The 72,089-nt window shown below is 43.9% G+C and overlaps 1 long non-coding RNA gene across 1 annotated transcript; it reads right to left on the bottom strand.

Moving 5' to 3' along the window:
* Nucleotides 1-27,153: 27,153 nt before the first annotated feature.
* Nucleotides 27,154-46,750, bottom strand: LOC125930075 (uncharacterized). The gene is made up of 4 exons (XR_007460062.1): nt 46,183-46,750; nt 45,692-45,806; nt 29,909-30,042; nt 27,154-28,961 (listed from the first exon to the last, which is right to left on the bottom strand). It is a non-coding gene; the product is annotated as an uncharacterized LOC125930075 (long non-coding RNA).
* Nucleotides 46,751-72,089: the final 25,339 nt, after the last annotated feature.

The raw sequence follows: 72,089 nt of genomic DNA, 5'->3' as shown, positions 1-72,089 counted from the left end.
AAGAAAGGGTGCTGGATTTTGTCAAAGGCCTTTTCTGCATCGATTGACAGGATCATATGGTTCTTCTCTTTTTTTTTGTTAATGTGATGTATCACGTTGATCGATTTGCGAATGTTGAACCAGCCCTGCATCCCAGGAATGAATCCCACTTGATCATGGTGAATAATTCTTTTTATATGCTGTTGAATTCGATTTGCTAGTATCTTATTAAGAATTTTTGCATCCATATTCATCAGGGATATTGGCCTGTAGTTCTCTTTTTTTACTGGGTCTCTGTCTGGTTTAGGAATCAAAGTAATACTGGCTTCATAGAATGAGTCTGGAAGTTTTCCTTCCCTTTCTATTTCTTGGAATAGCTTGAGAAGGATAGGTATTATCTCTGCTTTAAATGTCTGGTAGAACTCCCCTGGGAAGCCATCTGGTCCTGGACTCTTATTTGTTGGGAGATTTTTGATAACCGATTCAATTTCTTCGCTGGTTATGGGTCTGTTCAAGCTTTCTATTTCCTCCTGATGGAGTTTTGGAAGAGTGTGGGTGTTTAGAAATTTGTCCATTTCTTCCAGGTTGTCCAATTTGCTGGCATATAATTTTTCATAGTATTCCCTGATAATTGTTTGTATCTCTGAGGGATTGGTTGTAATCATTCCATTTTCATTCATGATTTTATCTATTTGGGTCATCTCCCTTTTCTTTTTGAGAAGCCTGGCTAGAGGTTTGTCAATTTTGTTTATTTTTTCAAAAAACCAACTCTTGGTTTCGTTGATCTGCTCTACAGTTTTTTTTAGATTCTATATTGTTTATTTCTGCTCTGATCTTTATTATTTCTCTTCTTCTGCTGGGTTTAGGCTGCCTTTGCTGTTCTGCTTCTATTTCCTTTAGGTGTGCTGTTAGGTTTTGTATTTGGGATTTTTCTTGTTTCTTGAGATAGGCCTGGATTGCAATGTATTTTCCTCTCAGGACTGCCTTCGCTGCATCCCAAAGCGTTTGGATTGTTGTATTTTCATTTTCGTTTGTTTCCATATATATTTTAATTTCTTCTCTAATTGCCTGGTTGACCCACTCATTCGTTAGTAGGGTGTTCTTTAACCTCCATGCTTTTGGAGGTTTTCCAGACTTTTTCCTGTGGTTGATTTCAAGCTTCATAGCATTGTGGTCTGAAAGTATGCATGGTATAATTTCAATTCTTGTAAACTTATGAAGGGCTGTTTTGTGACCCAGTATATGATCTATCTTGGAGAATGTTCCATGTGCACTCGAGAAGAAAGTATATTCTGTTGCTTTGGGATGCAGAGTTCTAAATATATCTGTCAAGTCCATCTGATCCAATGTATCATTCAGGGCCCTTGTTTCTTTATTGACTGTGTGTCTAGATGATCTATCCATTTCTGTAAGTGGGGTGTTAAAGTCCCCTGCAATGACCACATTCTTATCAATAAGGTTGCTTATGTTTATGAGTAATTGTTTTATATATCTGGGGGCTCGGGTATTTGGCGCATAGACATTTATAATAGTTAGCTCTTCCTGGTGGATAGACCCTGTGATTATTATATAATGCCCTTCTTCATCTCTTGTTACAGCCTTTAATTTAAAGTCTAGTTTGTCTGATATAAGTATGGCTACTCCAGCTTTCTTTTGGCTTCCAGTAGCATGATAAATAGTTCTCCATCCCCTCACTCTCAATCTAAAGGTGTCCTCAGATCTAAAATGAGTCTCTTGTAGACAGCAAATAGATGGGTCTTGTTTTTTTATCCATTCTGATACCCTATGTCTTTTAGTTGGCGCATTTAATCCATTTACATTCAGTGTTATTATAGAAAGATATGGGTTTAGAGTCATTGTGATGTCTGTATGTTTTATGCTTGTAGTGATGTCTCTGGTACTTTGTCTCACAGGATCCCCCTTAGGATCTCTTGTAGGGCTGGTTTCGTGGTGACAAATTCCTTCAGTTTTTGTTTGTTTGGGAAGACCTTTATCTCTCCTTCTATTCTAAATGACAGACTTGCTGGATAAAGGATTCTCGGCTGCATATTTTTTCTGTTTAGCACACTGTAGATATCGTGCCAAGCCTTTCTGGCCTGCCAAGTTTCAAAGGAGAGATCAGTCACGAGTCTTATAAGTCTCCCTTTATATGTGAGGGCACGTTTATCCCTTGCTGCTTTCAGAATTTTCTCTTTATCCTTGTATTTTGCCAGTTTCACTATGATATGTCGTGCAGAAGATCGATTCAAGTTACGTCTGAAGGGAGTTCTCTGTGCCTCTTGGATTTCAATGCCTTTTTCCTTCCCCAGTTCAGGGAAGTTCTCAGCTATAATTTGTTCAAGTACCCCTTCAGCACCTTTCCCTCTCTCTTCCTCCTCTGGGATACCAATTATGCGTATATTATTTTTTTTTTAGTGTATCACTTAGTTCTCTAATTTTCCCCTCATACTCCTGGATTTTTTTATCTCTCTTTCTTTCAGCTTCCTCTTTCTCCATAACTTTATCTTCTAGTTCACCTATTCTCTCCTCTGCCTCTTCAAGCCGAGCCATCGTGGTTTCCATTTTGTTTTGCATTTCGTTTAAAGCGTTTTTCAACTCCTCGTGACTGTTCCTTAGTCCCTCGATCTTTGTGGCAAGAGATTCTCTGCTGTCCTGTATACTGTTTTCAAGCCCAGCGATTAATTTTATGACTATTATTCTAAATTCACTTTCTGTTATATTATTTAAATCCTTTTTGATCAGTTCATTCGCTGTTGTTATTTCCTGGAGATTCTTCTGAGGGGAATTCTTCCATTTGGTCATTTTGGAGAGTCCCTGGCGTGGTGAGGACCTGCAGTGCACTTCCCCTGTGCTGTGGTGTATAACTGGAGTTAGTGGGCGGGGCCGCAGTCCGACCCGATGTCTGCCCCCAGCCCACCGCTGGGGCCACAGTCAGACTGGTGTGTGCCTTCTCTTCCCCTCTCCTAGGGGCGGGATTCACTGTGGGGTGGCGTGGCCCGTCTGGGCTACTTGCACACTGCCAGGCTTGTGTTGCTGGGGATCTGGCGTGTTAGCTGGGGTGGGTAGGCAAGGTGCACGGGGGCTGGAGGGGCAGGCTTAGCTCGCTTCTCCTTAGGTGATCCACTCCAGGAGGAGCCCTGTGGCAGCGGGAGGGAGTCAGATCCGCTGCCGGAGGTTTGGCTCCGCAGAAGCGCAGAGTTGGGTGTTTGCGCGGAGCGAGCAAGTTCCCCGGCAGGAACCGGTTCCCTTTGGGATTTTGGCTGGGGGATGGGCGGGGGAGATGGCGCTGGCGCCTTGGTTCCCCGCCAAGCTGAGCTCTGCCGTCCGGGGGCTCGGCAGCTCTCCCTCCCTTTGTCCTCCCGCCTTCCCGCTTTCCGAGCAGAGCTGTTAACTTCTGACCTCCCAGACGCTAAGTCGCGCTTGCTGTCGGAACACAGTCCGTCCGGCCCCTCCGCTTTTGCCAGCCAGACTCGGGGGCTCCGCTTGGCCGGCGAGCCGCCCCTCCGCCCCGGCTCCCTCCCGCCAGTCCGTGGAGCGCGCACCGCCGCGCCGCCCTTCCTACCCTCTTCCGTGGGCCTCTCGTCTGCGCTTGGCTCCGGAGACTCCCTTCTGCTAATCCTCTGGCGGTTTTCTGGGTTCTTTAGGCAGGTGTAGGTGGAATCTAAGTGATCGGCCGGACGCGCTGTGAGCCCCGCGTCCTCCTACGCCGCCATCTTCCGGAACCTCCTATTTTTATTTTTTAAATGTTTTGTTTATTTTTTTTTATTTTATTTTTTTTTAATTAATTTTTTTTTCAACGTTTTTAATTTATTTTGGGACAGAGAGGGACAGAGCATGAACGGGGGAGGGGCAGAGAGAGAGGGAGACACAGAATGGGAAACAGGCTCCAGGCTCCGAGCCATCAGCCCAGAGCCTGACGCGGGGCTCGAACTCACGGACCGCGAGATCGTGACCTGGCTGAAGTCGGACGCTTAACCGACTGCGCCACCCAGGCGCCCCAATGTTTTGTTTATTTTTGAGACAGACGGAGAGAGAGCAGGGGAGGGGCAGAGACAGGGAGACACAGAATCTGAAGCAGGCTCCAGGCTCTGAGCTGTCAGAGCCCGGATAAGGGACTTGAACTCACAAACCGTGAGATCATGACCTGAGCCAAACTCGGATACTTAACCGACTGAGCCACCCAGGTGCCCATGGAACATATTTTTTTTAATGATAGACTATTAAAGGAAAAGTATCTAAAAGTCGGGGGGGAAGGTGGGGGGAGCTTCAAAGCATAAAGACCGAAGCCAGATGGCCCACGGAGAGAGAAGGATTTCAAGACTCGTGACTTCAAAATCCGTTGCCAGATTAGCGGTTACTCCCTGCAACGGCCATCAGAAGGTGTAAATCCAGGAGTGGCAGCCCGGCATCACCGGGATCAATACTCTCCTACAACTGTGATCAGACTCCCCGCAAATGTGCTGAGATTGGAAAACAGGCTCCAGGCGTTCTTGTACCTTCCGGAGTGATCAGAATACAAAGGGAACTTTAACCTTTAGCGGAGCCCCACCTGCCTGACCACGAAGCAAGCAGAATAGGTGATTTCATTATTCTTATTTTGCGGCCTGGGAAACAGACAAAAACAAGACATAGAAAATGCGAATAGCTTTGGCAAAGTCGAAGAATTAACAGCCAGAAGTGCTGAGAATTAGACCCAAATATAGAGCTTCGGATCCCAACTTTACAGGCTTGTGCAGCCCACGTGGGCCCCTCCCTGAGAATCCAGAACACCTCCAGCCCACCCCAGCTGAAAGGCAGTGGCCAGTGGTGGGAAACACTGACCGCAAAGCCTGTTCAGCAGGTGTATTCGGAAACTTGCAAAAGCCACAGGCAGTGGAGTGACCTTCATTCATTCATCAGACACTTCTCCAGGGCCCCCTGGGGTCCTGGGACGAGAACATTGTATTTCTAATTTTGTAAAGCAAATATAAATTAACTATTTACATTCAGGATGTAATGTATTTTTTAAACAACCCAGAGACCAAGCCGTGTGTGTGTGTGTGTGTGTGTGTGTGTGTCTAAATAAATGGTCACAACATTCCTTTGAAGTCAATACTATGCCCATTTAACAAATAGGCTGGACCTCAGACAGTGTAAGAGGAGTGTCCAGGGTCACTCAGCAGGTCAGGAATGGAGGCCAGGAGCTCTGGAAACACCTTCTCACAGAGAATCGGTGTCTCTGTAACAGAAAAGTTGTCACCCTATGAACACTGTACTCAGGGATTCACAGGAAACCCATGTAGAATGCATTAGTAATCACCTCAATAATTGATGCCGATAAAGCCCAAAAGGACAGTGATGGTAAATCACCTGAGCAGGCCTTAGAATGGGTTTTTACAAGTCAGAGGAGACCCAGCAAACGCAGGGAGTGAGGCCCCTGGGTGGGCTTCACCCTGAAGCTGCACAGCCCTGGACTGTTAACAAAAATTCAACTGAGCAAATTTTAAAGCCTCTTTGACTTTTTTGATCAATCCCAGAACTGGGCCGCATCTATCCCATCTAGCAAGTGGAAGGGAATTCCAAAGGGCTATAGGAAGGAAAAGGTTTTTAGAGAAAGGCTGAGAAAGTCATAGGCAGAAAAAGAAAAAGAAAAAAAAAAAGAAGGATTATTCTGGGTGACGCCATCTTCCTTTAGGCGGATTACTTCATCTTCCTTTGGGGATTGGAGAGGGCCCATAGCACAGATTACCTTATTACCTTATTAATGCTGACCAGAAAAGTCCTGGTTGAAAGGGAGGTGGAAAATTTAATTAGGTTAGATATCAAGCCCCAGTTTGATGGCTTGGCCTAGCCTAAGTGACTCCATCTGGGGCTTGTGGTTTTCTTTTTAACAGAATGCCAGACTGGACATCAGCACGGGGCCATCGTATGGCCTCCCAAGACAAGGGGGACATCAGGTGAGGAGGGTTCATACCACACACAGTCGTACCCAAAGCAGAGACCTGCTAGCCTGGGGCCCAAGTGGTTTCTCGGTTCGTCTCTTTAGTAGGTGAATTAGTGGCCCCTGGGAGCCTCAGCATCCTCGTCTGTCTGGTAAGGTTTTCATGGTCCCTCCACAGAGGACTGGTCCACGCATTCAAGGAGAAAGTGAATGGCGAGCTCTTAACATCATGCCAGTCGAGAGGGCACTGGATCAGGCAGGCGTGATGCTCCAGGCGTGGAGCTCTGGGCTCCAGGGAGATAGGTAGGGCACCTGCCGGAACACCACCAAACACCGGAAGCTAACTCGGTCCATCCCTGACCCATGTCCCTAGCTCTTTGCTATTCTAAGTAGGAAAGACAAGGGAAAAAATGTGGAGACGTAATCTGGCACGTTTCTAGAGCTGATGATTCAAACCCACAAATCGCGCCCGCGGATACGTGGCTGCAGTCAGAGGTTATACGAAACACAAGAGAGAAATTGATACCAGCAGGAGTCACAAACAAATGACGAGGAAGGAATCCACTGCTGATGTCCAGGAGTACGTGGACACTCAGGTAGGAAACTGCAGACGGGGTGCCTGTTCTAAGTGAAACTGAGCCCATAGCATTTCCTGACCAACGTCCTCTGTCTTCCCTGCACAGCCGGGTCCACTGCATCCCGGAGCAGAGGAAGGACCAACTTTCCTGACCGGAGTGAAGACCCTTCTCAAGGCTCGCCACAGATTAGAACGAGATTCCATTCATTCCCCTCTTCATTCGGCAATTTTTTCCCTATGAATTCTGATTTCTGCATGTTTTATTTAAATCTAGAAATACATTTAACTTTACTCTCATAATGGGAACAGATTTGTCATTAAATCCTCTGAAAGTTAGAATACTGTGAATAAAATATAATAGTATTTCTATTAGGAGTAATTTTTCCCATAAGCCCCTGAGCAACAAATCCTGAAGAACAATTATCGAGAGACAGACTCCAGCGAGAATAAATGTCACATGTGTGATATAGGACACACTGCACAGCGTCTTTTCAGGTTCTCTCTGATGAGCTGTGTTCCCTATAATTAGTCCTTGGAAAGCAGAGGTTTTAACAGCCAAAGGATTATGCATCTGATGACATAAATCTCGGCTACAAGAATAGTCAACCTCATATTTCTTACACATTCAGCCTGTTTCAACCCAGTAGGACTTTTTGCGACCAGCACCGGTATCTAAGACAACCCAAAATAAGGCACCGTTAAAGAACTTGACATATAAAAACAATACTACACGGCATTTCCCAAAGGGCATTAGGGAACATTCCACATGATGGCTTCTAGGTAATCACACACCCTTTCCCTGACATTCTGGCTTGGATAGAATCAGAGAAGCTTAACGTTAAACTGGAAGGGGGCCTGGGTGGCTCAGCTGGTTGAGTGTCTGACTCCTAGTTTCGGCTCAGGTCATGATCTCACGGTTCTGGGCTGACGGTGCGGAGCCTGCTTGGGATTCTCTCTCTCCCGCTCTCTCTCTCTGCCCCTCGGAGTCAGCGGGCCAGCAGTCCACCCAATTCAAACACTGCACGCTCCAGTGCCAATCCTTGTACATACCCACTGATGGCAACAGGCAGGGCGCACCCTTGAGGAGAGACAGGAGACCCTGGAATCTCCTTCAATCACGACACGCGGGCGGATACGCTCATGGGATCGATTACACGAGTTTCCACAGACATTTCTCTTTTCCTTTAAAAATAAAATGAGATGCATTTGTACCTTTTGAACCAGACGTCTAATTTTATGGGAGGCATGAAAGGTAATTGGGTTTTTTCCTCACTTCTTTAGGGATAGGAGGAAAGAGGCGGGGTGGAGTGTATCTGAAAAAGTTGTGGTTTTTTGGTTTTTTCACTTAACATTGAAATCAACACGTGATCCGGACATAAGAATCTTAAGAGCTCTACTTGAAGAGGCACGATTTCTAAATATAATTTTATACATCCAGAATCTAAATGATACCTCTTCCAATGTAGGAAGCAAAAATAAATAAATAGGTAAATAAATAGGTAAATACATAAACAAACAAATAAATGCATTTGGATTGAGAGATCTGGAGCTTTTTGCCCAAAAACAAAATGCCGTTTGAGTAGAAACTGAAAGGGAGTTAAAAATTTGTATGAGTTTAGCTGTTAAAATTGGTAGGCTTCATGGTGAAAAGCTAAAGAAACCCTTTTTCAGAAGTAGATACTTCATCTCTAAATCGTGGCCACCTCAAACAAGTTAAGAAGAATGTAAAAAAGAGGAGAGAGAGAAAGAGAGAAAAGCAAAGAAAATGGGGTCTGTGTGAAGTTTTATTACAGGGTAGGACAAGTAATAATATCACCCTGAGCATCCAATTCCAGGTACAAAACTTACTTTCTAAATTTGGTCGAGAATAAAATTGGCTTTAGTCTCCATGTGAAAATCTACCAGAAGGCACTGAGCTGTTCGCAGAGACGATGTGCACCATGTTTTATTTGCCGTAGTCAATAAGCATAAGGTTCATGCTTCAGAGAGAAAGCAGCATGAAAATTGTTGTATTCTTTTCTCCTTTTAGATTAATACTCGGATAAGACATTGTATTAATTTCACCATCTTTTTTTTGGAGGACGGTGGGGGTGACAGGGGGATAAAGGGCTTAAAGTCCCGAAATGATGTTCGTAAATGCCATTTATGTTGATTTGATCACTGGTGAAGAAAGGGGACCATTTGTGGTCAGTCTGTATCTGACCCTTACTTTGACAATAAAGCACGTCCCAAACTGTGCAGAATTGGAAAATATTGAAACTCACCACGCAGAGATCACACTCACAAGATGGCTATAATTAAAAAAAAAAAAAAAAAAAAAAACAGAGAGAAACGATCATAAATGTTGGTAAAGATGTCCAGAAGCGGGAGCCCTTATACAGTGCTGGAAGGAATGTAAACTAGAGCAGCTTCTTTGGAACGAAATCCGGGGGTTTTTCAGGTGGTTAAACGTGGAATTACCATGATACAGAGCAGCGTGGCTCCCAGCGACATATGCAAGAGAAAACATGCCCACGCAAAAACTTGTACACGAATATCTATACCAGCATTATGCACAGTAGCCAAAAGGTGGAAACAACCCGAAAGTCCATCAACACGTGAGCGGATAAATGAAATATGGCTGCGACATACAATTAAATACTATTCCGCCTTTAAAAGGGAGGATATTCTCATACACACTCCGACCCGGGTGAACCTTGAAAGCATCACGCTCCGTGAAAGAAGCCGGTCCAAAAAGGCAAAACGTGATATGATCCCGCTTCTATAGGGCACCTGGAAGAGACAAATGCAGGGACAGAACACAGAGTAGTGGTCACCAGAGGCTGTGGGGAGGGAGGATGGGGAGATGATGTTTAATGGACACAGAGCTTCAGCTGGGGAAACTGACAAAGTTCTGGGAGGTATAGTGGTGAGGGTTGCATTGTGCATTGTGAATGTAATGCCATTGAATTTTATGATTAAAATGGTGAATTTTGTGTTATGCATAGTGTATCCCAATTCTAAAAAAAAAGGAAGAAAATATAGCTTCGTTAGATACAGAAGTTGTAACCTTAGGAAGATTTACAGATCTTAATTTGGATTGATTGTGGCTACAAAAATGCTGACTGGAGAAAAAATGCTAATAAAGGATTCGTGCGTACTCCAACATAGAGGGGCTTTGAACACATAAGTGAAAGTCAGCCGCGAGGACTGTATATTACATGGGTCCATAGATATGAACTTCCCCAGAAAAGGCAAATCCATAGAGACAGAAAGCAGACAAGCTATTGCCGAGGGCTGGGAAGGGATAGAAGGATAACATCTAAGGGGAGTAGCTATTTTCAGAGTACTCTTTTTGGAGTAACGGAAGTACCCGGAAGTGGATTGTGGGAGTTGAATGTCCAACTCTGTGAATATATTAAAAACCATTGAATTGAACACTTGAGAGAAGTGAATTGGGTGGTAGTTGATCTCAAAGCTATTTTTAAAAAAGAATACAGGAACTCTAGAAATACACTTAAGCCATTAACATCTACTTTACCACGGCGATCCCAAATAGAAATGTAACGAGAATTCAAAACCATAAGCGGCTCCGTCAGGTATTTCTTGCCGTCATAATGCTGTCAAACAAGCCCCCCCCCCCTTTAGTGGCAGGCAATTTGCAAGTGTCCCCAAGACAGGTGTGCTGAAAGTAGGGACACTTGGCCAATCTGGGCTGATCTAGAATGACCCCCTCTGGAATGACTCAGTTCTGACTCACCATGTGGCCAACGAACCTTACAATGGTGGCAGGGAAGCAAGAGAAGAAATGGGGAAAAAGGCAAGGCTGTTCCAAACCTCTTCACGTATCAGCGTTCCACTACCCAAAGCAAATCTCGGGGCCCAACTCAGAATTCGGGGTCAGGAGAGCAAATTCCGCCTCGTCTGTATTTCCTCCCCACTACAATTATATCAGAAACTTTGAGACATCTTGCCTTTTTTTCCCCAGTTTAATCTTGATTTAAATAATAGAAACATTTAACATTTTTGTAATTCAGCTGGATCATGACCACATCATTCAAGTAGATTTAAAAGCAACTAGAATCTGATATGTAACAACACATTCTGATATCAATGCCCCCGGACGATACTGTGCGTGATGGGAGCCTTGACTGTGTCTGGTATCTTCTCTCTAAAGCATCTTTGTAGCAAGATGTCTTTGCTGCAAGTATTTTTCACCACTGAGCATTTTTGCTGTGCCACTTAGCGGTGAGGCCATTTTGCCATAAAAAAATTTAAAGAGATAAAAAAAATAAATAACTGTTGACAGTTTGGTTTCATTTCTCCATTGACATGATACTCTCATTTTTACAGCCTATAAATCTTAGCCCTCATAACGGTCCATACGGGGGCACGGATTTGAACCCACATTTCCATGAGAACTTTGGAACGTCTATCAAAGGACATGTCGACAATATGCCAAGAAAACAACAGTGTCTCACAAGGGCGCTTTCACAACCCGCTACCAAAATCAGTTACAAATATGTATCCTAGTATTTGGAAACGGACACCTCTCTTAAAGAAGGAAGGAATTTTAGCAAAAAAAAAAAAAAAAAAAGAAAGAAAGAAAAGAAAAAAAGAAAAAGCGTGATGCCAAACGAGGAGACAACTTAAGATGAGCAAATATGTACATATAGGATACTCTGAATGAAGTCTTTAAAGACAAGTGTTTAAGTACAATCCACAAAATAAAATCCGTTATTTGCACAGTGTTACCATGACCCTACACACACTTTAAATGCATTCAAATATTTTGTCCTTCTCAACAAAGCCTTTTCAATTTTGTTATTGATCTTTCAATGCTTCATCGTGTCCTTTTTCAGGAATGTCTCTCCTTAAAAATCTTTTCGTGATTTTTAGCTTTTATGGCAAAATCGCCTTATGGCCAATTAGGAATGTGGCAAAAGCGTTTGCAGCAAAAAAAAAAAAAAAAAAAAAAAAAAAGCTTGTGGCAAAGATGCTTACGGCCAGACTACGGAGAATCCAGCTTGATGATTTGCCTTTTAATTATAGGAAATTTTAGCTTTTACAAAGATAACTACTTTTTAAAGTGCCTTTCTAAATATTCTTGTCTTATCACTGAAATGCATGCCTGTACGCACAAGTCTAACCGGCCTAGGAAAACGCCCGCTCCCGCCCACACCCCCACAGCTCTAGACTGTGGATAAAAAGTGCTATGTCATTGATAGAACACATGATAACTCTTTATGTTCGTTGACCAGACTAGGTTCATTTTATCTGTGTTGTAATTAGACTGTGATGTCTTTCTGCATCTCGTTCTGAATTAAAGTTTTGGATTTGCGTTCTTTATTTCCAGAGAGTGGCTTCTTATGTGGGAAATGAAACCCTATTTTTGCCTGGCAGTCTAAAATGACTTTGAATCCTAAATGGGCCTCACGTGGTCAGCCTTTAAGACCTCCTTTTCTTGTTGTTACATTTTCTGCGTGATGGACTGGATCAGTTACATGAATTATGTAACAAACGCCCACCTTATATTGTTGGGTACACTTTTCATCCCCAGGCAAGGATCAGAAGAAAGAAATGATTATATCATTAGATTTTTTTTTTTTTAAGTGGTGGCTGTGGTTGATTTTGTAGGGAGTGATTTGACAGTGGTGGCTCCAGGTAGGAATCTAAAGCCGATCCTTTACTGGGAGGCTTAAGTAATTGTACCTGCCAGGAAAGAGACCAGAGCTCTGCTCTCACTCACCTCTCCCTTTCGTGTGTTCCAATTACCGGGAAGGTTAATGGTGCTGAACAACAGAGGTATGAAGGCGCCTTTCATTGCCTGCAGCGTCAGGAAACCACCCCCCCCCCCCAACTCATTTACCTTCCCTTGGGGTTTATGGAGAAAGACAGAGCATTCTCTCACACGCCAGAGAACATGAGAACCGACTTCTCACAGCCGAGCACAACTTGGCCAACATTTTCTGGACAACAGTTTTGTCCCGTTCAGAGCCAGCCTGGAATGTCATGTGAACTCGAAGACCGAGCCCAATGTCCTGTAAGAGGAGTTAACGAAGTCCCTTCATCTTGGGAAATCAGCAAACTGCCTTGTGCGACCACACTCTTCTAAATGTCATCCCCAGTGAAACTATTTACTAATCGGGCAAACGCAGAGGAGGCAAGGAGAGTTTTTCCTTGAATTTTTTTATGCTGAATTAACAACAAGAATTGGGGTATAAAGACTAACAGGCAGTACCGGGCCCGTGTGGAAAGGCACCTACCTGTGCCACGTAGATTCTTTCATCTTTCTTTCATGATGTAGCACATCGTGATGTCGCCACCGCTAACGTCGAAAGCATCCCGTAGATGTCCTTTGTGACCTCTCCTCTTGAAACATCGTCCTCCCTGAGACTCCGTCAGGATGCACCTTACGTGGAAGTGACAGGTGCCTGTGAGCAGGGCAGATTTTCAGGGAGTGGGAATGAACTTCTGGCCTCAGCAAATCTCTCTCGTTTGCTACAGACTTGCTAATATTTAGCCTAAGACAAAAGCCTTGTCTCCTTTTCCTCGTTATTGTTTCAAACATGTAGCCAAGAGGCGACTGTGAGGCAGGCAATGTTGCTGCAAAGGCTCCCTCATCCAATCCCTCTGCTTTGATCCGGGGCAGGACCTCAAGCCCCAAGAAAGGGTAACGTATGTAAAGAAAAGATCACTGGAATAGGGTTTGCCGAGATAAAATATAGCAGGCCCGGATGAATTCGAATGTCGGGGAACATGTAGTTTGGGGGACACCTCTATCCTGAACAAATACAAATCTGGCAACTCTCCATCAGGGTGCAATACAGAGATGGGGGTGATAAAAAGGGGGGGCACGGAAGGAACCAAAACTAAACATGATGCTTCACTGTTTTGTCGAGGGCAAGGGCCAGCGAACTCTGGCCTGAGGACCAAATCTGGTTTCGATGAAGTTTTACTGAGACACGGCCACATCCACTCTCTGGGTACAGTCTAAGGCCGCTCCCACTCACCAGAGTCCAGAAGCTGCAAGAAATGCAGTATGGCCCAGACAGCCTAAGATATTTACCATCTGACCGTTTACAGAAAAGGCTGACCACACTTTGGTCCCAGGTAAAGTCCCGAAATGACACTTGTCATCGTAAATACTTGTGATTGTCATCTCTGCTGAAGGGCTTCTTTCCATAAGCGTGCCCTCAGTGACAAAGCAGAAAATATGTAGGACATTAAACAAGTGATCCTATTTTACTCGTCGGGATTAAACATAAGACCATCATGTTACTTTAAGAAAGATAAACAGAGCTTTGAGAAAGTGTCCTCTATGTCAACATTTGTGTTTCAGAGCTTCAGACAGCCTCGCGGCAACCTTTAATCTCTCGGCACAATGAAGCAGAGAATATTACCGAAGATTCGGGGGAAATCCAATCCACCCGCCCACCAGCTCTCCCAATCTTCAGCCGGACATTTCCTACCCAATGTGGTTCAAAGTGGCTTAAGGAAGCAACTGTTTCATTCTCATGCGAATCACTGTGGTTCTGGAAGAAGGAGGGAACTGTAGAATTAATCTCCAAGTAGTAAGAAGAAAAGGCGGGCTTACAGAGTCTGTTGATGCGCCAGTGAGTAGCTGGAAGAAAAAGCCTTCACTTGGAAAGTGGGATTTTATTCCTCGGGGAACCGACACGAGCCTGGTGCCCTGGGTTGAAGCCGGCTTGGTGGGCGGGTAACGCGAGAGCGGCCCGGGGACCAAAGTCGCCCCCGTCTGCTGACGCAGATGGCAGGCGGAAACAGGATGAAGTTCGCCCGGCAGCTCAAGGTTTGAAAATCTAGGTTGCAAATCAAAATCAAAGAAGAAAATTCTATTTCCAGTCTACCTGTACAATGTCTGCGTTTAATTTTCAGATTACGAAGGGTCCGAGGAGCGATCCCTCAAAGCGTATCAGCTGCCGGGATTCCCCGACTCGGCAGCAGAGCGGTGATGGTGAAGGAATGAATCTAGACCACTGCCAGCCGCCTGGCCAGAGACTGAAGAACGCAGGTGAAGGGGTTTCCTGCCATGTAAGGTAAACAACGCTGCACACAAATAGGCCGTGACCTACATGGTGTATGAGACCAAAGAAAAAATAAGGAAACCAGCTGGTTGGCGTTGAGGAGAGAGGACCAGAGCAGAGTCAGTGGGGACTTGAGGCTCCCGAGTGTCTGGGCACGGAGACGGTACAGAGGCCAAAAGTCAGGACACGACAGCTTGGCACGGGGCCCCTCACCGGAGGCCCGTACACCTGACTCCGCACTTCTGATGGGAAAGTGAAATCGCCTGTATTTTATAAAAGCGCTTCGTAGAAAATGGCCAGGCCCAGTGACAGAATGATAATTCAATAAATGCACATTATTAGTAATAGAAATAACTGTAAGAATCTCATAAAAACATGCCTAATAACCTAATGCCTTTTGGGTTACCCATTTCTATTAATTTTTTTTAACGTTTATTTATCTTTGAGAGAGAGAGAGAGAGAGAGAGAGAGAGCATGAGCAGAGGAGGGGCAGAGAGAGAGAGGGAGACAGGACGGAAGCAGGATCCAGGCTCTGAGCCGTCAGCACAGAGCCCGACGCGGGGCTCGAACCCAGGAACCGCGAGATCCAAGGATTTAATCTCTCCTACCGTGGCCTCTAAACCGTAGTCTATCCTACATTTGCCAAGACATGCCAGGATGAAATGTTACTGTTTTTGGCCCCATATTCCTGTAGTTCCCCGTTGCAGTGTTACAGAAGGATGCTCCCCAGGAGTACTTTTTATATGAATAAACAATTAAAAGTAAGAAACCTTCCTGTAGAATGCATATTAAATATTAAAGTGGGAGCAATTCTAATTTGAAAATAAAAGAATTACAATTATAAGTGAAAATCTGACTACGGTGCCTTTCAGAGGCTGCTCTCTTCACCGCAGAAAATTTTAAGTTGTGATAGAAACATTCCTTGTGGAAATCGCACCTGACAAAAAGAACTCTAACTAAACCTCACATCCCTCAGCTAAACACATTCCTAAATAATTACTGGGATGTGGGATGGGGGAAATTATCAGATGGGATCGGAATTTGTCAGCTGGTAATCTCTCGGCAAAGCAGACCTAAATTAATTAAACCTCCAGCAGTGAAGACCCTCTTGACAGAATCGTAGCAGGAGTGGGAGGCCGCAAGTCGTGGGAGCACATTTATAGGCCTCGGAATGGGAACTCAAAGGGTTTGAGGTGGATGTTCCAACACGAGAATCTGGCTGGGTTTGGGAAACTCTTCTGACATGAGAGTTATGATTTTGAGGCTCGTTATGAGGGACAAGGGCAATTCAGTGGAGAAAGGACAGCATTCTCAACACATACCATGGGAGTGATTTGTGTCATTGTTTTTAATGAGCTTTCATTTGTACTTCATAGATTGGACAAAAGTTAGCTCAAAATGGACGATAGACCTAAATAGAAAACCTAAAACGATACGATTTCTAGAAGAAATGTAGGAGAAAATTTCCGTGACCTTGGATTAGGCCAATATTTCTTAGGACGCCAAAATCACAATGTATAAAAGAAACCTCAATGAACTGGGTTTTATCAAGATGAAAATACCTACTCTTTGAAAGAAGCATTCACAGTTCGTATTTCTATGAATTATTTGTATCTCCTAGAAATAGAAGCCATGAACTGGTTTAAAAAACTACTTGCAAGTAACAGATTTTATTTAAAACAATTGTATGTATAAATAGCTCTTAAAACTCAATAATTAAAATCTGAACAGGGACGCCTGGGTGGCTCAGTCGGTTGAGCGTCCGACTTCGGCTCAGGTCATGACCTCACACTCCATGAGTTCGAGCCCCGCGTCGGGCTCTGTGCCGACAGCTCGGAGCCTGGAGCCTGCTTCGGATTCTGTGTCTCCCCCTCTCTCTGCCCCTCCCCTGCTCATGCTCTGTCTCTCTCTGCCTCAAAAATAAATAATAAACACATTAAAAAAATAAAAATAAATAAATAAAATCTGAACAGACCAATTTCTGGTAAGGAGACTAAATTAGTAATCAAAAACCTCCCAACGACAACAACCACCACCACAAGAAGTCCAGGACCAAATAGCTTCACTGGATGCCAAAATAAGGATGCCAATAAGGATGTCAAAAAAAAATTCAAGGTCAATATCCCTGACGAATACAGACAAAAATATTCCTGACGTGATATTAACGAACCAAACCGAACTATACATTAAAAGGATCCTATGCCCTGACAAGCGGAATTTATTCCAGGGATACAAGAATGGTTTGGCATCTGCAAATCAATCCATGTGACACACACAGTGACAAAATGATGGGTAAAAACCATATAATCATCCAACAGATGCAGAAAACACATTTGCAGAAGTCAACATCCACTCATAATAGAGACTCTCAGCAAAGTGGGTACTGAAGGAACATACCTCAACATAGTGAAGTGGTGTTTCTAATCTGTGGTGTTTCTATACACTACGAAAAAAAAACTAGTAGAGAGAGAAATTAGGAAAACATTTCCAGTTAAATTTGCATCCAAAATAATAACATTCCTAAGAATGAATTTAATCAAGGAGGTGAAAGACCTATACGCTAAAAACCGCAAAACATTAACGAAAGAAATTGAAGAGGAAACAAATAATAAAATTTTTCCACGCTCATTGATTGGAAGAATTAATGTTGTTAAAATGCCCGTACTACTGAAAATGATCTATAGATCCAAGGCAACCTCTGTCAAAATCCCAGTAGCATCTTTCACAGAAATAGCACAAAAAAGTCCTAAGATGGGTATGGAACGACAAAAGACCCTGAAGAGACAAAGCAATCTTGAGAAAGAACAAAGCTGGAGGCATCGTGCTCCTCGCTTTCCAAGTATATTGCAAAGCTATAGTGATCAAAATGGTAGGGTGCTGGCATAAAAACAGACACACAGATCAATGGAACAGAACAGAGACCCCAGAAATAAATCCATACACATATAGCCGATGAATTCACGATGAAAGAATCAAGAATGTATTATAGGAAAAGGACAGTCTCTTCAGGAAATGGTGTTGAAAAGGGTCACACACCAAAGAGTGACACTGGACCACCGTCCTATACCATACACAAAAACTAACTCAAAATGGATTGGAGACTGGAAAAAAAGACTTAAACCATAAAAATCATAGAAGGAAACATGGATGGTGAACTTCTTTAAATATATTTTTTTTAATGTTTATTTATTTTTGAGAGAGACAGAGACAGAATGCGAGTGGGTTAGGGGCAGAGAGAGAGGGAGGCACAGAATCCAAAGCAGGCTCCGGGCTCCAGGCTCCGAGCTGTCGGCACAGAGCCCGACGTGGGACTCGGACTCACAAACCACGAGATCGTGACCTGAGCCAAAGTCGGACACTCAACCGACTGAGCCACCCAGGCGCCCTGATGGTGAACTTCTTGACATCAGTCATGGCAGTGATTTTTGAGGTCCGATACCAAAAACAACGGCAATGGAAGCAAAAATAAATAGGTGGGCTACATCAAACTAGGAAGCGTCTTGCGCAGCAAATGGAACCACCAACAAATAAAAAGGCAACCTACGGAATGGAAGAAAATATTTGTAAATCTTGTATCTGATACGGGGTTAAGAGCCAAAATATATAAAGAACTCTATAATTCGATGGCAAAAAAACAAACAATTCACTTTAAAGACAGTTAGAACTTGGGCGCCTGGGTGGCGCAGTCAGTTAAGCATCCGACTCTTGACTTCGGCTCAGGTCACGAGCCCAGGGTCGTGGGATCAAGCCCCGCATCGGGCTCTGTGTTGAGCCTGGAGCCTGCTTAAGATTCCCTCTCTCTCTCTGTCTCTCTCTCTCTCCTTCTGCCCCCCTCCCCCACTTGTGCTCTCTGTCTCTCAAATGAAAAGAAAAAATGGGTAGATATAAACAGACATTATCCCAAAGAAGACATCCAGATGGCCAACAGACACACGAAGGATGCTCAGCATCACTCATCATCAGGGAAATAACAAATCAAAACCGCAAGGAGATATCACCTCGCGCCTGTTAAAATGGCTACCGTCAAAAAGACCAGAAGTAACGAGTGTCGATGAGCAAGTGGAGCAAAGGTAACCCTCATGCACTATTCATGGGTATGTAAATTAATGCAAAATACTGTGGAAAACAACGTGGAAGTTCCTCAACAAATTAAAAATCAAACTACCGTACGTTCCTACAATTCTACTTCTGGATATGTACCCAAACGAAACCCACTAACTCAGAAAAGGTATAGGCACCCCCATGTTGGCTACAGCATTATTTATTCTGGCCAAGAAGTAGGAACGACCTAAATGTCAACCCACAAATCAATGGTTACAGAGTATGTCTGTGTGAGTAAGGTGGGGGGGGAGGGGTACGCTCATACACACTGGAATATTCCTCAGCCGTAAGAAGTGTGAGATCTTGCCACGTGTGACAACAGGGATGAACCTTGAGGACACTCTCTACCATAAAATACATCAGGCAGGGAAAGGCAAACACCAAATGATCTCGTTTGTGTGTGGAGTCGAAAAAGAAAACAAAAAACTGAGCTCCTGGCTCCGAGGAACAGATCGGGGGTGGCCAGAGTGGGGGATGGGAGGGCGGGCAGGAGGGGGGCGGAAAAGGTGAAAGGGGGTCAAATGAAGCAAACTTCCAGTTATAAAATAAATGCGTCCTGGGCATTAATGTACCACATGGTGACTACAGTTGATAATGCTGGACTGTAGCTTTGAAAGTTACTAAGAGAGTAAATCTTAAAAGTTCTCATTCCAAGGAAATAAATGTGTTATCTATGTATGGCGTAGGTGCTAAATAGACCTAGGGGAATGATCACCCTGCAGTATATACAAATACTGAATCATTAGGTTATACATCTGAAGCTAATATGATGTTATAGGATATCAACGACACCCGAATAAAAAAAAAATAATAATCAAACAACCCAACTTTTTAAAAAGTGGCCAAAAAATTTGAATAGACACGTCGCCAGGGACGGATAGAATGCAAATTAGCACAGGAAAAGATGCTCTGATTCACAGTCATTACAGAAATGTGAATAAAATTCACAATGGAATCACGCTACATGCTTATTAGTATGGCTAAAGCTAAAGAGACAGAGACGATACGCAAATGTGTTATCTGTAATAGCCTTGAACTAGGAAACAACACAAATATCTGTCAGTAGGTGAAGTATCTATCAATAAATAAATGGGGGCATAACCATACAGAATATATGACAATAAAAATAAATGCATTACAGATAAGTATAGGAAGGTAAATGAATCAGAGAATAATTACAAAAAGTCAAAGAAACCGGGCAAAAAGTAGCATATATTTTGTGAACTCTGTATGAAATTCTATACGAACACAAACTTATATCTAGTGGCAGAAAATAGATCACTTATGGTCAGTTGATGAGGTTGACAAGAAAAGTTTATACAGGAGTAAGAAAAATCTTTGGGTGGAGATGGTTATAAGTTCCTTATCTAGACTGTGAAGGTGGGGTCATGGGTGTATACATATATATCTCAGTACTTATCGAATTATACACTTCAAAATAGCTTATTTCATATAGATTACACGTTCATAAAGTTGTTTATAAAGAAAAATATATTTTTTTTAATGTTTGTTTATTTTTGAGAGAGAGACAGAGCATGAGTGGGGGAGGAGCAGAGAGAGAAGGAGACACAGAATCCCAAGCAGGCTCCAGGCTCTGAGCTGTCAGCACAGAGCCAGACATGGGGCTTGAACCCACGAACTGTGAGATCATGACCTGAGCCGAGGTGGGACGTTTAACCGACTGAGTCATCCAGGCGCCCCTAAAGAAAAATATTCTTACAAAAAAGAGAACGTAAAAATATTAGCGAATGAGCATTATTACCTTTACTGAGTTAGAATTCTCAAAGCCGCTTTGTTAAATGGTACTTTTTCAGCGAAATGTTGTAAAGTGTCCTCTTTGGTGTGGAAAAAAAAATCAACTCCTAAGACACATTTCAAGGGATCAGATAACACACTCCACTTATTCCTTCTGTCACATCCTGCTCCACCATTAAACACACATCTACCCAATGAAAGTATAGAAAAGACCGACTACAGTCCAAAAATGCCCTGAAGAATGCCCAGCCTCTTCCCCATCAGCCCACCCCAGTGCACCGATGGAAAAGCTGTTCTGAAAAGTGTATCCTCCACTCAGAAAAACAAACCAGCGTACTGAGGACAAAGCTTGTAGAATTCTAGCAATCAAATGAAAACAAGAAGCTCATTGGAATTAAGCCTATTGAGAAACACCGATACAGCATCCAGGAACCTCTCCTCTTTGCAGGCAAGTGGTGGGATTAAAGCACGTAATTTAACTTCACTAATAAACCCTCAAAAAGGATTTCTGAAAACAGAACAAAATTGATCCTTCCTGTCAGGGCAGAAAGGCCTCTTCCACGTGCTTGAAGGCGCTGAAACATTAGTGAAGGCGATCGGGGTATGCCACCCCCAAAATATGCCACTTTAGCATCAAGGTTTGTCTTTTGTTGTTTTTTTCTTTTTGAGCTAAAGGCAACTGAAAATCAACAGGTGCAGCAAGAACTCTCCCCTCCCCCCCTCTTTTTTGCCTAAAATCAGAGCTTCAATATCCCTTATGAAGGTGCACCTGCTCCCAGACAACCCATCACCAGAGACAGTCAGCACTGAGATGAGTTCACATAAGCAAACCTTACCAAAATAGCTCTTGTCTCCCACCATTTCTCTCATAGATTTCCTAGTCACCTTCCTACGACTTGTCTCTTCAAGCCCGAACCCCCTTTCCTTTGTTAAAAATGGAATGTAAGTTCCCCAGCCACCACTGTCTCACTGATTCTTTGATTTTTCACTTCCTTTCTGTGGACTCTCATCCATAATAAAATATCAATAAAAATTTTATGTCTTTTCTCCCGTTAATCTGTATTCTCTTAGTTTAATTTGCACACCCCCGGGGACAAAGTCAAAGAGGGTAGAGGAAACGATTTTCTTCTCTACTAGAGAGAAAGGAGGAAACGTGCTTTAGTGGTGAGATAAGAATAAACTTGGGAGGTGATCCAATCATTACCTGAGTCACATCAGTCTTATGTCCTTAGCACCCCTCCCTTGGTGTCCTTGTCCTGCCCCTGCTTCTCAAGACACCTGGGAGAGCTGCAGCGTCCAGGAACATAATGTGCTGTCTGCAATGCGAGTCCCATATACAGATGTTGTTTTAGAAACGACTTCCATACTTCCCCTAAAACACGTTCGAGGTAAAGCCATTAAATTCATGTTCTAAGCATGACAGCGGCTCAGCCCACATGGCAGAACCTTGAGAAAGTGCAACACGCCCAGGGACTGCAGGTGTGATATCAATATCCGCCCCAGGATTGTGTCAAAAAGCAGAAAACGCTGCTCTCCCTCGTACTGGCCAAGCAGGAGCAAAATACGTCTTTTGGTGCTTCATTCTTCCCAGTGATGTACTTCCCTGGGAGCCTGCAAGATTTCACCAATATCGTGCTTTCTAAGAGCAATTTCTGCTTTCACTCAAATTTATACCCAACAAAATCTATCTTAAAAAAAAATTTTTTTTAATATTTATTTATTTTTGAGAGACACAGAGAGACAGAGCGTGAGCAGGGGAGGGGCAGAGAGAGAGGGCAACGCAGAATCCGAAGCGGGCTCCAGGCTCTGAGCTGTCAGCACAGAGCCCAACACGGGGCTCGAACTCACAAGCCACAAGATCATGACCTGAGACGAAGTAGGACACTTAACCGACTGAGCCATCCAGGCGCCCCAAAATGATTCTTGCCAGACAGCAATACAGACAAACTTTGTTCAGCACAACTGATTCCTGTCTGAAAGGGACGAGAATCCCCCAAGTGGAGAATTTGAGCTGGGGTTTCCTATGGAACGTTGGCTGGTTTTTTACCGAAAGTTAGTGATCTTTTGTAAGAATTCTCTTTTCCAGCCACTGTAGAGGCTTCTGCTCCCTCCAGTTCTCACCAGTGTTACCGTCCTGCTGGGTCTTTGATTAATGAGCTAATAAAGCCTATGACATGTACTCATGTTACACTGGCTTGAGAGTCCTGGGCTTAAGCTTCGAAAATTGCACTTTAACAAAGAGCAAATGTGAGTCGCAATGCCTGCACCGGTCAGTAAGCTAAGGGCGCGTGGAGAACGGTCACCTGTTCAGATACACACACACAGGAAGACTGGCCCCTTTCAAAAAGTATCTCTGCAATCTTTCCCTGCTTTTATTCTGGTTCATAAGAGCTAAGATTTCACAATATCTGCTAAATATGTTAAGTTTTGGGGCTCCTGGGTGGCTCAGTCAGTTGAGGATCCCACTCTTGATTTCGGCTCAGGTTATGATCCCAGGGTCGTAGGATGAAGCCCCGTGTCGGGCTCTGTGCTAAGCATGGGGCCTGCTTAGGATTCTCTCCCTCTCTTCCTTTGCCCCTCTCCCCTACTCACTCTCTCTCTCTCTCTCATAAAAAATTAAAAATAAATAAATAAGTTGTTTCTCTGTTAAAAACCCACCAGCTCCTATTTGTCCTATGCCATCGTAGTTTTGGACCACGTCCTTTCTCCTACTTAATGCCCAGCACTCTGTGTGTGGGTCTGTTAAGAGGCTCTCATCTGAATCTGAGATGGGTTCTAGAAAGTTAGAACCTACAGTTCCATACTTCCTGAACACTGGGACAGCCTCATGACACCCCATCCCTGCCCTGGCTGTTCCCACTGTCTGCCGGAGAGAGAACCACTCTCCCTTCCCTCTGGTCCTCCCACTTTCCCGGAGCGGCTGGAAGGGAAAGGTTTCTCTTCTTCCCTCCCCGTAGCTGTCCCCCCCCCCCCCCCAAGTCTAACCATCCCTGTTTAAAGGGGCTATTTTGGGGCGCCTGGGTGGCTCAGCCAGTTGAGTGTCTGACTCTTGATTTCAGCTCAGGTCATAATCCCAGGGTTGTGGTTTTGAGCCCCGTGTCAGGCTCTGTGCTGAGAGTATGGAGCCTGCTTGGGATTCCCTCTCTCCTTCTCTCTCTCTGCCCTTCCAGTGCTCTCTCTCTCCCTCTCTCTCTCTAAAATAAAAAAAAAAAATTTTTAATGAAAAAAAAATAAAGGGGCTATTTCCCATACATTCAGTTTCATTGCAATTACTCTGGTGGATACCAACACCATCCCACTTTCAAAAAGAACTAATCAAATATCTTACCTGCTGGATGGGGATCCATCCTGCTATTAGGAAAGCTGAGACAAGAGCGATTTTGTAAACGTCCTGGTGAAGTTTACACCTGTAAACAATTTTCTGTCCCTGCACTGCTCGGTCCTTGTCGATCTGTGAAACTGAGTTTTAAATTAACAAAGACTCCTGGTTGTTCGAGTCAAAGGATGTATCCTACTTAGTACTGTGCACCAGAACATGTGCTGAACTTGGTCTGGAGATGAACAAGGCATCCCAGCAGCACCCAAGAAGGCCCTGTCCAACGGGGTTCACAGACATACACGCAGAACACAGAGGGTCTGGCTCATAAGTATTAGAGAGGTACAGACCAGGTGAAAATAGGGCACGATCGGCGAGAAGCACTTCCAAGGCTTTCAAGGGGCGTGAAATTTTAAGTGGGCTTCCTGCAATTGATTAAAATAGGGCAAGTCAGGGGCACTTGGGTGGCTCAGTCGGTTAAGCGGCTGGCTTCAGCTCAGGTCATAAACTCAGGTCATGGGTTTGAGCCCTGGGTCAGGCTCTGTGCTGACAGCTCAGAGCCTGGAACCTGCTTCGGATTCTGTGTCTCCCTCTCTCTGCCCCTCCCCTGCTCATGCTCTGTTCTCTCTCTCTCTCTCAAAAATAAACATTAACAATTTTTTTTCTTAATTAGGGCAAGTCAAAATCAGCATGGGAAGAAAGGATACCCAGGTGAGGAAGCAACCTGTTCAAGAAGGAACAGCCTGTTTCTTTTCCGTGCCCCTAAAAATGTCACCATCACTGGCAGTCATTACTTAGATATGATATTACTCGAAAGACTTATTTTTACCAAAAAAAAAAATTTTTTAAGGTAGACTGAGGCTCTACTTATTTTTTTTAATTTTTTTTTAATGTTTTTATTTCTTTTTGAGACAGAGACAGAGCATGAGCAGGGGAGGGGCAGAGAGAGAGGGAGACCCAGAATCCGAAGCAGGCTCCAGGCTCTGAGCTGTCAGCACAGAGCCCGATGCGGGGCTCAAACTCATGAACTGTGAGATCGTGACCTGAGCCAAAGTCGGAAGCTCAACCAACTGAGCCACCCAGGCGCCCCTGAGGCTCTATTTAAATTAGATTCCCTCAAGCACGGTATCACCTTTTGATTTTGATTACAAGGAGCATTTTCAAATGGGGGCCTGTTTAAAGACACACAATAAAAACAACGATTTCTCTGATTTCCAAGCAACCTTCTCTCTCCTCCCGGCCTCCCCCCAAGCCCATCACCATCTGAGAAATGTCACCCACGGCCACGAGAGCCGGAACAGGAGGCCTAGCCGTGCGCCCCCGGGGAAGGCACCCAGGGGAAGCAGCAGATCTCCTACCTCTCAAAGACACGCGTGGAACATTCGGCATTCTCTCGCACCTTCTCAAATTGCTTCCCAAATCCCGAATCGCCCATAATAATGAAAATTCCAGAGGTCACCCAGAACCAGATCGAAAGCCAAAAGCCGAAAGAAATAGCCTGCAGTCCCAGTCAGACCACGGACTGTAACCTTGGCCTTTGGCGGGTGGGATGAGAATGTTTGGGCAGGTGCAGATCGGAAGCTCTGGCGGAGAGGCTGTGGACGTAACACGGGGCGCCATCAGAGAAAACCGGGTTCCAGCCCTACCTGGGAAGCTATAGGAGAGGTGGGTGACCAGAGGAGGTCGCCAAGAAAGGGGTGCGTCAAGAGACAACAGGAGAGCGCTTGGGAGGCAGGGCGCAAGCACAAGGTATTTCGCTGTTTCTAGAAGGGCAGGGGACAGAAAGGCTGTTGAGAAGGGCAGCTGGGGAAGGCCGGTGGGAGAATACGGGACCGGCAAGACCCTGGGAGACTGACTCTCCACGGGCACCATGGCCAGAGCATATGTGAACGTTGAACTCTGACCACAAACCTGCAGTCACCGCCAGGAGGCCAACCCTTTGTCTCTAAGAACTGGCCCAGCAATGGAGCCGGACTTGTAACTCCGTATACACCGCGGGAAGCCAAACAATAACTTCTGAAACGATGAGGCCAAAATGGCCAGGACTTAACTGATAACTGCCAGCTTTCCTAGCTCGGGTCCTACTTTCCAGCTTAGGACCAGCCGGAGACAGCCAAATGCGCTCCCCGAACACCCATCCCCAGGATGCGCCCCTGCCGGTTAGCCGCCTCCAGCTTCCCCCAGCCCACTGCTTCTGCCCAGGGCACACCCGAACCTTCCTTTTCGTCCCACTAGAAAGTTTTCCCACTCCGCCCTTCTGCCTCTGAGTCTGTGCCAGACGCAAGCGATGGTGGCTGACTCCCTTGCTTTCTCGAGCTCAGGATCGACAGCTTCTCCTCGTTTTGACGGTGTTCGTTTGCATCCACAGCATGATGGGCAGATGTTTCTAGGAGGCAAGAGTGTTTAACCGGGTGCATCACTAGGGGTGGGCTGAGGCAGAAATGTGCTTGGCAGAGGAGGGCCATCGGTGACCGTGTCACTTCCCAGGAGTGCTGGGACACAAGCCAGATTTGAGTAAGGTGAAGAATTAAGAGGGGGTGAGAAAGGGGTGCCCGGGAGGCTCGGTCGGCTGAGCAGCTGACTCTTGGTTTCTGCTCAGGTCATGCTCTCAACGGCGTGTGGGTTCGAGCCCTGCATCGGGCTCTGCGCTGACAGTGCGAAGCCTGCTCGGGATTCTCTCTCTCCCTCTCGCTCCGTCCCTCCGCCACACGCGCTGTCTCTGTCTCTCTCAAAATAAATAAATAGAAAAAAAAAAAACCAATCCGAGGGCGTGAGGAAGCTGCCCCAGCAAACACGGGCGATTATTTCGTAAAAATTCTACTGAGACAGAGGAAGAGAATTTGGACAGGAAAGGAGTGGAAATATACGGTTTTATGATGGACTTTTTATTTTTTTTATTTTTAAAAAAAATTTTTTTTTAATGTTTATTTATTTTTGAGACAGAGGGAGACAGAACATGAGTTGGGGAGGGGCATAGAGAGAGGGAGACACAGAATCCGAAACAGGCTCCGGGCTCTGAGCTGTCAGCACAGAGCCCGACGCGGGGCTCGAACCCACGAACCACGAGATCATGACCTGAGCCGAAGTCGGACGCTCAACCGACTGGGCCACCCAGGCGCCCCTATAATGGACTTTTTAAAAAGATCCTGGAACATGTCTGTTGTGCTGGGAAGAACCCAGTTTACAGAGGAGCCTCAGTGACGCCAGAAAGAGTGCAACTGATCGGAGACAGGAAGTCAAGAGGCAGCCAGTGGGCAGGAGACTGAGAGCAGGGGTGCCAGGCAAGGCCTGTCTTCGACAGGAGGAGGGGACTTTATCCCCTGAAGGGACAGAAGAGGCATGCAGTTGGCAGGAAGTAGGTGGCTCGTGGAGGGAAGAGAGAATCCTTCCAAAGGCTTCTACTTTCTTCATTAGGTAGGAAGTAAAGCCACCACCAGCTGAGGGGAAGGGAGGGTCGTCGGGGGGGAGGGGGGGGGAACTGTCCCAATCACTGAGCAAGCAGCCTGCGGGGAAGTGTCACATGTCTGCGTCTCGTGAGGGACCAAAATTTCAAAGTGAGTCTGGCGAGTCCAGTGACTAGATGTGCTCCTGCTGTTGTGTTCACAGGAAGGCTTCCGCTGGTGTCGGGTGGGGTTCGGTCTAGAAGGATCTGCACTGTGGAGGGTCTGTGCGTGGCGCCTGTCACAGGCTGGAGTCTGACCCGAACGAGGAGGAAACTCAAGGCAAGAATTGGCAGAAACCAGCCGCGAAGGGCTGCCTCTGGCTTCCCAGTGACCTAGGAAAACGTGGGGTGGGCTGCTGAATTGAGCTGGAGGGACAGAAAGTCTGGACTGTTGTTGAATAAGGAGGCATCGGTGGTCACAGCTCCAAGGGGGGGACACACGGGAAGCTGGCAGAGGTGAGCAAATCCGAGGATGGGGAAGTGCACAGCCACAAACACCTGCGAGTGTAGAACACCACCAGCTGTGTAGCACGTGTCGGCTGGCCTCAGCTTCCCAAACTCGGGGGTGCGGGAAACGTTACGGCATCTTGCGTGTTTTTATTTTCGGTAAATCCGCTCAGGTGACATTCCAGGCTCCGGCGGCAGGCAGATGAAACCCTCATCGTTCTCGTCCCTCCTGGATCCAGGGTCACACCAAGTCTCCAGCGGCCCCTGTGCGGGGTCCCGACGAGTCCCGTCCACACGCAGCCCCCGCAGGTGCACAGGCCACCCTCCTTTTGAGACCTTGTCACCTTCTTGGGCACTGCTGTCTCCTGCCCCTCTTTCTCTCTTGCCCTCAAACAAACCAGAATCGCTCTTGGAGACTGGCGTCAGGCTTCTTGTCTTGGAGGAAGCCCGGTGGAGAGCCACAGGCAAGGAATTACGGAGCTGGGTGGCAAGAATAAAATGAGAGAGGAGGGGGACGATGTGGGCGGAAGAAGCAAGATTTAATGTTTCCATAAATTATTCTGGGAGAATTCCAAAATTATTCTCGGTGTTTGTGATGGTATCTGCCATATTCTGAGTATAGTAAGCATATTCCAAAATGTAAATTGACATCTGTTGAAATAAGCGAGTAAGTGCGTCTCAAGTCTCATTATGACTTTTCAGATGCCTGTACAAAAATCTGAGCACACAATGGCGACATAATCAAATATTACTATTTATTTTATTTATTCATTATTTTTGGTTCAAAAGTCGTTAGAGGGTAATTGTCTTTCCTACCGACAAATTAACAGAAGAAAACAAAAAGGAAAATGTGATTCACTTTAAGCTTGCATTTCACTTTAGGATTTAGAGGTAATTACAACGTATCCATTCAATCAAAGGGAGCCCCCCACCAAGGGCGGGGCAGGGGGGGGGAGTGGGTAAGGGAACAGGCAGCAGCATGGTAATTACAAAAACAAAAGCTATTCTCGTGGTGGTGTTTTTATTGGACTGAATAAAAATCCACGAAACCTAGAAACTGAAAGGCAATTTCATTCACAGGAGGTGTCCGACTCCCCCTGTCCCCATCTTCATAGATTCCTGGGGTTAAAAATCCTTCTTTCCCGTCCTTTATACAGAATTAGGCTAAAACTGTGAATAAAAAGCCTGCTGTCAGTACTCGATTGTGGATTGCACCTCTAAAAGGGGTTCCTTTGCGACTCCGTCTGAGCGCTGCCCTGTCCCCCAGCAGTGGTTTGGGGGGATTCTGGAAGCCGCCAGGAGCTCCGGGAGATCCTGCCTACCGCACGTCCCGGGACCAGATTCGTGACAGGTGAACAGATTATAACTACAGGGGTTTAAGCTGTGCCCCCGCTATCCTGGAAAATAAAACCAAACATTGTAAAAATGCATATGGCACAACATTGGAGAGAGGCTTTGCAGAGGAGGTCAAGGGTGCTACCAGGGCCCCTGAGCAGGGAGGAGTCTGGCAGAACCAGTCTGAGCCCTACAGACTCCCGGTCCCATTCTGCCTGTGCTGCTTACAATCGCCAAGTGAAACTCTTGGAAACTTAGCTTCCTTTTTATTGGAAGAATTTTAAGCACAGAGAACAATCTACATTTTCCCTTGATTGAACACATACTTTGTGTTCACCTCTAATCCCACTGATCATTGGTTCATGTGTTGGTCTGATTTTATTAACTTGATTTTATTTATTTGAATAGATCTGTTAACAAATTATATTTCAATGAGTATTAAAATATTCACATAGGGACACCTGGGCGGCTCAGTTTGGTTGAGCGTTTGACTCTCGGTTTTGGCTCAGGTCATGATCTAGTGGTTCACGGGATCGAGCTCCACATCGGGCTCTGTGCTGACGGCTCAGAGCTTGGTTGGGGTTCTCTCTATCCTCTTTCTCTGCCCCTCCCTCTACATGCTCACTCTCTGTCTCTTTCTCTCTCTCTCTCTCAAAATAAATAAACATTTAAAAATTTTAATATTCATATAAAAATAATAAAGGTAACAAATACTTGTGATGCTGCCCAGAACCCCAAAAGTAAAATAGCTGCCAATGTATTTTTCCCTCATAATGCCCCCCTTTTATCAATAGAGACACCTGTCTAAATAACTTATTGTTGGTTCGTAACTCTCCTGGGAGCCGGTGTAATCTGAGCCTGACTCCTCTACACAGAGGGCAGGGAGAAACCAAAGAAAGAGGCAAGTTACTCTAGTTGGAAGGTGGCAGCTTTAAAAAGCAAAGGGAACTTACATACAAGGCTTGTCTTGGGCAGAAGTGGGATGAATGGGGGCACCTGGGTGGCTCACCTGGTTAAGCATCCGACTTCAGCTCAGGTCATGATCTCATGGTTCGTGGGTTCGAGCCCCGTGGCTGACAGCTTAGAGCCTGGAGCCTCCTTTGGATTCTGTGTCTCCCTCTCCCTCTGCCTCTCTCTCTCTCTCTCTCGAAAATAAACAAACATTAAAAAAAAGAAGTGGGATGAATGGATCCCCAAATCTTAAACATTTACGAAGGGACCCTCACTGGGTTCAGTCACATATACCATGCAGGTGTTCTCAACACCACATCGCTGTCTCAAGGCCATGTCCTCGGAGCCTCTGGGAGTGGGAAAGGCAAGCAGAACCCACATTCCAAGGGCGGAGAGGGGTGAGGAGCCTCCGACTGCCAGCGTCCAGCTCACAGGTCAGGCAGCAGGCACGTCTTTTCGATGACGATGTTTCCCAACGCTTATTCTTTGACTGCGTTTGCTCTTGAACTCTCTCAAAAGGATATTATAATGAATGTTGTCTGACTTTTTTCACTCAGCAATATTTTATTATGTTCTCTCCGCATCGTCCTGCAGAACTGTAGCACATTTATTTTCACAGGTGTGTCAATATCCATCATGAGGAGATCTACAATCTGATGATCCATGTGCATCCAGGCATTCGGGTGATGTCACTCTTTTTCTTATCGCAAACCTTCCTTTATATCTCTTCGTTTTGCTTGCATACCTAGGAATCGTTAGCGTCAAAGGTGTAATAAAGAGTCTGGCCCCATTTTTTGACGTTTGAGGCTTTCACGTCTCACTCGTGCCTCTTCCCCTCTGTGCCCCTATCTGGACAAGCCGATAAGACATGCCAATTCCCCTCCTTTGGCGCGGGTGAGAGATCTGGGCCACGAGCTAGGATCTCCATCTGAACCCCAGCCCTGAGCCCTAACCATCATAAAACCTCCAAGCCGGTTTTGGACCAGCTTGGGAAGTCTTCCTTGCTTTCCCCGAAAGTCTCACATAGAAGTATAAACCTTTTCATACCCTCTTGGGGGTGGTGGTGGTGTGTGTGTGTGTGTGTGTGTGTGCATCATCATTTTTGACAACAGAACCAAACTTTGGGTGGAAATCCATCCCGTTTCTGCAGATGACTGAACACAGCCCATGCTGCAACAGAATATCTAGACAGCGGTCACCACCGCTTGGGGACTTTACCCTCTTGTCCGGCTGTGCTGAGCTGCTCGGTTGCCTCCCGGCAAGCGTGCTTTTTGCCCGGAGCCGCTGCTCGCTGGCAACATTCCCCTTAGCGCGGTACTGGTTTGTCCTGCCTTTGCTGAGTCCTCCCGAGCCTCTGTTACAGATTTAACTGAAGTCAGTCAGAGCTTTCAACAGACACTTGGGGACAGGAGTCACGGTCCTGAGCCTGGACTGGAGGTGGCAATTGCAACACTCCCAGAAGCCAGTGGCTTCACTAGGTCCTTCCCTTTCCTGCTATTGGCTATGTCTAATCCTGATCCTCAGGGTTAGAGGATCAGGCACCCCATGTGGTACAGCGTAGGAGTTCATGAAACCATCATCATGGTGTGACGCTGATTTGAGGGTCTCTGGAGGAAGAAACTTATAAGAAGCAGGGTTTATGCCCCGAAGCATGGAAAGAAACAAAGAAAGAAAGAAGGAAAGAAAGAAAGAAAGAAAGAAAGAAAGAAAGAAGGAAAGAAGAAAGGAAAGAAAGAAAGAAAGAAGTAAGGAAAGAAAGAAAGAAAGAAAGAAAGAAAGAAAGAAAGAAAGAAAAGAAAGAAAGAAGGAAGGAAAGAAAGAAGGAAGGAAGGAAGGAAAGAAAGAAAGAAAGAAGGAAGGAAAGAAAGAAAGAAGGAAAGAAAGAAGGAAAGAAGGAAAGAAGGAAGGAAGGAAAGAAAGAAAGAAAGAAAGAAGGAAAGAAAGAAAGAAAGGAGAGAAAGAAAGAAAGAAGGAAAGAAAGAAAGAAAGAAAGAAAGGAGAGAAAGAAAGAAAGAAGGAAGGAAGGAAAGAAAGAAGGAAAGAAGGAAGGAAAGAAAGAAAGAAGGAAAGAAAGAAGGAAAGAAAGAAAGAAAGAGAGAAAGAAAGAGAGAAGGAAAGAAAGAGAGAAAGAAAGAAAGAAAGAAGGAAAGAAGGAAAGAAAGAAAGAAAGAAAGAAAGAAAGAAAGAAAGGAAAAAAGGGGAGGGGAGGGGGGAGGAAGGTAGAGAGAAAGGAGGGAGTGGGAAGGGAAAAAAGGAAGGAAGGAAGGGGGAGAGAGGGAGGAAAAGAGAGAAGGAGAAAAAGAAAGAAACCTGGATGCAGAGGGAAGAAACAAAAGAACTAACACAGAAGTCCACAATTTGGCCCAATTGGAAACCCAAAACATACTGGAAGGATTCATACAGTAAATAGATTCATAAATGCTGATCGGGGCCCTTGGTCGACTCAGTGGGTTAAGCGTCCAACTTCAGCTCAGGGCAAGATCTCACGGTTCATGAGTCTGAGCCCCGTGTGGGGCTCTCTGCTGTCAGCACAGGGGAGCCTGCTTCGGATCCTCTGACACCCCCCCCCCCCCGCCCCTCCTCTGCTCTCATTCTCTCAAAAATAAAAATAAAAAACAGTGAAAACGACAACAAAAAGTTGTACCCTTTGACCGACATGCCCCCCCATTTCCCTCACCCACATCTGCAAACCACCATTCTGCTATTTCTGTGACTTTGATTTTTTTTAGATTCCACATGAACAGGAAATCATACAGTGTTTGCCTTTCTGCGCTGACTTACTGCACTTAGCATAATGCCCCCAAGGTCTATGCGTGTTGGTACAAGAGGCAGGATTTCCTCTGGGTCATTGTGGTTGGTTTGTTTTTTGTTTTCAATATTGTCTGATCTTTGCTTTTGTTGCTTGCAAGCTCATCAGGTTTTTTTCCTGCAGAACTTCCTTCAGTACTTTGTCTTTTTATTTCCATATCCATTTTGCAGTCTTATTACCAAGTTATTTGAAGAATCCTACGAAATTTTCTTGAAGTTGCCCCAAACCCACGGATCAGTTTAGGAGAACTGACATCATAAAAACATGAGACTTCGTATCTGTGAGCATGGGCTTACCTTCACCATTAAGTTTTACACATACTTCACTCAATTTTTTACTGTTTTCCACATTCAAGGTGGGTGGCCCAGTATTGCTGGACTTCTTCCCAGGTGCTTTCTTTTATTTTAAGTTTATTTTTTATTTATTTTGAGAGAGAGAGAGAGAGAGAAAGCACAAGTGGGGGAGGGGCAGAGAGAGAGAGGGAAAGAGATAAGAGATAATGACAACCGGCTCGGTGCCCAACACAGGGCTCGAACTCACAAACCACAAGATCATGACCTAAACTGAAAACGAGAGTCAGACGCTTAACCAGCTGAGCCCCCCAGGCCCCCCCCCAGCAGGTGCTAATTTTAGTTGTAAATAGTGGATCACTCAAAACACCACGTGTTCTCATCCTTACTGCCGTATAGAAACGCCATTGATATATACGTATTAATCACATACTCTATTTCTACCAACTCTGTTTTTTCAATCTTAATATTTTCAACTCTGAAGCACCTACTTTACATGGCTCTTACAAAACTAAAGTGAAGATGGGGCGCCCAGGTGGCTCCGTGGGTTAAGCTCCAACTTCGGCTCAGGTCATGATCTCTCAATTCCTGAGTTCTAGCCCCATGCCGGGCCCTGTGCTGACAGCTCAGAGCCTGGAGCCTGCTTCGGATTCTGTGTCTCCCTCTCTCTCTGCTCCTCCCCCGCTCGTGCTCTTTCTCTCTCTCTCTCAAATATAAATAAACATTGAAAAAAAAGTTAAAACTAGAGTGAAGACAACCGGTATAAATTCTGTAGCTTTGTAGGGGTCCTGGATTAAATCTTAGTTTGCATGGCCTTTCCTTCTCTCAGAGACCCGCCCCTCGGTTAATGCCGAATGGGTTTAGGAATCCAGGGCTCTGGAAAGACTCTCAATGAAGTATTCTTTCTTCCAAGGCGAGAAAAAGTACAGCGGAAAGTGTGTGCCCTATTGCCTATGACCCTCATATCCTGTAGGGTTAGGTGAACTTCAGAAGTCTTTGTCCCTGAGCGATGTACTTTGGACGGCCCCAAACCAGGTGAGCCTGTGCGAGCAGCCAGTCCCAAACCCCACAGTGACTTCAGGGGAACAGCTTTCTCCTGCAGCTCGGCAGCTCGGCCTCACGCACTGTCCCACCCACACTTGCCGACAATGACTGTTTGCACCGTGTCCTTATCCCATTATTTCACACTCATGAAACACATAAAGCAACCAAAAAATCAAGAGAGTGCATAAATGAAAAAGCTGTTACTTTGTCATAATAGATTTCTCGGAACCAAAGCAAGAGAACAATAAAAGGAACAGTTTTACTTCAGTGTTAGGTTTCTTACAAAGAAATTCCGGGGGCGCCTGGGTGGCTCAGTTGGTTAAGCGTCTGACTTCAGCGCAGGTCATGATCTCGCGGTTTGTGGGTTCCAGCCCCGCGTCGGGCTCTGTGCCGACAGCTCGGAGCCTGGAGCCTGCTTCAGATTCTGTGCCTCCCTCTCTCTCTGCCCCTCCCCTGCTCATGCTCTGTCTCTCTCTGTCTCAAAAATAAATAAAACATTAAAAAAAAATTTTTTAAAGAAATTCTGCATTACTGGATGTGAGGATAAATTGCATAAAAGTGAGGCATAAGTCAGAGTACAAGGGTGAGATTTTAGGAGTTACACCCTCAAATTTGTCTAATTCATCATATGGATATTGAAGACCAGAATATAGATTTTTTTTCATTATTTTGAAACTATTCTTTCTTCCAAAGCTAAACTTATTGATCATAATGTCAGTATCTTCAGTATAACAGTCAGTTAACTATAGATTATTAATAAATAGGAATTATTTTGTTGATTAAGATCCATGGTTAACAGGGTGTCTTCCCAAAGAAAGTCCTTCCTCACATGTGAAAATATGAATGGTCATTCCTCTGTAAATATTATATTAGGAATCAGTATTATTGAAATTAATAAAAGTTAATATGGAATTGGTTGGCTTTCAAAGGCTAGTGATACTAAAAAATATTTTCAAACTACGGAGATAGTTTTAATTAAACAAACAGAAAAACACTGCTTTACCTCATGTAGAAACAATTCAAAGAAAAGCTGTTTTTCCGAAGGTTATTTATTCATAAGAGTGAGAGAATGAGAGAGTGAGAGAGAGAGAGAGAGAGAGAGAGAGAGAGAGACTGCACGAGCAAATGCGTGCACGAATGGGGGAGAGGCAGAGAGACAGGAAGAGAGAGAATCCCAAGCAGACTCCACTCCCAATGGGGGGCTCGATCTCACAACACTGAGATCATGACTTGAGCCGAAATCTATAGTCAGACGCTTAACTGACTGAGCCACCCGGGCTCCCCCAAAGAACAGCTTTTTATATTACATTCAAAACTTTAATTATAAATACCAGTTTGTTATCTATTTCTACAATTATCATATAATATATATGTACGTATTTTTTTTTATTTTTCAGAAATAGAGTGACACTCTAGAATTTCAAGAATCCAATGAAGTTCCATCAATCTAAGATTGTACCATTTTGGGCAATGAACACATTTGCCAATGTGCAAGGCGGTAAGACACTTTTCGTAGCTCTTCTTGTCACCATTTTCCTTCTCAAAAAAAAAAAAACAAGTCTTTAGCTTATTGTCTATTTTTCTACATTGAAAATACATATACAAGAAATAGCATGTATATAAATATGTATGTGTATATTTATATATATTTTTATATATATATAAATATATATATATTTATATACATATAAAAATATATATATATAGAACACATTTATTGCACCTGATGAACCAATATTAACACATTATTGTTGCCATGGTTGACATTAGGGTTCATTCTTTGTGCTGTGTATTCTATAGGCTTGACACACGTCCACCATGACAAACACAGGATACTTCCATTGCCTTCCAGCCCCTACGCCTCACCCCTGCAACCACTGATTCTTCCACCAGCTTTTCCCAGAATGCCCTAGAGTTGAAATCATTCGCTACGGGGCCTCTTCAGATGGTTTCTTATACTTTGTAATATGCTTTTAAGTTTCCTCCTCCGTGTGTTTTTGTGACCTACCCGCTCATGTCTTTAGTCTGCTGACTCACATCCCATCGCCTGGATGTGTATGTGTCCACTTACCCGCCGAGGGCATCGCGACTGCTTCCGAGTTTGACAAGTATAAATAAAGCTGTTATAAGCATTCACGTGCAGGTTTTGTGCACCAGAAGGCCTTCCACACCTTTGGGTACAATTGCTGGGTGATATGGTAAGCGTATGTGGATTTTGTAAGAAATTGCCAAACTGTCTTCCCTAGAGGTGGCACCATTTTGCATTCCCACCAGCCGTAAGCGAGAGCTCTTGCTCCGCAAGAACGTGCGGTGTCATCAGGGTTCTGGATTTTACACAATTCTGTTAGGTGTGTGGTGACATCTCACCGCTGATTTAATTTACAATCCCCTAGTGACATACGATGTTAAGCATCTTGTCATAAGCTTATTTGTCATCTGTGTATCTTCTCTAGTGAGGTGTCTCTTCAGATTCTTTTTTTCGCCCAGTTTTAATCGGTTGTTGAGGGTTAAAGATTGTTTGTATATTTGGGGGGGCACCTGCGTGCCTCAGACGGTTAGGCATCCAAGTCTTGGTTTCCGGCTCAGGTCGTGACCTCATGGTTTGTGAGTTGGAGCCCACTGTCTGTGCTGACAGTGCGGAGCCTGCTTGGGATTCTCTCTCTCCCTCTCTCTCTCTGTGCCTGTCCTGCTCGTGCTCGCTCGCTCTCTTTCTCTCTCTCTCTCTCTGCCCCTCCTCTGCTTATGCTCACTCTCTCTCCCTTTGAAAACAAATAAATAAATTTTTTAAAATGTTGTAAAAAAAGATTCTTCCTATATTTTGGATATCAATCCTTTATCGGGCACATGTTTTCGCAAATATTTTTTCCCAGACTATGGCTTGACTTTTCATTCTATTAACAGTGTCTTTTCTCAGAGCAGGAGTACTCAATGTTCGTAAAGTTCCATTGCATTTTATATTGAATTCTTGGATCTGTTTTTTAAAATATTAATTTATTTATTTTTGAGAGAGAGAGAGAGAGAGAGAGAGAGCGCAAGGAGGGGCAGAGAGAGAGAAGAGAGAAGGAATCCTAAGCAGGCTCCACACTGTCAGCACAGAGCCCCACGCGGGGCTTGATCCCACACACCATGAGATCATGACCTGAGCTAAATCAAGAGTCGGATGTTTAACTGAGCCCCCCAGGCACCCCCATGAGTCAATATATGTGAAAGGTGTGAAGTTTTTGTCTACATCTCTTTCTTGCATGGCGATATCCATTTGCTCAGCACCAAAGCTCACACAGGGAAATGGACAGTCTGTCTAGCCCTCTACCTATTCAAGAATTTGAATCAATACTTAGTATCTGACAAACAGAAAACACGAGGGCCAGATGGGTTCGTTGGTGAGTTTTACCAAACATTTTAGGGGAAAAAATTACGCTTATTTTCTAAAATCTTTTCCAAAAACATAGAACAAAAATGCATACGTCTTAATATATTTTATGAGGTCAGTATCACCCTAGTATCGAAAACACAGAGGGGTGCTTGCGTGGCTCAGTCGGTTAAGCGCTCAACACTTGACTTTGGCTCAGGTCGTGATCCCAGGGTCATGAGATTGAGTCCTGCATCGGGCTCTGCGCTGAGTGTGGAGCCTGCTGAAGATTCTCTCTGTTCCTCTCCCTCTGCCCCTCCCCCACTTGTACCCACATGTGCACTCTCTCTCTCTCTTTTTTTTTTAATGTTTATTTATTTTTGAGACAGAGACAGACAGAGCATGAACAGGGGAGGGTCAGAGAGAGGGAGACACAGAATCCAAAACAGGCTCCAGGCTCTGAGCGGTCAGCACAGAGCCCGACGCGGGGTTCGAACTCACGGACCGTGAGATCGTGACCTGAGCCGAAGTCGGACGCTTAACCGACTGAGCCACCCGAGTGCCCCTCACTCTCTCTTTCTTTTAAAAAAAAATACATAAAGTCTTACAACACAAGAAAAATTTGGACAGATATCTTTAATGGATATGGACACCAAAGTCCTCAATAAACTGGTAGTAAATCATATCCAACGAGATATGAAAAGAATTCTATACCAGGCCCAAGAGGGATTTATTCCAGGTATGCAAGACTGGTTCAATGTTAGAAAGCCAATTAGTGAAATTTGTCATCTCAACAGGCTAAAGCAGAAAAACGATATGATCACATCAGAAGATGTAGAAAGAGAATCTGACAAAACGCATCATTTATTCACAGCGAAAACTTGCAGCAACGTAGAAATAGAACTATTGCAATTTGGTAACGAGCAATTTACCAAAAGTCCGCATCAAACATAATCCTTACTGGTAACAAACTAGATGCCTCCCGCTAAGGTCAGGGACAAGGCAACCACTTCCCCTGTCGCCCCTCCTTTTCAACCTTGTCTGGAAGTCACAGCCAATACAACTAGAAAGAAAAGGGCATAAAACGTAAATAGATTGGAAGGGGAGAAATAAACTGTCTTCGTTCCCAGATGACAAGATCATCTATGCAGAAAATCTTATAGAATCAACAAAAAATTCTGGTAACCCAAAAACACTTACGGCAAGATTGCAGGATATATTTTCACATACAAAAGTTGATTGCTTTCCTATATACCAGCATTGTATGCTTGGGCTTTAAATTAAAAACACGATATCATTTACATTAGCACCAAAAGAATGAAATAGCTGGGCATAAATCTAACAAACTAGGTACAAGATATACATGATTAAAAGCCACACACCTCTGATAAAGGAACAAAAGGGTATTTAAATACATGGAGAGAGAGTTCATTCTCCTTTTATAGGAAGATCAAAAATTGTTAAGGTGTCATATCTTCCCTACTTGATCTATCGACTCAATGAATCCAAATCAAAACCGCGGCAAGTTATTTTCTGGATATTGACAAACGTATTCCAAAGTTCATAAAAAAACAGAGTAGCCAACATAATATTGAGGGAGAAGAACAAGGCTGGAGGCTTGCCACCACCCATCATCAACACTTACTATAAAATTACAGTAATTAAGGCCACATGGTATTGGCAAAAGAAGAGACAAATAGATCAATGGAACTGAATAGAGATCCCAGAAATAGAACCATACAAATACAGTCAACTGATCTTTGACAAAGGAGCAAAGGCAATTCTGCCTTTCACAAAAATTAACTCAAAAAGGATCACAGACCTAAATGTAACACACAAAGCTCTTTAACAGAGGAGAAAAATCTAGGTCACCCAGGGCCGGGCAATGACTTCTTTAGACACAATACTAAAAGCACAATTCTCGAATGAAAAAAATTGATAACTTGGATTTCACTAAATTAAAAACTTCCGGGAAACCACAGACTAGTGGGAATGCAAAATGGTACAGCCACTTTGACGTGTGTTGTTTTTTTTTAATTTTTTATTTTTGAGACAGAGAGAGACAGAGCATGAACGGGGGAGGGTCAGAGAGAGAGGGAGACCACAGAATCCGGAACAGGTTCCAGGCTCTGAGCTGTCAGCGCAGAGCCCGACGCGGGGCTCCAACTCACAAACTGTGAGATCATGACCTGAGCCGAAGCCGGACGCTTAATCGACTGAGCCACCCAGGCGCCCCGAAATGGTACAGCCACTTTGGAAGACGGTTTGTCAGTTTCTTACAAAATTAAACATATTCCAATTATACGATCCACCAATCACACTCCTCTGTATGTACCTTCCGTAGATGAATGGATAAACCAATGTGTTATATTCAGACAACAGAATCCTCTTCCACAATAAAAAAAAAAAAAAAAGAGCATCAAGTGAGAAAAAAAAAGACATAGAGGAACCCTAAAAGCATATTGCTAAGTGTACGAAGCCTGTCTGAAAAGGCTACATATTATATTCTTCCAGCCATATGGCATTGCAGAAAAAAGCAAAACTATGAAGACAGTAAAAAGATCAGTGGTTTCCAGGGGCTAAGAGCAAGGGAAGGAGGGATGAACAGATAGATTGCAAAAATTTTTAGGACAAACTACTCTGGGGGCGCCTGGCTGGCTCGGTCGGTTAAGCATCCGAGTCTTGGTGGTCAGCTCAGGTCATGATCTCACGGTCCATGGGCTCGAGCCAGAAGTCGGGCTTTTCACTGGCAGCCTAGAGCCTGGTTGGGATTCTATCTCTCTCCCTCTGCCCTTTCCCTGCTCTCTCTCTCTCTCTCTCAAAATAACTAAATAAGCATTTTTTTTTTAAAAAAGAAACTACGCTGTATGAGACTGCAATGGTGAACACATGACGTTATACATTTGTCAAAACCCATAGAATGTACAACACAAAGAATGAACCCTGATGTAAATTTCAATTAACAATAGTGTTTCAGTATTGACTCATCAGTTGTAACAAACGTACCACTAATACAACACGTTAGTAACAGAGAAAAGGGGACGAGGGTGTTGCAAGGCTGAAGCGAGTATATGGGAACTCTGTCCATTCTGCTCAATATTTCTATAAACCCAAAACTGCTCAAGAAATAAAATTCTTAAATTCAAATAATAGTGGCAGAGAGTTGGAGATTTATATCAAAGTGCTGATTCATGAAGGTTTTGGAGGCTTGAACAAAGTGAACTAGTGGGGGCTTAGGCTTGGGGACTTGAGATGGTAGGGTGATCACCCAAGGGTACGGGATTCCTTTCTGGGGTGATGAATATGTCCCAAAATTAACGGTGGGGTTAGTTGCAAACTCTGGGAATGTGCCAGAAACTACCGAATTGTGCACTGTAAGTGGTACACTGGACGATATGTGAATTATACCTCAATACAGCTGGTAAAATAAATTGAAAGTCCTAGATCTATGTTACAAAGTTCAACGAACAGCATTTAATAGTTTGCCTCTTGCCACAGTGCATGTTCTAAGGTCTTAACATCTGCCTTCTTACCAGAAAGTCAATAATGTTTAAAAGTATAAAACTCCAGAGTGAACATCAATGTTTTACAGATTTCAGTGAAGGTTTCGAGAATCACAGGTGTAAGAGGCAAGAGCCCTTAAAACATTTTCCTTCCTCTCCTTCCCTTTCCTTCCCCGGACTGTTAGAACCAGATTTTCAAATGTCATTATTGATGACGTGGAAATTGTTTACAATGTTAATTTGGGGTGAAGTTTTGAGCATTTGTTTTTGCAGAGAAACAATTACTGTATCCCCACCCCCCACACACGGGCAGAGAGCACATCCTCCTTCATCAGGCTACCAGCTCAGCCCGGGGCCCCCCTTCAAAGAAGGGAGTACAAAAGATAGAGCCAGCACAAACATCCATTATTGCCATCAGCTCAGTAACAGCGGTGGCTTTGTCATCAGAAGTAATGGGAAGAATGAAAAAGGAGATGATCGTTCAGATTACAGGGATTCACAAAATAAGCTTTGTCTCACTGTGGAGGACTTGCCGAGAAGAGAGATTAGATGTTAGAAAGAAGAAACATGAGAGCAACAGAGAGAGGAAGAAGGTTTGGAAAATGAATTCTCCCAATTACTTTATGCGGTTGTTTAATTTTGGGGTGTGTATCTGACAATTTGCACAGAACTGCATTCTCTTATGTGACTGAAATTGAATGAGCGTGATTACTTTAGGCTGAGGCTATCTTACAAAAGATTCTCAGAGCTAAAACTGATAATATGATTACTTGCTGGTTATTTTTAAATATCATGTGGGAATCTAACTTTTTTTTGTATCTATTCCTAGTTTATTATTTTTTAATTTACTTGAATCCAAGTTAGTTAACATATAGTGAAATAATCGTTTCAGGAATGGAACTTAGTGATTCCTCACTTACATACAGCACCTGCTGCTCATCCAGACAAGAGCCTTCCTTAATGCCCATCCCCCATGTAGCCCCTCCCCCCTTCCCCCTCCCCTCCAGCAACCCCCAGTTTGTTCTCTACATCGAAGAGTCTCTTATGGTTTGTCTCCCTCTCTGTTTTTATCTTATTTTTCCTTCCTGTCCCCTGTGTTCATCTGTTGTATTTGTTAAGTTCCACATAGGACTGAAATCGTATGATGTTTGTCTTTCTCTGACTTATTTCGCTTAGCATAATACATTCTAGTTCCATCCATATCACTGCAAATGCAAGATTTCGTTCTTTTTGGTGACTGGGTAATATTCCATTTTACACACACACACACACACACACACACACACACACATATACATATATCTTCTTTATCCATTCATCAGTCGATGGACATTTGGGCTCTTTCCATAGTTTGGCTATTGTTGATAGCGCTGCTATAAACATTAGGGTACATTGTGTCCCTTCGAACTAGCATTTTTGTATCCTTTTGATAAATACCTAGTAGTGCGATTGCTGGATCATAGGGTAACTCTATTTTTAATTTTTCTTAATTTTTTAAAACATTTATTCATTTTTGAGAGACAGAGGAACAAAGCGTGAGTGGAGGGGGGGCAGAGAGAGAGGGAGACACAGAATCCGAAGCAGGCTCCAGGCTCGGAGCTGTCAGCACAGAGCCCGACGTGCGGCCGGAACTCATGGACCGTGAGATCACGACCTGAGCCGAAGTCGGACGCTCAACCGACTGAACCACCCAGGCGCCCCATCTATTTTTAATTTTTTGAGGAACCTCCATACTGTTCTCCAGGGTGGCTGCACCAGTTTGCATTCCCACCAGCAGTGCAAAAGGGTTCCCCTTTCTCCACATCCTCACCAACGCCTGTTGTTTCCTGAGTTCTTAATTTTAACCTGGGAATCTAACGTAATAGGGATGTTTAGACAGCTGGTATTTCGAGGCGATTCATACGCTTTCTACCATAGTTTCCAGCCCAAGCTCACTCTCATCTCACCAAATGAAGATCGCATGTCAGTGTACTTTTCAGCCTTGTAGGACACCCCCACCCTCATGTTGGGGATTAAATCTTAGATCCTGGGGGACTGGATCAAAACTTGAGGAGTCCCATATAGATGGTTTGAGGGCATCAGTCAATTACCTGTTTGAATTTAAGAGACTAAAAGAGACAGTGGTAGTAATGTCACAAGGAGAGGACATCCATTTGTGACACCTCTCCCATGTACATTCTGCAGGTGTGACTTCACTGTAACTTTATGATGAGGGCATTTAACCACCTGACAATAAAAACCTGTGCCGTTATAAATTCTAGTCATAGTCTCCAAATGTATTACTCCAGAAACATTTGGATAAGCAATTGAATTTCAAAGGCACCTTTCTTAAAGCTTTCTTATTACATACGCATATAGATCAATTATTTACGTTCTGGAAGGGTTGGAGAAATTTCTGCATATAGGCGCCTACTTTATTATTATTATTTTTGTGTGTGTGGCCATGTTGGAAGAAACACTGCAGGCGAAAACGGACAGTGCTTGTGCATGGAAAGTCTGAATGGGGCAAAATACAGTGTTTTATATCTTATAATCTATAAAAACTGCAAGGAGGTAACTGGAAGGTTACCTCAATGCTAACTCAATGATGTTTGTAGCACACTGACCATCACCTATTAGCATATATTTTAAGAACGCTGACTCACATAGGAAGTATCTCCAGGCAAAAGATGTGTACGTAATGTTTCAGAGAATAGAATGAAAGTATTTTCATAATATATGTATAGATGTAAATGCACTTGTTAGCCAAAATCCATTTCTGAACCTTTATTTGAGTCATCAGACTCAGTAAAAAGATATGTCCATGTAAAGTCAATAAGGCTCAACTCTTAACATGTATGCGTATCTGTGTAGAAGAAATACAGGTGAAATAAACCATATTCAATTATTTAAATTCATGTTTCATCCCATAAATTGGACTGCATTGCATTATGTAATATTCCGTAAGTACTAAGTTAATACCAAAGATTGGACATTTTTTTTTTTAATTTTTTTTTCAACGTTTTTTTTTTATTTATTTTTGGGACAGAGAGAGACAGAGCATGAACGGGGGAGGGGCAGAGAGAGAGGGAGACACAGAATCGGAAACAGGCTCCAGGCTCGGAGCCATCAGCCCAGAGCCTGACGCGGGGCTCGAACTCACGGACCGCAAGATCGTGACCTGGCTGAAGTCGGACGCTTAACCGACTGCGCCACCCAGGCGCCCCTTGACATTTTTTTTTTTTATCTAGATGATACGACTGGCCAGAAGGAATGACCTGAATTATTACAAACATTGCAAAAAAAGAAAGATTATTTACAAAGCCTTTTTCATCTGAAGCGTAGATCTTACGATCTGGATAGAACTTTATTTAACATGTATATGGTTTCCTGATTTCCTCTGAAAAAACAGATATGAAATTCCTCAAAGGAAAAGAAAAGGGGAAAAAAAAGGAAAGAGCAAAAACAAGAAGCAAATTTATTCAGTTTACGTTAGTCCTCGTTTTCCGAGATCTTACTTAATTTGAAATCAATTTGAAATCTGTCGTAATATATACCTCTTAATTAGGCAGAAGCAATTAGACAAATAATGTTTCAAGCATAGGTATGCCCAGGCACTTTGGTAATTCTGTTTAAAGATGCGTTAAGACAATAGGCTGTGATTCCTGAATAGAATTGAATGCAAGGAGTTCTGGCTAACAAAAAGGTCACTTCTCAAAGCCTGTGACTGATATTATACACGTGAATTTAAAACATGGCATAATATCTTTGGATCTAATTTTGCATCAATGTTTGCAAGCCTAATATTGCAACTGTTAGACCCAGAAAAATATAATGGGAGGAAATAAATCTATCTTCAAGTGGAATTTTTAAAAATTTTAGCTACAAAAAAAAAGTACAGGCATGTAGTTTAGAAAGGCAAATAGCGCTAAGAGGTTCACTCTGACAATTATCTTTTGACACCAGGTGTGCGACTTTGGAGTCATTGAACCTCGCTGCGTGTCGGTTCCTCATCTGTAAAATGGGGATAATAATGTGTCAATATTATGTCCCTATGAGTATAAAGATGCTGTGAGTATCCAAGGAGCTGGTAGGTAAGAGACTAAGGACTAAAATAAAATGAAATAAAGTGACCTTCTTGATTTCTCTAAATAGGCTGCATCCTTCTTGGAACAGACTTCGAGTTCCTACTCTCAATTAAATGTAGTCTGTTTGGAGGGAAGCATATGATCCATATTCACATTTAGTTGCAGTTAAAATTTCAAAATTTGGAACGCGTCCGCGTGCTTTTTCTCATCCTCCTTCAAAGAATATGGAATTCTTGTTTCCCCGAGGGTTTGACAGAAAACCCTCAGAACATCTTCGGTATCTGAATCGTAAGCATCTTTCAGAACTGAGTCTGAATTTACAACTGGGTTAGGCTTGTATCTTTCCATCCCAGGACGTAGTTCTGAGAACTGCTTCCGTTTCCTGGCTTCTCATAAACCTGTGTTCTTCTAGAATTTATAAAGATATGGAAATATACCTTGTGGCTAGGCCCAGGAGGTGGTCCCTCTTGCTGGGAGGAGTGTAAAGATTCATCCTTGCCCCAGAGTCTCACTGGCTCAGCTCATGGGGGCTCCGGGATCCTACTCAGATGTCCTGACTTTCTCTGCAGCAGGTAGCACGGTGCCTCTCCTTAGGAGAACACATCTGGGGAAATTCGTCAGAGCCAGGCGGTGGGTGGGTCCCGAACAGTCCAAAAAGAACAGGCACAGCCTCCCAAAATTCATACGCATTCTTATACACAGAATTACAGACATTTCAAATGTCTGGGGTTAACAGTGTAGTTATCTTCCCAACGGTGAAGAGTGCCGCACTGACTTACCAAAAGCAGGAAGTCTCCAGTCTCTGCTTCCTGTCCCAGGGAATAGATCTGGATAGGGTCGCTGGGCCCCACCCAGTTCTCTCCTCCAAGATGGTCACGGGCACAGCTCCCTCTTCTGAAACCCACAGAGTAACAGTGAATGTAACCATCCATAAAGAAGTCTACATGAACGTTTTGCAAAGCAAGGGGAGGGGGAAGGGAAGTTAGCGCCCGAGCGTGGAAGGAAATTCAGCGTCAGCATGTACTTCTGCAATAGTCCTGGCATCGTGACGCCCTTCGGCCACTCTCTGCTCTCTGCACGCCTTGCTCTCGGGCAGCACTCAGCTCGTTGGCTTCTTTCCCCCCTATCCTGACCCAGACTTTCATTTCAGAGGAATCTGAGACCTTAATATTAACCAGATGTAGAATGTAGGGAGGCAAGACATGGGATCCCTTGATAATCGGGATGGATTCCTCCTGCCCATCCCATAACCCTTTCCCCCCCAACTTACCCAGTGATTTGCAGTGACTGATATCCCAGGAGGCAGTCGGGGCTTCAATGCAGGGGGAGCATTGTTGCGTTTGCGGGTGGAAGCAAGCAGCCCTCACCCCGGGGGTCCGACAGTTTCTAAATCCAGGGTCCCCAACTCGGGGGCAGGAAGAAAAGGGTTTGTGAGCAGATCATTAAATGGTTCATAAGTGAAAGCGGTCGCTAGTTCGAGTCCTAACCTGCTCCTGTAAAACAATACGCCAGGGAATCGGTCAGGATGCAACCCAGGGCACCGACAGACAGCCAGACGGGCCACTGCCCCTCGCACTCGGGAGAACAGCGGCCTTCACCACGATGAAGTCCAGCCGCTCCTTTGTCTTTGCCCCACTTGGTCCCGATCGTGTCTCGAGCTGGAGGATGGCATCGGCCGAGTCCGAGGCTTATGCCTTCTAGCTGGTGGCCGTCAGCAGCTCCCAGAAGGGGACTCTGCCTCCTTCATCCACGATCGGCATGAAGTCAAGCCTCCAGAATGTAACAGCCGATCCCGCAGTTGACACGACCGTTCCTTGCTCCCCAGCGGCTCGCAGAAGCAAGTCGGGACCCCCTGAGAGCTTCCGGTCATGCGCCGTCAATGTTCTTTTCAGCGGCCGGAAGTGGGCCCCACGGGGCTCACGTGGTTCATTCACCGCAGAACCGGCCTGATGATCGCGCCTCGGGGACGCGTGAATGCCACACTTTCTGGTTACCCGGGTCCTGTTGCAAAAGCGGAATCGTTACAGGGGCCTCGTCTCTGACACTCGGCATAGAAAAAGCAGGTGGAGGCAGCGCTGTGCGTTTTCCCCGCCAGCGGTCCAGGGATGGGGCGTGTGCCCAGCGAGAAGCGCTTTACTGGCCGGCCACGGGTAGGGATTTTAGGGACAGCATCCAAAATAGGAATAGTAATCCTCCCCCAGAGGAGGTCTGGCGGGGTTTTCTTGTTTTCTTCTTCAGCTGCTTTTGAAGTCATTTCCCCTCCCCCTCGAGAACCGGTGGGATAGAATCATCACGCATGTAAGCTGAACGGGCTCCTGGCCAAGCCGGTAATGACACAGATGACAGATGAGGGAGTAGCCTCGGGGACCAGCTGCCCCGGCGGGGGGCTCGTCCCAGACCTGGTCCCCAGGCCTGGTCGCAGGCCCACGCTCATTGAGTGCCCGCCACTTGGCCAACGTTGCATTGGGTTTTACAGGGAAATAGTGGCCACGTTTCCCACCCTCTTGCAGGAGGTACTGCCTTAATTTTGATAGTGAGAATGCATTAAAACAACCTTTTTTAAAAATTGATTTATTTTGAGAGAGACAGCACCCTGGGCATAGGGAGGGGAGAGAGAGAGAGAGAGAGAGAAGGGGGGGGGGGAGAGAATCCCAAGCAGGCTCTGCGCTGTCAGAGTGGAGCCCAACGTGGGGCTCGAACTCATGAATCCGTGAGATCACGACCTGAGCCGAATCCAAGAGTTGGACACACTTAACCGTCTGAGCCACCCAGGTGTCCCTACAAGAACCCTTTTCAAGTAAATCTTTACCCATGTAAATATGAACATGTGAATGGTTTTGGTCTGGTACACTCGATAACATGCAACTAAGAGGATGAAGGGGTACAATCAAATTAGAAGAGAAAAAAACAACCACTCTCTCCTTCCTCGGTAAAATTGTGTCTCAGAATAACCGGGCTTACGAAAGCTCGAAATACAAAGGCTCCTGATGAAAAAAATATGTGATTGGGAGAGCTCCAATTAGACACTTTCTAAAATATTTCTCTTTCTTCTGACTAGAGTATTTTAAGCTGCAGAGAAGCTCGTTAGCTGGAATGGGACTCATTGAGGACTGATCCTTCAGAGACAGTGCGGAGCCAGCCTGCCATCAGGCACGTGTGCGGGGGACGCATGCGAGGCAGGCTCTCTGTGCCCCAACGTCTGGCAGAAACCTCACACCCAGGCGTGAAGGCAGTGGGTGAGGACAGAGGGCGCCAAGGGGGAAGGACAGAGGATGGCTCTCAGGGAAGATCGCGGGTCAGGGGCCAAATAGCCTTGGACTTGGCCAGTCCCCAGTTCCGGGCGAACTTGGAAATGTCACCAGATCTCTTCAGAATGTCCCAGAAAATGTCTCTGCGCGAAGGCTAAATTCTCCGCCAGCTCCACAACTCTGTGTTCGTCATTGAATCCGTTTGCCGCAATTTACTGTGTAAACCTTTTATAGTCCTCTTTAAATTTCAGGAGCATTGGACTTGTCACTGATCTGGACATCAGAGCTCTACAAAATTGCTTGAATTAATGAAAAATTCCATATGGCCCAATGTCGCGTGTCTTAAGAGACTGCCTTCCTGTCCTGACGTTACTCGTTGATTACTAGATTTATCTGCACATGGTTAACCTATCTCAAAAGTGAGCAAATATTATTCAGCAGAGTAATATTTCTAATACAGTGTGTCAAAAGTTACATTAAATTCTCCCTGAAATATAGTCCCCTTACAAAAACTGTGCTGCTTTTATTATATTACCAATGATAAACTGACTGCCTCAAAGTTGAAATTCTCTTGAACAGGTGAGCGCTCTCAAAAAACACTTTTACATAGAATTTTTCTTATTTTAGCACATCGATTTTTTTTTGAGAGAGAGAGAGCACACACACGAGTGGGAGAGGGGCAGAGGGAGAGAGAGAGAGAATCTCAAGCAGGCCCAACACAGGACTCGATCCCACGATCCTGGGATCGTGACCTGAGCCGAAAGCAAGAACTGGTCTCTCAACCGACAGAGCCACCCAGGTGCCCCATGCATTGCTTTTTTAATTGTTTTGTTTGGAAATAATTAGAGATTGGCAGGAAGTTGCAACAATAAAGCAAAAAAAAGCTCCATGTAATCTTCATCCAGTTTCCCCAAGTGGTTGCATCTTCCGTAACATCGGAACACTGTCAAAACTAGGAAACTGACACTGGTACGATGTACCTGCGTCATTTTATTGCAGGTGTAGCCACCACCACAATCTGGACACATAACTCCTCCATCGCCACAAAGATCTCCCTTTTGCAGCCACACACGCCCTCCTCCCCACCCCAGCCCCATCCACCATCCCTACAACCCAGCAATCATTTACCTGTCTCCTTTTTTGGCATTCTGTCATTTCAGGAACGCTGTATAAATGTACTCCTGCAAGATGTGCCTTTCAAAAGCCAACTCAAAAATTAGCTTTCATCATTCGGCCTAATGTCTTTGAGATCCAGCCAGGTACCTGCACATATCAACAGTCGATCATTTGATTGTGGAATAGTGATCTGGGGTATTCATGGGCTACGGTTTAACCATTCACTTATTCTGGATTATTTGGTTGATTCCAGTTTATGGTTATTACAAATAAAGACGCTATAAACAATCATGAGCACATATCTGCATGGACTCAAGTTTTAATATCACTTGGATAAATGCCTAGGAGTGCAATCCCCAGAATAAACCCCATTTGGACACGGTGTATGATTCCTTTTATATATTGTCAGATTCTATCTGCTAATGTTTTGTTAAGGACTTTTACACCTATGTTTATGAGGGCCGTTGATCTGCGGTTTTCCTCTTTTGTACACTCTGGTTTTTTTAAGTTTTTTATTTAAATTCCAATTAGTTCCCATAAAGCGTACTATTAGTTTCAAGGGCACACTGTAGCGATTCAACACTTCCTTACATCACCCTGTGCTCATCACAGGTGGACTCCTTAATCTCCATCGTGTATTTCACCCACCCCCCACCCACCTCCCCTCTGGTGACCATCAGTTTGTTCTCTACAGGTAAGAGTCTGCGTACAGGGGCGCCTGGGTGGCTCAGTCGGTTGGGCGTCCGACTTCGGCTCAGGTCATGATCTCGCAGTCCGTGAGTTCGAGCCCCGCATCGGGCTCTGGGCTGACTGCTCAGAGCCTGGAGCCTATTTCGGATTCTGTGTCTCCCTCTCTCTCTGACCCTCCCCTGCTCATTCTCTGTCTTTCTCTATCTCAAAAATCAATAAATGTGAAAAAAATTAAAAAAAAAAAAAGAGTCTGCGTACAGCCTGGTTTTTATATCAAGGTACTATTAGCCTTATAATATGAACCGGGAACCATTCTCTTTATCGACTTTCTGGAAGGGATTGTGGAGATTGATGCTAATTCTTCTATGAACATCTGGTAGAATTCTCCAGTAAAAACATCTGGGCCTAGAAATTTTGCTGTTGGAAGTTTTTTCAGTTATGAATTAAATATCCTTAATATAGGTTTAGGGCTATTCAACTGAGGCAGTCCATGTTGGATGAGTTGTGGTAATGTCTGGTTTATGGGGAGGGGGAGTATTGTAGCACTGATCTATTTTCTCTAAATTATCAGATTTATGTGGGTGGAACTGTTCAAAGTATTCTCCTAGTATCATTTTCACATCTTCGGGGTCTGTAGTGATAGCCCATATCCCAGGTATTGGTAACTTGCTTTTTTGTCTATGTCAGTTAGTAGAGGATTGTCAATTATAGTGATCTTTTCAGAGAATCAGCTTGTTTTCATTGCTATTCTCTATTTTCCTTTTCTATTTTATTCATTTCTGTTCTTATGATTCCCTTCCTTCTGCTTGCCTTGACTTTATTTTGCAACTATTCTTTTAGTTTCTTTTTTTTTTTTAATTTTATTGATTTATTTTTTTAACGTTTATTTATTTTTGAGACAGAGAGAGACACAGCATGAACGGGGGAGGGGCAGAGAGAGAGGGAGACACAGAATCGGAAGCAGGCTCCAGGCTCTGAGCCATCAGCCCAGAGCCCGACGCGGGGCTCGAACTCGCGGACCGCGAGATCGTGACCTGAGCTGAAGTCAGACGCTTAACCGACTGAGCCACCCAGGCGCCCCTTAGTTTCTTGATATGATAGCTTAGATTTTTTGAAGCTTTTTTTCTTTTCTAATTATATGCATTTAATAAAATAAATTTCCTTTTCAACAAAGGCTTTGCCTGTTCCACAAAGTTTGATATGTTATATTTTTATTTTTATACAGTTTAATGTATTTTATTATTTCCCTTGAAATTTCTTGAAATTAGAGGTGTATTGTTTATTTTCTAAGTGGAAATGTTCCTATTATCTTTATTTTACAGTTTTATTTTATTACAGTTTATTTTATAGTTTAATGCATTTTATTATTTCCCTTGAAATTCCCTTGAAATTAGAGGTGTATTGTTTATTTCCTAAGTGGAAATTTGCCTATTATCTTAATTTTATATTTCTGGTTTGATTCCATTTTGGATGAAGGACACATTGTACATGATTTAAATTCTTTTAAATTTGTTGAGATTAATTTCATTGTTTAGGATATGGTCTTTTCTGGTTTACATTCTGACAAGAATGTGTTTTCTGCTATTGGCAGGTGGAGTGTTGTATAAATATCAATAAAATCCCATCGATTCATGGTGTTGTTGACTTAGTCGATATTCTTGCTAATTTTCTGTCTAGTTTTTCTATCAATTAATTGTTGAAAGAGGGATGTTGAAGTCTCCCAACTATAACTGTTGATTTGTATATTTCTCCTGTCAGTTCCATCAGTTTTTGCCTTACATATTTCATGGCTCTGTTGTTTGGTGCATATATATTTAGGATTGTTACATCTTTTTGGTAGAGTTGACCCTTTTATCTTTACATAATGTCCATCTCTGTTGAAGGCTTGAATAGAACAAGAGATAGAGGAGGGAGAAATTTATCCTTTTTTTTTTCCTGTCTCATTGCTTAAGCTGGGACATCTCATTTCATTTTCTCCTGCTCTTGGACTAGGATTTATACCATCATCTCCCCTGGTTCTGAGGCCTTTGGACTTGGACTGAATTACATCAGCAGCTTTCCTGGGTCTCCAGCTTGCAGAAAACGGACTGTGGAACCTCATAGCCTCCAGAGTCATGTGAGCCAATTCCACATAATAAATTTCCATATGTGTGTAGAGATAGATATATAGATATAGATTAGATATAGATATAGATATAGATATCGCTCTATCAGTATTGACTGTGGTTCCAGAGAAACAGAATTAAAAAGATAGGTTTTCTGAATTGTTTCTAGATTTCCTAGAATTCGTTCTCTAATCTGATGATATTTTAAGATGTGAATGAATCTGTTTCAGTAGTAAAGAGAGCACTGATAGTCCGTTGTGTGAAATATGTATAGAAACATGAAAAATATCTGCATTGGATGCTTCTAACATTATAAAGAGGCTAAATGACTCTCTATATAACACTTTTGAACATTTGTGGAAAACTAACGTATATGATTTTGGTTGATTGCTCCTAAGGTCATTGGACAAGATGCTGAAAGAAAGGCATGAGCTTAGGGATTCGAATTCCCAGTTCAAATGCCACATAAATGACCCAAGAGTGTCTATGTGCTTCCTAAAGGAGACCGTCACCTCCTGTTGCTACAGGGCTGGCACACACGCACAGAACCTTATCATGCACCTGGTTGAATTACAATGCAAGTTGAACTCCCAGCCTTGAAGGGGGTCTCCTGTTAAAATGAGGCCATTGATTGGGAAAGGGTAAGATCCTGTAAGTTGGTACAGGCGCTGTGGGAAGATCCTGACGAAGCTGGGGACATTAGACCTTCTTGTGGTGAAACTCCTTTATCAGCCTTATTGTCCTCCTCACTTCTGGCAGAGATGGCCTCTACAATATGACTTATAAGGAGGTGTGCTACACTCTAGAATAACTACTTTGGCTTTATAATTTATACCAACAAAATTTATACAGTTTTATAATTTATACAGGAGGAACGTGTGTGGGAATGGATAGTAAGGATGTGAGATAATGGAAGAAAGAACTCATTATAAGTCTGGATCTGAACTTAAACAGATCTGCATTTAAAACATTTTTTTAAATTTTTTAACGTTTATTCATTTTTGAGAGAGAGAGAGACAGCATGAGCGGGGCAGGGGCAGAGACAGAGGGAGACCCGGACTCTGAAGCAGGCTCCAGGCTCCGAGCTGTCGGCACAGAGCCCGACACGGGGCTCGAACTCACAAACCGTGAGATCATGACCTGAGCCAAAGTGGGACGCTTAACTTCCTGAGCCCCACAAGCATCCAGAGCTTCCGCATTTAATGTCACAGCTCAGGGAATTAGAAGGGGCTCTAAATGGTTAGTTGGTTGACCAAAACGTGGACCAAAACGTGGCCCACACTGATTGGATCTACAGCCTACTAAATTGTTTTTAAGTTTATTTATTTTGAGGGGGGCGGGGCAGAGAAGAGGGGGAGAGAGAGAACCTCAAGCAGGCTTCGCGCTCTCAGCACAGAGCCTGACGCAGGGCTCAACCTCATGAACCTTGAGATGGTGACCTGAGCCAAATTCAAGAGCCGACACCTAACCAACTGAGCCACGCGGGTGCCCCACGCCTACCAAATTCTTACGTGATCTGTATAAGCAGAAATTTTTGGGTCAAGTGAACAAAAGCCTACATTAAACCATAAAATAGAGAGTCACGGCTCCTCAATTGAGACATGACATGAGCCAGAAGCTCTCGAATGAAGGGAAGGCTGGGTGTCCAGCATACTACTGAAAGTCCGCACTGTTATTCCTTGTCCCAGCTTTCCCCTAAGAGACCCATCGCCTTGTACCAGAGTAACCGTGACTTGGGGAAAAGGAAGGATCTGATCAGAGCTTTAAAGGACTTCTGGACACCGGCTCTGAAGTGATGCTAATTCCAAGAGACCCAAAACATCACGGTGGCCCAAAAGTCAGAATGAAATCTTATGGGGGTCAGGTGATCAATGGAGTTTTAGCTCAATTCCGTCTCACAGTGGGCCTGCTGGGTCCCCAAACAAATTCTGTGGTTATTCTCCCGCTTCTGAGATGTATGTTTGGAATGGACCTAACTTAGCTGCTGGCAGAACCCCTACATATTTGCTCCCTGACCTGTAGCGTAAGGGCTACTGATGTGGGAAAAGCCAAGTGGGAGCCACAAGAGCCCCTGCCTCTCCGTAGGAAAATAGAAAAACAAGAGAAGGACCACATTCCCGGAGGGACTGCAGAGGTCAGTGCACCCACCAAGAACCTGAGAGAAGCAGGGCACAGTGATTTCTGCCACACGCTGTCTGGCTCCCAGAATGGCAGTGGATGATTACACGCTTAACCAGACAGTGACCCCAGGACATGGCTTCATCGCTTGAGCAATTTAACACATCCTCTGAAACCTCACGTTCGGCTACTGATCTGGCAAGTGGCTTTTTCCCCTACTTGTCTACCAGGTCGACAGCAGATGCACTTTGTTTTCAGCTGGCAAGGCCCTCGATATGTCTTCACGGCCCTACCTCGGGGGCGTATCAACTCTCCAGCCTGATTTAGTTCTCAGGGGCCTTGATTGATTACCTTTCCCTTCTGCAAGATATCATACCAGTCCATTATGTTGATGACATTATGTTGCCTGAACCTAGTGAGAAAGAAGTGGTCACTGCTCTAGACTCATTGGTGGGACATTTGTGTGTCAGGGGGCGGGAAACAAATCAGACAATAGGCAGAGGCCTTCTGCCTCAGTGAGATTTCTAGGGGTGTGGGGCATGATGAGAGGTCCCTTTTAAGATGAAGGATAAGTTGGGGGCGCCTGGGTGGCTCGGTCAGTTGAGCGTCTGACTTCGGCTCAGGTCGTGATCTCCCGGTTCATGGGTTCGAGCCCTGCGTCAGGCTCTGTGCTGACAGCTCAGAGTCTGGAGCCTGCTTTGGATTCTGTGTCTCCCTCTCTCTCTGCTCCTCCCCCACTTGTGTGCTGTCTCTCAAAAATAATAAACTTTAAAAAAAATGTTTAAAAAAAGATGAAGGATGAGTTGTTGCACCTGACTCCTCCTAAAACCACGAACGGGGTGTGATGGGTAGCGGCCGCCTTTGGATTTTGGAGGCTACGTGTTCCTCATTTGAGTATGCTACTCCAGCCTTTTTGCCAAGTGACCCAAAAGGCTACTCGTGTTGAGTTAGACCCAGAACAAGAGAAGGTCCAGGCTGCTGTACAAGCTGCTCTGGGCCATATGAGGCACCATTTGGGCCACGCGGTGCTTAAAGTGCCAATGGCAGATAGGATTGCTGTTTGGAGCCTTTTACAGGCCCTTATAGGGAGATCAAAGAACAGGCCTTAAGGATTTTGGAGCAAGGCCCTTGTATCTTCCATAGGTAACTACTCTTCTTTTGATAAACAGCTCTTAGCCTGCTATTGGGCCAAGAGACTGAACACTTAACCATGACCGCTATGTTACCATGTGACCCAAGCTGTCCATCATACGCAGAGTGCTCTCTTACCCACAAAGCCATGAAATTGGGCTTCCGCAGCAGCACTCCATCATCAAATGGGAGTGGTGTATACATGATCAGTACAGGGCAGGTCCCGAAGCACAAATAAGTTATGTGAAGACGTGACCCAAATACCCATGGTCCCCGCTCTTGTACACCGCCTTTTCTCTCTCAGCATTGCACATGTGGCCTCTTGAGGAGTTTTCTACAATTAGCTGGCAAAGAAAGAGAAGACCCAATTCTGGTTTACAGATGGTTCTGCATAATATACAGGCCCCACCCAAAAGTGGACTACCGCAGCACTACAGACCTTCTCTGGGACATCCCTGCAGGACGGCGGTGAAGAGAAATCCCCGCAGTGGGCCGAGCTTCAGACAGTTCACCTGGCTGAAAGACAAACTCTCGCAGGGAGAAATAGCCAGACAAGTGATTTTATACAGAGACATGGGCTGTGACCAATGGTTTGGCGGGATGGTCGGGACTTGACTGGAAAATGGATCATAAGGTAATTCGAGGAACAGGTGTATGAATAGACTTCTCTGTGTGGACGGGAAATGTGAGAATATTCGTATTCCATGTGAATCCTCACCCAAGGATAACCTCAGCACAGGAGGATTTTAATAATCAAGTACATAGGATGACTCGTTCTGTGGCTACCGGTCAGCCTCTTTCCCCAGCCGCACTTGTCATTGCCCAATGAGCTTATCAACTCATGGTGGCATCATGGAGGTGACGCCTGGGTTCGGCAACATGAACTTCCATTCACCAAGGCCAACCTGGCCGTACTCGCCACTGAGTGCCCGATCTGCCAACGGCAGAGTCCAACACTGTCTCCAATATGGCCCATTCCCCAGGGTGATAAGCCAGCTACTTGGTGGCAGATTGATGACATTGGATAGCTTCCATTATGTAGGGGTCTACATTTTGTGCTTACTGAAATAGACACTTGCTGCATGCAATACTTCTGCCAAAACTATTATCTCCGGACTTACAGAATGCCCTGTCCCTTGGCATGGTATTTCATACCGCATTCGTCCTGATTAAGAAACACACGTCATAGCAGAGGAAGTGTGGCGATGGGCCCATGGTTGTGGAATTCATGGTCATACCACGTTCCCCTAAAGCAACTGGCTTGATAGAACAATTAAATGTCCTTTTGAAGACTCAAAAGGTGCTGGCTGGGTGACAATAACCTTCAGATAAAGCTCGTCCCGGGTAAGGTTCTCCAGAGTGCCGTGTGTGATCTGAATCGGTATCTTGTAGTGCTGTTTCTTCCATAGCCAGTGTTCATCGGCCCGGGAACCAAAGGGTTGAAATGGAAGGAGTACCACTATTACCCCTGGTGACCCATTAGAAAATTTTTGCTTCCTGTTCCTGTGATCTTACGCTCTGTGCTGGTCTGAGATCCAAAAGGGTGAATGCTTCTACCAGGAGACACGAAAATGATTCCATTCAACTGTGGAGTTAAGACAGCCACCCGGCCATCTTGGGCTCCTCCTGCCTCTGTATCCACAGGCAAGGAAGGGAGGTAAGGTTCGTTGATCCTGACTACCAAGGGGACTGCTTACAGACTATCATTCCACAATGAGGGTGGGAGAGTGTATCTGGAATCTACAAGAGATTCCTCAAGGCATCTCTTAGTGAGGCCTAATGCTCTGCAATTAGGTTCAATGGAAAACGTACAACAACCCGATTTAGGCATGACTACCAATGACCCAGACCATTCAGGAATGAAGGCTCGGGTCACCCCACCAGCTAAAGAACCACGGCCAGCTGGGGTGCCTGCAAAAGTTAAGGGAACACAGAATGAGCAGCAGAAGAGGTAGTCATCACAAATACCAGCTACAATCACATGATTAGCTACAAAAGTGAGGACTATCATCGCAAGGAGTATTTACTCCTTTTTTTTATGAGTGTGTGTGTGTGTGTGTGTGGTTTTTTTTCCTCTCTTATTCCCTTATCATGTAACATCAGGATGTATTGATTTTATACCATAGTACATAAGCATTACTGATTTTACATTATATTAGTCAAGGACTTTACCTCCTCTTGTGAGGATGGGGCTAGTGCCTTTTCTGTTGAATGTAAGATTGTTGTGTCTTGTTACAATCAGGTTGAATTATGACCTTGCTATTGTCTTTCTTAGAGGTTAAGTATTATTTAAGGAGATTCGTATGAGTGTCACGTTGACACAGAGTTTGTTATTTGTGATGGCTAGCTTTATGTGTCCCCTTGACTGGCCACGCAGTGCCCAGATGGAGCATTATTTCCAGGTGTCTCTCTGAGGGTGTTCCAGATGAAATGAGTATTGAACTTGGTGGACTCAGGAAAGTAGATTGCTCTCCCCATTGTGGGTGGGCATCACCTAACCTGTTGAAGGCCTGCTTAGAATAAGAACAGAATAAGCGCCAGAGGAAGGAAGAATTTTCCCCTTTTCCCCTGCCTCACTGTTGAGCTGGAACATCTCCTCTCATCTTCTCCTGCCCTCAAGACTGGAATCTACATCGCTGGTTTTCCTGGTTCCCGGGTCCTTGGAGTGGGACTGCGTTATACCTCCTGCTTTCTTGAGTCTCCGGCTTGCAGACAGCAGATTGTGGAACTTCTCAGCCTCCATTGTTGTGTGAGTCAACTCCCCATCACTCACACACACACACAGACACATACACACACACACACACACACACACACACACACACACACACACGATGCAAGTTCTCTTTCTTTGGAGAACGCTGACAACATGTATTAGTTCGTAATATCATACAGGATAGTTTCTGCTCCAAAATCCTCATGCTCCAACTGTTTGTCCCTCTTTCTTCCCAAACCCCTAACAACCACGGATCTTTTTACTGTCTCTCCAATTCTGCCTTCCAAAATGTCATAGAGTTGGAATTATACAGTATGTAGCCCTTTTAGATCGACTTCTTTCACTTAGGAAGATGTATCCTAAGGTGCTTCCGTGTCTTTTCATGGCTGGATAGTTCATTTCTTTTGATCACTAAAAAATAATATTCCATTACATGAGTATAGAATGGTTTATTTACCCATCCACTGAAGAAGGACATCCTGGTTCCTTCCAATTTGGGGAATTTCTGAATAGAAGCTCTGCAAACATTCATGTATAGGTTTTTGTAAGTATAGAAGTTTTCGACTCATTTGAGTATATGCCAAGAAGTTTGATGGGCAGATTGCATGTTAAGTGTATATTATTTTTTTTAGAAACTGCCAGAGTGTCTTCCAAAGTGGCTGTACCATTTTGCATTCCCACCAGCAGTAATTAGAGTTCCTGTGGCTCCACATCCTCACCAACATTTGATGTTGTCAGTGTTCTGGATTTTGGCCGTGTTTAATAGGTACATTTTTGTGGGATTTTATCATTGTTTAAATTTGCAATTCCCTAATGATGTATGACATTGAACATCTTTGCATATGCTTATCTGACATGTTCATAGCTTCTTTGTTGAGGCATTTATTAAGTTTTTTTTGTTTATTAAGATTTTTAAATCAGACTCTTCCGTTTTTTTTTAGGTTGAGCCTTAAGAGTTCTTTGTATATTTTTATATGAGTCTTTTATTAGATTTGTGCTTTACAAATATTTTCTCCCTTATCTGTGGCCTGTCTTCTCATCCCCTTGGTATTCATTTTTTTTTCTAAGTTTCTAAAATTTTATTTGTGAGTTTATTTGGGATAATATCTATTGCTTTTTGTTCAAGTTCGCTATTTATTTTCTGCAATACCTAATCTGCAGGTGATCCCGTCCAATGTACTTTTGACCTGAGCTATTTTAATCTCTAGAAATTTGATTTGCATCTTTTGTATACCTTCCTTTCTCTACTGAACATGTTCAATCCTTCCTATAACATCTCAAAAATATAGAATGTAATTATAATATCCATTTTAATTTCCATCTAATGCTTTAATCTCTCCATTTCTGGATCAGTTCTAATGGATCGTTATTTTGCCTTCTCATTGTGGTCGATCGTCCCTCTTTTTAGCATACCTAGTAATATCGAATGGATGCCAGCCATTGGAATTTTTACTTTTTTGGTGCTGAATATTTTAGTATTTCTATAAATATTCTTGCCTTTGGTTCTGGGACGCAATTAAATGACTTGAAAATAATTTTGTCCTTTTGGGTCTTGCTTTTAAGCTTTTTAGGTGGGGTCCAACCAATGCATGGTTGATGTTAATGAGTCCCCACTTTTCAGGATTGAGTACTATTCTGAGTACTGACATACTGAGTGATTTTCCGTTCTGGCTGGAGGGACCAGGCATTTTTCTTGGCCATGGTGGGTCCTAGGGATTTGTTCCTTCTGATATTTTGAGGTCATTCTTTGCCATGCGTTGGGTAGTTGACCTACATGCTGATCTGTGCTCATAAGCCCCCCTAGCCTAGTTTCTACTCACCTGGCCCCTTCTCATCCCCTCCTTTACTCAGCCACATTCACAGTGGGTCTTGTCCAATTTTTAAAACAAGCCTGGCTCTTTGCACGCAGTTTTTATTCCTTCCACCTAGAATGTGCTTCCTCAGCCCGGCTTCACTGGGGCCAACTGACATTGGGCTCTGAGCTCCCATATCGCTTTTTCTTATGCAAATGTGCGTCTCTAATTTCCTCTCCAACCGTGTTTCTCACCTTCAAATCATTTTGTGATTTAAAATAACTTGTTTGCATGTTTTGCTTTCCTAAGCTATCTCACTCGTAGTTGATAATCACATGGGGACGGGAACTCTCATTTTTTGCTTACCACTGGATTCCTTATGTCTTGGTCGACAGAACACTTGGTTAATAACTGTTTAAATAGGGACCTTTGGCCTGATCGCTGACTAGAAATCTGCCTCTATCAATTATTGCATCTCTGTTGTATGATTTATAATATCAACATAGTTATGGCTTATGGTCATATTTGTCACATGTTTACTAGTCATTTTCTGCAAACTCACCCCCGAGGATCTGGGTTCAATCATAATATTTAAATGAAAGTCCAACTTTATATGTTAGATTCTGTCGGTTTTCCACTCATCCGTCACCGAGTTTTATTTCCTTTATATTTTTTATTTTTAAAAAAATTTAAAAAATTTTAAATTTTATTTATTTATTTTTAAGTTTTACAATTTAGACTGGAGTCCAGCTCAACAGGGCCTTCTACCTCCGCTGATTCCACCGGGCCCGTTGCTTTGGCTGTGGTTTCACTGGGTAGTAGGTAGGGACAGGGGGAATGTCCCTCATCCATTCATGAGCGTCACTAATTAGATGATGAGGCTTTTGGCTACTGTAAGAGAGTCATAGCAAAAAAAAGAGAGAGTCATAGTTATTCCTGCTGTTTACCTGAGCTTCATTGAATTTCTTCACTTCGGCATTCAGATCACTGTGTTCCTGAGTTGTAAAGATCACATAATGAAATAAATTTGGTAGAGGCAGAAATACATTTTTCCCAAAGATATGCTGATAATAAACCCTAATAAATACCTTTTTCCATTTTTTTCTGATTCTGACAAAAAGTCCCAGTGCATGGGGCACCTGGGTGGCTCAGTGGGTTAAGCGTCTGTCTCCAGCTCAGGTCATGATCTCACAGTTTGTGAGTTCGAGCCCCGCATCAGGCTCTGTGCTGACAGCTCAGAGCCTGGAGCCTGCTTCTGATTCTGTGTCTCCCTCACTCTCTGCCCTTCACTCCCTGCTCTCTGTCTCTCAAAAAATAAATAAAAGATAAAAGAAAATAAAGTCCCAGTGCTAAAAGGCTTAATAACAAATTTTTCAAGTCTTGAATCGCTAAATTGTACACCTGAAACTAACATAACAGTGTATATTAACTAGCTGGAATTAAAATAGAAACTTTTAAAAAATCTTCCAAATCAATGGAAAAAAAAAAAACCTTGTAATTGAAGTTTTGAAACTTAAGAAGATATTTTCTGAGTTAACTAGGTTATTGCTCTGAACCAATATCTTCTTGTCATTATCATATCTATTTAATTTTGGCGTTAATGTATACTAGTAATTGGCTTTTTATAGACCTCTGAGAAATCACATTGGCTTAAAATATCTATCATTAAATTTTAAGTGCAAATAGGTTAGGAGAATATGGATGTAACAGTATACCTATAACACGATTTAATTAGTGGGAAAGTATTTTGCAAATATTTAATAAGCCACTTGTACCAACTCTCTTCTAGCTTTGGGATCGTTTATTTTTTCTAAGGGAAGAGGGAAAATCCTTAAGATGAGAATTGATTAATCTTTTTCCACAACGGTGAAGGACACAATTTCAGACTTATTTTGACTCTGAGGATTGTTTGCTTTTAAGGCAACAATTATACATTTTATCGGTTTTGCTGTTGCGAAGTGACATGGGAATCACTTGCCAAAATGTCCTGCACTCAGACAAAGAACACGGCAGTGACATCGGTCTGCAGTGCAGAACGCTAGCCCGGCAGGAAGCACAGCTTTGCCGATACTGACCGAGTCATTTCGGTCCTATCGAGACATAGAAACGTCGATGCAATCTTGATTCCAGGAAGGAAGGGAAATTGCAGAGGGATTGGGTTGAATGACTCCTTTTTCCTCCCTAAAGGGGGATACATGCGTTGATTCCAAACATTTGTAAAAACAACTAACCAAACACTTCTCGTTGACAACATCAAACGAGATGGGCTTCCGGGGCTCGTGGGAAAGGTCTGATTTTGCGATAATTCAGGAGCTTTCATCTAAAGACGCGTTTCTCTTTTCAAAGCGATCTCTTCAAGAAGCCACATGTTACGTCAAATATTCTGCCAGGTCTCGGAACCCATTATATACAAACCGCAAAATCTTGAGCTGGTGTATATTACCAGGTAATAGGCGAAGTGAAATTTTTCCAAGTTTATTTGCGGTGTCAAGACTTGGCCCTGTCTCCTTGAAAAGTCTGTAAGGACTCTGTGCAGCTCCTTCCCACACATTTTTGTGAGTGTATCTTGGCCCGGCCAGTGCCAGGCGGCCATGGGCTCACTTCCTTCTCCCAACACAGGTCTAGAGTCACCAGTTGACGGTGCGTGTCTGGCCTTTGAAATCCTCTGACGTGCAGACGAGATGTGCTGCAATCCCTGCTTCTGACAGAGGCGGAGACGAAAGCCAGGGCGTGTCAGAGATTTGCCCAAGGTGCCAGGACCGTGACCCCCAGGGGTGTATTAGTTTCCTATGGCCGCTGTTAACCAATCTACACACTCAGTGCTTTAAAGCAACCGCTGTTCACTATCCTACAGTTTTGGGGGTCAGACATCCGAGGTGGGTCTTCTACCTAAAGTCAGGAGTCGGCAGTCCTGCTTTCCTCCAGGAGGCTCCAGGGGAGAATCTATTCTCTTCCTTTTCCAGCTTCTGGAAGATGCCCACATTCCTTGGCTCGTGGCCACATCTGCCCATCATATGAGGACCCTGGTGACCACACTAGGTAATCCAGGATCATCTCCAGATCATTAATGTGCAAAGTCCCTTTTGCCCACGCGGGGAGACATAGACAAGGTTCTGGGGATTAGGATGTGGGCATCTTTGGGGCCATTATTCTCGCCAGCATGATGGGCACGTTTGCATTGTGGACTATTGCCTCCATTATGAAGTGTGTGGTTTTTTTTTAATGTTTATTTATTTATTTTGAGAGAGAGAAAGAGAGAGCACAGGCAGGGGAGAGGCAGACAGAGAGAGAGAGAGAGAGAGAGAGAGAGAGAGAGAATCCCAAGCAGGCTCTGACAGTGCATAGCCCAATGCGGGGCTCAAACTTGCTGACCATGAGATCATGACCTGAGCTGAAATCAAGAGTTGGAGGCTTAACCGACTGAGCCACCCAGGTGCCCCTAGAGTATTAAAAGTTACATCATATGACTCTATTAGTACAAAGACAAATATAATTATGGCCCAATTTTTAAAATATATTCACTACTATAATATTCATTTTTTTCTGATAATTTTGAAAGAAATTAAAGTGAAGCTTTTTTTTTTTTTTGTCAACCTGCTGTACCTCACGGATAAGTAGGTCCTGGATGAAAAAGCTAAAAATGCAACTTGGGTGTTTGGACCTCCATTTCCACCCTCTTTGCACTAAATTTCTTGGGTGTAGCTTAGAACTTGAGACTGAACTGTGCTGCTTAGTACAGGTGCTTTGGAATATGCTACCACGTGTGGCTTTCTTCGACGTGGCCAAGAGTTTACTTGGTCACATGACGTTTTGGCTGATCCCTGCTGTCACTGAAGCTGTCCTTAGGCTTAGCAGCCCTCCACCCAGGAAAGCCAGCCATCACACCCGCACAGGTCTTTCCTCACCGGGAAACCCTTTTCCGGAGAGGCACACGCGGATCCATTTCCCACCGCCTGGTCTATGGGAAGATCCAGGAGGAAATCCGTTCCCCTCTGAAGTAGAACTCGACCTTCTCCAAGTTGCTCTGTCTCTCCGGCACACGGCGTGAACGGGGAGTCTGACGGTTTATTATATGACTTTTGTGACCGTCGATGGGGCACACTCGGGACAGCGAGATGGCCCGAGGCCTCCAGCTGCATTGGGTTTCCTGAGTTCCCCCGCCTCCCAGGGGATGAGTGGTGCTCCCCACAGGCTACTGACATGGCTCAAACTAGCCAATCCGAAGCCTGCCTCCTACCCTGTTCCTTCCCAGGGAAACCACACTAAGGGCCCTTGTCCACATTTTCCCCTCACTCCCTCTGCCTCTCTGCCTCAACCCTGTGATTCCCACATGGCCCTCCATGGTCGCGCCCCCCCCCCCCCCCCACCGTGGGAGCCTGTGAGTATAATAAACTATCTTTTCAATGGCGGTCACCTTCTGATCTGTTGACCTTACACACACATGCCTCCACATCAAATCCCCATTGAAATAATGAGATTTTCACAACCCAGAGAGCTCATTGAACCCAGGGTTATATATATATAAGAGTCCATGCATTTAACAATGGGACGCGTGAATTGACATCGTGAAACCTGAATGTGAGCAGCAAGCCATTTGGAAGTCAAAGGTGAAGGAAGGTATGTTTAAAGAAGGAATTAATACACGAGATCTGGTTCACAATTCACCTTCTGGGAAGGAAGACAAATGCTCACTTTATTGAATATTAATTACACGTAAAGCACTTTGTAAGGACTGTCTAATTTAATCCTCACCACAAACACATAAGTTGAGAGTTATTATCTCCTTATTAGAGATTTAGAAATGGAGATTTGAGAAATGTAAGTGATTTCTTAAAGTCGTATAGTAAGTAAGTCGTTGGCCCAATTTTCAGTCAAGTCTGACTCACCATTGCCATTTCCAAAAGGCAACATTATATACTTCTAGGTTTCTGCAAACATTTTTGAAAAACAGGAGTTGGGAACTGAGGCCAAAATTCACAGTAACAAGTTGAACATGGAAAAAACTCCTTCAGAAGATGCCGAAATTTTTAATTCATTTAAAAGGAGAAGGAAATTGTAAGGCGTATGAGATCTGGAAGGAAGAAAAGCGATCTCCATATTTTCACAGAAAAGTCAAGGGCTCTGGTCCCTTTGAAGTTTGTTTACTTTACCCCGGAAAGATGAAAGCATCTGCAACATAAGGCTGATGGTGGGAAACCCACTGTTGCTAGATGCTTCGTTTTCAGACCTGTCCTGCCAGTTTCAACCAATTCAGGCTTTGACCTTGTTACTTCCACCTTGAGGATAGTGTAAATACCATGCACAATGGGAATGATCTCAAGTGATTATGTTCTACTAAAACTATTGTCTATAGCCTATTAATTCTTTGATCAAAGTCTGTGCGGTACAGGTAAAACACTTGGAAATTTTTATATCATATTCATATTCCACTCGAAGTGTTTCACTAACTTCAATTCTTTTCTGTCTTAATTTTATAGAAATAGTAGATTTATCAATCCTTCCCTGTGCAGCATCACATAATATTTTACTAAGTCTAGTTTTTGTCATTGTGCACTTTTGGCTGTATGAGAATGACTTGACCGATCAGCTAACAATGACCCAACGTCGGGGCGCCTGGGTGGCTCAGTCAGTTAAGCGTCCGACTCTTGATTTCGGCTCAGGTCATGATGTCACGGTTCATGGGTTCAAGTTACCTTCCTTAACTTCTCTCTACCTTGGTTTCCCCTTCTGGCAACCATTGATAGAAATAAGGCCAATCTCAGGGTTTCTGGGTGGCTCAGTCAGTTAAGCGTCTGACTTGATTTCGGCTCAGGTCATGATCTTCCGGTTCATGAGCTCGAGCCCCTGCGTCGGGCTCTGCTCTGACAAGGAAGAGCCAGCTTGGGATTCTCTCTCTCCTTCTCTCTCTCTGCCCCTCCCCTGTTCCCTCGCTCTCTCAAAATAAATAAATAAACTTAAAAAAACCTCACAGTTATCCAATGTTTAAGATTTGTCCATTTTTACTCAAACTTTTTTACCACTTCAAATTTTATCTCTTCTCAATATTATTTCAGGTCAGTTATTTCCCCCAATTATAAAAGTTGGCATGCTTATCATTGCCGTTTAAAATATTATCAAATTATGTGACTCAGTAGTGTTTTTGCCACAACCAACGAATACCAATTCTAGTTTGTCTTGATTGCTTCCGCCGGCACAAATTAACTACGAATTGGGTAGTTTTAGATGTGACTGCCATCGTGTTTTTATGACATATATTTCAAACTCTTTATAAAGAACTCTTTGGCCTGGTAAAAGGTTACCCTACATATATTCTCTTCAAATGAAAGAAAAAATCTTTATAGACTGAATTATAGCAAAATAGAACTCTAATTCCATGGAATAGTAATTGTGGGAAGAGAAGATCATGCCGTCTGCCAACTCCTTTTTTCTTTTTTTTTTTTAATTTTTTTTTAACGTTTTATTTATTTTTGAGACAGAGAGAGACAGAGCATGAACGGGGGAGGGGCAGAGAGAGAGGGAGACAGAGAATCGGAAGCAGGCTCCAGGCTCTGAGCCGTCAGCCCAGAGCCCGACACGGGGCTCGAACTCACGGACCGTGAGATCATGACCTGAGCTGAAGTCGGACACTTAACCGACTGAGCCACCCAGGCGCCCCATGCCAACTCCTTTTTTCTTAAGTTTATTTGTTAATTTTGAGAGAGAGACAGTGCGAGAGAGTGGGGGTGGGGCAGAGAGAGAGAGAGAATCCCAAGCAGGCTGTGCACTGTCATCCCAGAGCCCAATGCGGGGCTTGAACTCATGAATCATGAGATCACGACCTGAGCCGAAATCAAGAGTTGGACGCCTAACTGACCGAGCCACCCAGGCGCCCCTACCAACTCTTGATCAGGAGAGTGGCCTCAGACTTGGAACATTTCCTCCCACCGAAACGGGAGCCCTCATAGCCTGTGCTGGGCTTATCACCTTGTTTGGGTCTATCTTCTCCCGTTCCGGATTTGCGATGTGATTCTTTGTTCTGCTTCAATGTGCCTGTCATATGGCACCTGGCGGGCCCCACTGCTCTATCTACTCCCACTGGAGGGAAAATGAGGTGCTTCCCTGTAGCCAAGGGGGGTGCGTGCCGACCATCACCATGCACGGGCTCAGGGGTTAGACCCACTGCCCCTGGACACCAGTGTTCACTCTTGGGGCCCGTCTTGCCCTGCCTCTTCTCTGTGTGAGGAGAGCATCGTTTCATCCAGCGCCTGTGTGAGTCATGTGATTTTTGGCAACCCCAATCCCTGCAAACCCTGCAGGGCGCTGACCCCCTGGAACTGCTATGCTTTGTGGCAGGATCCTCCAGCAAGGGCCCCCCCCCCCCCCGGGGGTCGGGGTCGGGGGGAGAGGAACAGGTGTTCCTTACTTAACAGTAATGACAAGACTCCAGCTTTGTTGGACCTCCCACAAAAGACCGATTGTTCAGTTAAGTAAGTATAATATTGATTTTGTCTCGGATTTAGGAGAGGTACTTGTGCTGTATTTTTGAGAATCCAAGAAATGTCTGCAAATTGGAGGTTATTAAATCAAAAGCAAAAAAAATCTAAACCCTGGAGAACAAACCAATACTCCTTCCTTCCTTCCTTCCTCTTCCTCTTTCCTTCTCTTTTTTCCTTTCTTTCTCTTTCTTTCCTTGTTCCTCTTTCTTTCTTTCTTTCCTTCGTTCATTCTTTCCTTCTTTCCTTCCTTCCTTCCTCTTCCTCTTTCCTTCCCTTTTTTCCTCTTTCTTTCTTTCTTTCTTCCTCTTTCTTTCTTTCTTTCTTTCTTCCTCTTTCTTTCTTTCTTTCTTTCTTTCTTTCTTTCTTTCTTTCTTTCTTCGTCTATAAATTTTTACTCTGAAACCAGTGAAAAAATATTGGTCTATTTGTGTAGACCGTCAGAGATGCACTATGACAAATAAAAGATACACGTTTTGTAATTCAAAAAGTTGTGGTTGAATGCTGGTTTCACCACTGAGTACGTACTTGACTTTCACACATTTACCTCCTCACACGTGGCTTTAGTTTCCTCACTGTAAAATGAAGTTAACAGTACCCATTTCTCAGAATTGCACGGAGACTAAAGGAGCTAGTGAGTATACACTTAAACTCACAGAACATATTAAATAGTCAGTACATGGTAACCATTAATGACCTAGCTTTCTTTTTTTTTTTCCATAACGAGGAAAATCTAAATTTGAATGTGAGAGCCTACCTCTGCATTTAATTTTTTCTGGTTAATTTTCTTTTGTCATGTTCCCTAAATCCAAGGAGGTCTCCTGACGAGATGACAAGATTTAGAACTAAAACACATGCCGAGGGAGATTTTTACCTCTCCGCTGCGCAGATCCCTTAGTCAATTAGCAATATAAATATGGCCATTTACTTAATGCTACCTTTCCGCAACGGGTGACTCGATTCACTTTCTATGTGTATCTCTCTGAGGGATTGAGGCAAGATGGGGATTACTAGGCTGCCATTTGCATCAGGTGCTGTCCTAAAAGATTTCTCACTATTTCTCTATTAATTCTCAGAACACCTTTCCATAGTAAATATGACTCATTTAATTTTACTTATCAAGAAATTAATACTCGGAAGACTTGTCCATCGTTCCAAAGACACCAGACAACCACCAAGAAATGGGCTGGGTTTGGCATTCCCATTCGACTCTGGGTCCTCCCTACCGTACCGGCTTACTACAGACATGAAAATAACATCTTCATAGTCAAATGAAATTATTATTATTACAATTACTTTTCAAAGAGCACCCATAATAAGCTATACTATCTGCATCCGTTAATAGATATTTTTACCGATTCCGTGGATTGCTTTTAATTTGAGTGTTTCTCTTACATAATCTACAAACTGCAGGCTTAGCTGGGCAGAATCCAAATCAACTTGTACATATTCCCATACGTTCAGCCCTCCCATTGGCCAGCATCAGAGAAAATTAGCTTTTTTTTCCCCATCGTGATACATGTATTGAAGATGAGCTTTCTACAGAAAGGAATGACAAAGTTATCAGAGAAAGTAGACAAAACCAAAGAAAGTTGCAAAGTTTCCTATCTTCTGCAATAGAAGAGAAATAGTTTGGGGTGCATTCACTCCTTTGGGCCAGTTTTTAGCAGGAGGGTCAGAATTTGATCACCAAAACTTGAGTTTTTCATATTGTTTTAGTGAAATTGGTAGATTCTCTTGATTTTTAAAAAATGTGTGGCAGACTGTATCCTCTGGATAAATACCTAGTAGTGCGATTGCTGGGTCGTAGGGTAGTTCTATTTTAATTTTTTGAGGAACCTCCAAGAATGAAATCTTGCCATTTGCAACAACGTGGATGGAACTGGAGGGTATTATGCTAAGCAACATAAGTCAGTCAGAGAAAAACAGATATCATATGATGTCACTCATATGTGAAATTGAAGAAACACGACAGATGAACACAGGGGAAGGGAAGTAAAAATAAGATAAAAAACAGAGAGGGAGACAAACCATAAGAGACTCTTAAATACAGAGAACAAACTGAGGGTTGCTGGTGGGGTGTTGGGTGGCGGGAAGGGCTAAATGAGTGATGGGTACTAAGGAGAGCACTTGTTGGGATGAACACTGGGTGTTATCACTAAGTTCTATTCCTGAAATCGTGATTACACTATATGTTAACTAACTTGGATTGAAATTAAGAAATAAGTTTAAAAAGAAAAAAAAAGTATACTGGACTGACTCAGTGAGGATATATATGACTCATGAAAGTGATTTTAGTTGATTCATAACAGATCAGTTCCTGAAAAAATTTTAATGCAGTGGAGATTAAAACATTTTTTTATTAACGTTTATTTATTTTTGAGAGAGACAGAGCATGAGCAGGGGAGGGGCAGAGAGAGAGGGACACACAGAATCCCAAGCAGGCTCCAGGCTCTGAGCTGTCAGCAGAGAGCCCGACGTGGGGCTCGAACTCACAAACGGTGAGATCATGACCTGAGCCGAAGTCAGACGCTCAACTGACTGAGCCACTCAGGCGCCCCTGCAGTAGAGATTATTATTTTTTTTTTAATGTTGATAACAAATTACAAAAAGACTGAAAGGGAGGTAAGACATCTTGGTGGTGTTTAATCTGGATAACGTACACAAGAGATTCCTCAATCAATTTCAGGTATCTGTATTTGCATCAATCCAGATGACAGGGAAACGTGCCATTGTCCTTTCCAGCCGCATCGCACACGTTTCCTTGAAGGTGTGTTTACAAACATACCTGTTCTTTGTTCCACCCTTCGATTCCTCTGCTTCTGCCTTTGCATCATGTTTATTTCTCTGCTGAGCGTTTCCACGGGGAGGTTTATATTTATGATTTTGCGTCTGACAGCATCGTTGCTATAATGATTCTACCTTCTCGTTCAAAGGAACCGATTTTGTTGCAGGCCCTGCTTTCAGAACCGTATTCATAGGAGCAAAATAAACCCACAAATTTAATTTAAAAATCTTGTTCATCAGGAGCAGCCTTTTAAAAGGACGTATCTGTGACTTTCAAATCGAACACTGAGAGGTTTTTAGCGTGGCAGTTCCATTTGTAATTATATTTTGAATGGTGTGATGAAGTAATTAGAAACGAAAGGAAGGTTTCAAAGTTTTGACTCTTTCCTAGCGGCTTCAAAGATTTCTCTTCGCCATCGATTCTTTTTACGTTTATTTATTTATTTAGGTAATCTCTACACCCAGCGTGTGGCTCGAACTCACAACCCTCAGATCAAGGGTTGCGATGTTCTTCTGTCTACGCCAGCCAGGAGCCCCACTTTATCATGGATTACTAACATGGATTATTAATATGGATTCGCTAAAAAAGGCCAAGGTCTGGTGTTTGGCTTTTAGTTTTGTTTGGGCTCACCAAAAACCTCGGGGTTAATATTTTACATCAATTCTGGAAAATTGTTGGCCAGTGTTTCTTTAAATGCTCTGAATTTTGCTTCTCTTTGATTCTCTTTCTTCTCTCTTATTGAGACCAAAATTACGCATCCTTTAGAAATTTTGAGCGTGTTCTTCAAGTTTCTTATGATTCTGTTTTCCGTCTACCCTTATTGTCTCTCCCATTCATTTTGGCTGTTTTCTACTGATTTGCCTTCTGGTTCAACAACCCTGTCCAGTCTCCTCATACTCATCCACTGTTGTCATAATTGAAGACACTGTATTCTTTTCAGTTCTAGAATGCTCGCTTGCTTTTTATACATTCCAGGTCCCTGATAAAAACCCTCCACTTTCGGTCTTCTCCGTCTATATCTTGAACTCATCCGTCAGTCTACCGCCCTCCCTAGCCGAGACACCTGTGATTCTGTTCCTATTATCGTTTGCCTCTCTTGGTTACTGGTTATATCACCTTGCCTCTTTGCTTGACTGCATTCTGAGAATGTGGCAGGCACGTCCTTAGAGGACCTGACAATGTCTTCCACTGTGGAGGGGGGTTTTCCTCTGTTAGACAATTTGTGGGGACTGATTCCCCACATCTACTGCCGGGAAAACACTTAAAAATAAAGCCTGCTGCCAACCCAGAAGACATTTCCACAAATGTGAAAAAGAGCGAGAAAACCGTGTTCATAGCAAATAAGCATTAAATTCGACGGCAATCCACTCAAGAGGTGGCAAAGACAGAATGGAATCCCACTCTTTCTTACAGCCAAACATACGCATCCCATTGCGTTCTTGGAAACTGCCTTTACCAGAAAGAAAATGAGAACTTCTGGTGTCTTTTTAATAAGCAAGAAGTTACCTCTCGGAGCTAAGGGTCTAAACGTAAACCCCCAGAGACAGAAAGACATGGTGTCATGCTCCTTGCTGTCTGCATTTCAAAGAGATCTCTCGAAGATCTCCAAGAAAGATATTCCCAGGACGAGAAGAGTCTGAGTTAGCTTTAACAGTTTTTTATTAGTTAATTTATTTTTTGAGAGTGAGAGAGAAAGAGAGAGCAAGGGATGGGCAGAGAAAGAGGGAGAAAGAGCATCCCGGGCAGGATCCTCACTGTCCACACAGAGCCCGATGCGGGGCTTGAACCCATGAACTGTGAGATCATGACCTGAGCCAAAATCCAGAGTCAAACGCTTAACAGACTGAGCCACCCAGGTGCCCCTAGCTTTTAAACAGATTTATGTACATCTCACAGAGGCAGCGAGAGCACCTCCAACTTCAAAATTCTGAAAGAAAATGATAAAGAGGAGGGAGTAGGACAGTTTCCTTCCCTTATGCACCAGGGAAAATTTCCAATTT

This window comes from Panthera uncia, chromosome D4 (assembly GCF_023721935.1).
Source record: "Panthera uncia isolate 11264 chromosome D4, Puncia_PCG_1.0, whole genome shotgun sequence".
NCBI classification, from domain to species: domain Eukaryota; kingdom Metazoa; phylum Chordata; class Mammalia; order Carnivora; family Felidae; genus Panthera; species Panthera uncia.
The sequence above is the reverse complement of the archived record's forward strand: the minus strand, read 5'-3'. Positions and strand labels throughout refer to the sequence as shown.